Source organism: Salvelinus namaycush, chromosome 2 (genome assembly GCF_016432855.1).
Source record: "Salvelinus namaycush isolate Seneca chromosome 2, SaNama_1.0, whole genome shotgun sequence".
NCBI classification, from domain to species: domain Eukaryota; kingdom Metazoa; phylum Chordata; class Actinopteri; order Salmoniformes; family Salmonidae; genus Salvelinus; species Salvelinus namaycush.
Window position 1 is genome coordinate 60,947,544 of NC_052308.1, and position 58,511 is coordinate 61,006,054.

General features: G+C 41.5%; 1 protein-coding gene across 2 annotated transcripts; it reads left to right on the forward strand.

Moving 5' to 3' along the window:
* Nucleotides 1-1,644: 1,644 nt before the first annotated feature.
* On the forward strand, nt 1,645-57,158 carry LOC120065323 (complement C3-like). 2 transcript variants are annotated; one of them, XM_039016229.1, is made up of 41 exons: nt 1,646-1,774; nt 5,053-5,248; nt 7,231-7,399; nt 8,057-8,127; nt 10,223-10,311; nt 10,401-10,483; nt 13,620-13,707; nt 13,879-13,981; nt 14,147-14,267; nt 14,368-14,483; nt 14,677-14,829; nt 14,920-15,129; nt 16,372-16,566; nt 16,802-16,957; nt 21,528-21,657; nt 26,563-26,631; nt 27,016-27,210; nt 27,393-27,504; nt 27,617-27,699; nt 27,788-27,927; nt 28,157-28,369; nt 29,929-29,986; nt 30,237-30,323; nt 31,236-31,439; nt 35,220-35,295; nt 39,727-39,886; nt 41,384-41,485; nt 41,643-41,793; nt 41,994-42,157; nt 43,300-43,458; nt 43,763-43,822; nt 43,974-44,064; nt 44,281-44,329; nt 44,505-44,592; nt 47,885-47,974; nt 48,097-48,202; nt 48,527-48,616; nt 48,980-49,063; nt 50,740-50,823; nt 51,981-52,116; nt 56,840-57,158. In XM_039016229.1, the coding sequence occupies exons 1-41, from the start codon at nt 1,656-1,658 to the stop codon at nt 56,982-56,984; spliced, it is 4,995 nt and encodes a 1,664-aa protein (XP_038872157.1). In that variant the 5' UTR covers nt 1,646-1,655; the 3' UTR covers nt 56,985-57,158. The 2 variants fall into 2 exon arrangements, 1 of the variants encoding a protein (XP_038872157.1); XR_005478662.1 differs by lacking the exons at nt 44,281-44,329; nt 48,097-48,202; nt 48,527-48,616; ... (2 more) ...; nt 51,981-52,116; nt 56,840-57,158 and having other exon boundaries at nt 1,645-1,774.
* The last annotated feature ends 1,353 nt before the right edge of the window (nt 57,159-58,511 follow it).

Sequence of the window (58,511 nt, forward strand, 5' to 3'; positions counted from 1 at the left end):
AATGGCGGAAGGAGGAGAAGATATCGATTTGGTCGAGGATATAATTATAACGCCATTCTCAAGACGAACTTTTCAAGAAAAGTTAGACATTGTAAGGGGTTGTTCGCTCGCCACTTTCAAAGTTTCAACTACGAGCGCTGTCAATGGCTCACAGGCTCCCCGAGAAGCACTGCAAACTGTACTGCTGGGAATGCCTATTATTTGCAAGTGATCGATTTGGTGTTTGGAGCCACACTGGCTTTGCAAACTTGAGTTGTCTAACCAAGGCAGCAACGAGACACCAAAGTACGGCTGGGCACTTACAAGCAATGGTGCTTTTGAAAACTTTTGGGGACACCGGAGTGGATCTACAGCTCAAAGAACAAGCGCGCAGGGCAACGGAGCTGCACAATGAAAAGGTGAAGGGAAATATTGAAAAAACTCGTGACATTGATTGTGTCATGTTTTTGGGTAAACACTGTTTACCCAAAAATGTCAATTTGTCAATTTCAAGGTGACGCAACGCCTGGTTATACTGCGTTTCTGTCTAAATGTATAGTGTCTAAAGCCATGGCATCATAATGATGGTAGAGGTGGGTTAATTCGGGTGGGACTGTGTAGTACCTCACTGAAGGCCCAGGCCCCAGGCCCACAGCACGCCACTGCATTTGACAAAAGTACGTTCATACAGTTCTTATACATGTGTAATTGACATAAAAATCGAAAGAATTTCGAAAAACAGTCCAGAAAGCACTTTTTTAAGGGGTTGATAAGTTTTTGCAAAAATGTTAAAAATGTCAAAATTTTACTCTTGGGTCTTGACTTGTGTTACATTTGCAATATGAAAAGTTACGGTAAAGCCATCTATAGGATTTTTGGAGTGTTACAATTGACATTTGCCATATGACATTTGCAATCAACTTTGGATGAAACGCGGCCGAATTGAGTGGTATTGTCCATCGTGTATATGTTTTGGACGGTGCCAATGACTTCCCATTCTATTTTGTCCATTTCAGGGGGGGGTGTTCCCTTACATAAATGGGAGACATTAGGGATGTGAAAAAACATTTGTATTTTGTTGTACCTTGGGTAGGGTTATCTGAAAAAGATTGGGGGCATTGCCATTTGCCCATTACATAACAAACACTGTTTGCAGAGAGAGAGAAAAGCTGCCAGGAAATGTCATTGAAATGATCAATCAGTAACCCACACACACATAAGCTAAATCATAAAAAATGTACCAGTTATTGGTGGGCAAGAATGGCTCAAACATCTATTTGGTCAAAGTTAAGTAGAAACAGAAATTTTGCATCTATCAGAAACCTACTTAGCCTATTGTTTTTCATTAAAGAGTCTCTCAGTTGAACTCCTTCACACATTCATTTAATTTATCTAGCCAACCGGTTTCCCAAGTTCTCGTTTTTTTAAGATACCCACATGCCATCTTAAGCACTGACATGCATAGGTATAGACTTAACAGCAATAAATAAAGAATTACACACAGTTAAGAGGAGTCTCATTAATTAGGTGGCAGAAGTAGGATTTAAGGGGTGTCTTGTATGTCGCTGTCCTGGGAATTCCCAATTCTGCTAAGAACAAATACAGGGAGGGAGGGTGAGCATGTTGTCTGGCACCCGTCCCAATGTGGAGGGTCAAGAGCAGTTACGGTCAGGAAAATGCAACGGGTGCAGCAATTTAATTTGGATTTGAATCAGACTCACATGATGCGGGTGGAGCTGGTGTTGCTGGCCGCTGTGGCTCTGTCTCTCCCTATGCTCTCCAAGGGTGAAGTGCTGTGAGTACATCATAAATAAGATAGTTTTCAACGTGGTACAACATTTGGTCCCACAATTGTAAAGGCAATACATCAGCCATCATTCCAAGAATTGTCAGGGTAAACTTATCATAGAAACATTGATAAATAATAAGTAGTACTTCTAAAAATGGTAGTATTAATAGCTAGGTTTCCATCCAATTGGCAACATTACGGATTTGTTGCGGATAAAATTGACTAGTTATGGATAAATATCTGTGTGTAATGACGTAGTGCATTACAATGACGATAATAATAACAACAATAACAATAATGACGTAGTCCATTACACACAGAAGTTCAATGTGTTTCCATCGCATTTCCAACTTGCGTTAAATAGCAAATGTGCCTACTCTGGTCTTGGCAAATGCGCTCTAGCCAACCGCTCACAGATACAGTGCGGGTAGGCTAGTCTAGTAGATGAGATTATTATGGATAAGAGCGAGAGAGAATATTTGTATTTGTCAAACAGCAGTCAAGCATCGATCATCATATTACCAGAATAAGACCCTCAATATTTATTGGAAAGAAGTATCAAGATCACTGTGCACTTTTAACCACCCTGTGAAGTTCATCATAACTTCATGATTGAATCTGTAGCCTAATAAACTGAATGGTTTCCCAGATCGTAGTGGAAGGACCACACACCATATCATCGCGTGACTCACAAATGTAGCTCGATATGATGGTTATTATATCAATATTTGTGCATAAAGGAGTTTCCACAGATATTCTCGCATAATTAATTTTACAGACACAAAAAGATGACATGTCAAACAAACAAATTATCTGTCTGCATTTATAAAATTGTACCGAAATGTATAGTTTCCATCACAGCTGTCGTGATTATTTTTTAGTTGATGATTTTTACACTGTGGATGATACGTGGCTAGCGCCTGTCACGTTCCTGACCTTATTTCCTTTGTTTAGTCTTTGTTTAGTTGGTCAGGACGTGAGCTGGGTGGGCATTCTATGTTTTGTGTTTCTATGTTGGGTTTGTTGTTTGGCCTAATATGCTTCTCAATCAGAGGCAGGTGTTTGTCATTGTCTCTGATTGGGAACCATATTAAGGTAGCCTGTTTTCACTGTTGGTTTGTGGGTGATTGTTCCTGTTTGTGCGTTCATGTGTTTTATGTTCTCTAGTTCAGGACTGTAGCTTCGTTGGTTTTCGTTTGTTTATTGTTTTGTTTGTATTGAAGAAGTAATAAATATGGATACATACCACGCTGCGCTTTGGTCCTCCTCTCCTTCTACCGACGGAAGCCGTTACAGCGCCATACAATTTATTGTTTACCAGTTACTGTGCATGCTTTGTGGATTTATTCATGTTTTGTTTGCATGGTCACTGCGGGTACCGTAATGTTATGACACACCAGTTGAATTTTATCCCCTGCGATTACACCAAAAAGTACAATATATTATAAAAAAGGAGGGGGGGAATGCTTAAAGGGATTGTTCACCTTTTAAGTCAAATAGGAAGATCGGGATTTTACAACTTGATGTTAAGAAGTTCCTCACCCTGAAAGTAGTCTATTGGCCGGGAGAAACTGTAATCTGTGGTTTGGTTTTCTTTAAACAACCTCTACAAACATCAGCTTACTTTAGCCACCGTCTCGACCTCTGCTGTCTCTACCTCTGAATGCTCGGCTATGAAAAGCCAACTGACATTTAGGATACTAGGGGGTAACTAGCCCCTCCTAAGAACAATGTCTAATTGCTGACAACAACAAAAAGCAACCTTTGGAAAAAAATTGAAGGTCATGCTTAGGCGAATAAACTATAAAGGGAAATAAATGGGTTCAGTTTACATTTAAACTCCATTTAATACGTTTTATTTGGAAATGATTTAGTAAGTAAGAATTAAAAGCTAAGTCTAGTTTTAATTATTTAAATAAAATATGGGGGGGAAATGGTGTTGCACATGTCACTATTAATATCCGCAGTATGAGGAGATTTATTGTAAAGTGACTCTTTTTAACTCACCTGCACATGAATTTACTTTGTTCTTACTTTGTTGATCCATACATTCCATTATGTACAATTACACTGAATATTATTTGAATAATGCAAGATTTTAAATCCCAGCAGTCAATGAAATTACATTTAGGAGCAAAAGGTTTTCAATAGTTGTTTTTAATTCATTAATGTCACGTCCCTGACCTGTTTTCTCTTGTTTTTGTATGTGTTTAGTTGGTCAGGGCGTGAGTTGGGGTGGGCATTCTATGTTATGTGTTTCTATGTTTAGGTTCATTGTCATTTAGCCTGATATGGTTCTCAATCAGGGACAGGTGTTTTACGTTTCCTCTGATTGAGAACCATATTAAGGTAGGTTGTTCACACTGTTTGTTTGTGGGTGGTTGTCTTCCGTGTCTGTGTCTGTGCACCACACGGGACTGTTTCGTTTGTGTCGTCTGTACCTGTTCATTTGTTCTTCGTGTTTATGTAAGTTCGTTTGTTCAGGTCTGTTGACTTCGTTTATTATTTTGTAAATTCTCAAGTGTGTTTAGTTTTCGTCTTGTTTAATAAATATCATGTCGTATAACAACGCTGCGCTTTGGTCCAATCCCTACTCCTCCTCGTCGGACGAAGAGGAGGAGGACAACCGTTACAATTAAAAACATTTTTTTTATTGAAATATAATATTGGAATAGGAATATAACTAATAACATTGGAATATAACATTTAATAACAATAATTTAACTAATGAACAAATCCATTCAGTGTAACATAGATATCTTATGCTCTGTTATTGCACAATTCTAATTTGTACATAAGCCTACTAGAACCTTGTTCAGGGGTAATACATTTCTGACACACAATGATGGTCTCTGCAGATTACAGCATTTTGCTATACTTTATGAATGGCGTGAGAAATGGGAACTAAAAAGGATTATTATGCTGCTCCAAACACAGCATGTTTCTGCAGACAGATGCCCAATAAACACATATGCAAACAGATGCAAGTACACACACACGGATCAGATGTCAGTCATTCCATAACAAAAAGGTCTAGGCCGGGATTGAGTGCACTAGACCGCCAACAATATGCCTTTTAAAGGCATTTTCTCCAACATTCACGGAGATCACATTCGTGGTAAATGCTGCGCGTGTCAGCTCAACTGTAAATTACCTTTAAAGTCTGTTTATAGTGTGCTGTGCTATGACGTGCCTTGAATTAAATCCCGGCCTTAGTCAAGTACAAATCAATCTTCCACCCTCCATATTTTTAATCTTCCTTTCTCCTCTCTTAACCACTGCAGGTATGTCATGTCTGCTCCTAACCCTCTACGGGTGGGTAGCATGGAGAGGGTCTTTGTTGAAGCTCAAGATTACTCAGGGGGTGATTTCAATGTCAAACTCACGGTGAAGAACTTCCCTGCAAAAGATAAACTGCTCGCATCTACAAGTGTGTCCCTGAATTTAGTTAACAAATACCAGGCACTTATGGACGTTAACGTAAGTCTTTATATATGTCTCCTTACATAAATTAAATGTACAGTGGCTTCAGAAAGTATTCACACCCCTTGACCTTTTCCACATTTTGTTGTGTTACAGAGTGAATTAAAATGGATTATATTTAGATTTTTGTCACTGGCCCACACACAATACCCCATAATGTAATTTTTTTTTTACAAATTCAAAACTGAAAAGCTGAAATGTCCTGAGTCAATAAGTATTCAATCCCTTTGTTATGACAAGCCTATATAAGTTCAGGAGTAAACGTGCATGTATTACTCACATAATACATTGTATGCACTCACCATGTGTGCAATAAAACTGTTTAAAATGATTTTGAATGACTTCCTCATCTCTGTACCCCACACATACAATTATCTGTAAGGTCCCTCAGTCGAGCAGTGCATTTCAAATACAGATTCAACCACAAAGACCAATGAGGTTTTCCAATGGCTCGAAAAGAAGCAGACATTGAATGTCTCTTTGAGCATGGTGAAGTTACTACTTACACTTTGGATGGTCTATCAATACACCCAGTCACTAAAAAGATACAGGCGTCCTTCCTAACATAGTTGCCGAATAGGAAGGAAACCGCTCAGTGATTTCACCAGGAGGCCAATGGTGACTTTAAAAAAGAGTTTAATGGCTGTGATAGGAGAAAACTGAGGATGCATCAACAACATTGTAGTTCATCCACAATACTAACCTAATTGACAGAGTGAAAGAAGAAAGCCTGGACAAAATAAAAAAATATTCCAAAACATGCATCCTGTTTTCAACAAGGCACTGCAAAAAAATGTGGCATAGCAATCAAATCAAATGGAATTTTATTGGTCACATACACATATTTAGCAGATGTTATTGCAGGTGTAGCGAAATGCTTGTGTTTATAGCTCCAACAGTGCAGTAATATAAAAAAGTTCACAACAATACACACAATGCACACAAATCTAAAAGTAAAATAATGGAATTAAGAAATATAGATATTAGGACGTGTAATGTCGGAGGGGCATGGACTAAAATACAGTAGAATAGAATACAGTTTATACATATGAGATGAGTATAGCAAAAATATGTAAACATAATTAAAGTGACTAGTGTTCCATTATTGAAGTGGCCAGTGATTTCAAGTCTATGTATAGAGGGTAGCAGCCTCTAAGGTGTCCTGAATACAAAGTGTTGTGTTTGGGGCAAATCCAATACAACACATTACCGAGTACCACTCTCCATATTTTCAATTATAGTGGTGGCTGCATCATGTTATGGGTATGCTTGTAAGGACTGGGGAGTGTTTCAGGATTTAAAAAATTATGGAATGGAGCTAAGCACAGGCAAAATCCTAGAGGAAAACATGGTTCAGCCAGCTTTCCACCAGACTCTGGGAGACAAATTCACCTTTCAGCAGGAAAATAACCTAAAACACAAGGCCAACTATACACCGGAGTTGCGTACAGTACCAGGAAGACAGTGAATGTTCCTGAGTGGCCAAGTTACAGTTCTGACTTAAATCTACTTGAAAATACTTGTCTAGCAATGATCAACAACCAATTTGACAGAGCTTGAAGAATTTTGAAAATTATAATGGGCAAATGTTGCACAATCCAGGTGTGGAAAGCTCTTAGAGACTTACCCTGAAAGACTTACAGCTGTAATCGTTGCCAAATGTGCTCCTGGAAAGTATTGACTCAAGATTGTGAATACTTATGTCAATGAGATATTTCTGCATTTAATTTTCAATACATTTGCGAAAATGTCTAAAAACATTTTTTCACTTTGTCATAATGGGGTGTAGATGGGTGATATTTTTTTTTGTTAATCCATTTTGAATTCAGGCTGTATTACAAAATGTGGAATAAGTCAAAGGATATGAAGGCACTGTATCTGAGATCACTTCATGTAAGATATTAATTTCAGTATTTTACCTGTGGTCGTGTACTTCGCACAAAAAATCCTCATCACTTCTGTTTTCTCAAACTTGTCAGATCTTGGAGGGACCTGACTTCTTTGATGAGGACTACACAGTGAACCAGTATGTGTACCTGCAAGCTGAGTTCCCAGGCCACAGTCTTGAAAAAGTAGTCCTGGTCTCCTTTCAAACCGGCTACATATTTGTACAAACGGACAAAACCATTTACACGCCAGAAAGTAAAGGTATGGCTGAGCCCACTGACCTAAAGCCTTCGAATTAGCATTGCTCGGCAATCACCTCTGCTCAGGGGCGGACTGTAACCAGAAATCGACCCTATTATTTCTAACGAACCGGACCATTTTTTTTAACTTGAGGCTACCATGTTTCTTTCTTGGGGCCCCCAATATTCGCCAGATAAAAAAAACTAGTTAGACAGGCCCACTGGGGTAAAAATGGACCGCCCCATCTGTCATTTGCCCGAAATGCCAGAAGGCCAGTCTACCCCTGTGAATCAGTTTGATTAATTTGGGGTCAGGTCGAAAGTCACATGAAACATTAATGGACATTTATCTTTTTTAATTTATTTTTAATTTCACCTTTATTTAACCATGTAGGCTAGTTGAGAACAAGTTCTCATTTGCAACTGCGACCTGGCCAAGATAAAGCAAAGCAGTTTGACACATACAACAACACAGAGTTACACATGGAATAAACAAACATACAATCAATAATACAGTAGAAAAATCTATATACAGCATGTGCAAATGAGGTATCTAGCTAGCTGGGAGATGAACATTGGGGTGATTTTGACCCAGAGTCAAAATTGTGTTACTCTAATTAATCCACAGATAAAAGGGTGTTACACTATATGAACCTAACATCTTAAACTGCATTCTTAGTGTATTACAGAGTCTTTGCCTTAAACACCGGTCTAGAGCCTGTAACAGATATCATCAATGTGGAAATTATGGTAAGTTGTCCTTATAAAAAAATGAAACAGCATTGAGAATGCTTCCTTAGTCATGGTTGATGCATATGGCCAGTTGACAAAATAGGTATTTTCTGGCATTACTAATGTTTACTACTGTCAATCTTGAGTAGCAACAGATTAATTATCTGTGATCCGTCCATGTATTCTTTCACATATCATGTACAGTTAAAGTCGGAAGTTTACATACATCTTAGCCAAATACATTTAAACTCTGTTTTTCCCAATTCCTGACATTTAATCAGAGTAAAAATTCCCTGTCTTAAGTCAGTTAGGATCACCACTTTATTTTAAGAATGTGAAATGTCAGAATAATAGTAGAGAGAATGATTTATTTCAGCTTTTATTTCTTTCATCACATTCCCAGTGGGTCAGAGGTTTACATACACTCAATTAGTATTTGGTAGCATTGCCTTTAAATTGTTTAACTTGGGTCAAACGTTTCGGGTAGCCTTCCACAAGCTTCCCACAATAAGTTGGGTGAATTTTGGCCCATTCCTCCTGACAGAGCTGGTGTAACTGAGTCAGGTTTGTAGGCCTCCTTGCTCACACACGCTTTTTCAGTTCTACCCACAAATTTTCTATGGGATTGAAGTCAGGGCTTTGTGATGGCCACTCCAATACCTTGACTTTGTTGTCCTTAAGCCATTTTGCCCCAACTTTGGTAGTATGCTTGGGGTCATTGTCCATTTGGAAGACCCATTTGCAACCAAGCTTTAACTTCATGACTAAAGTCTTGAGACGTTGCTTCAATATAGCCACATAATTTTCCTGCCTCATGATGCCACCTATTTTGTGACGTTTTTTATTTTTTTATTTTTTTATTTTACCTTTATTTAACTAGGCAAGTCAGTTAAGAACAAATTCTTATTTTCAATGATGGCCTAGGAACAGTGGGTTAACTGCCTTGTTCAGGGGCAGAACGACAGATAGTTACCTTGTCGGCTCGGGGATTCGATCTTGCAACCTTTTGGTTACTAGTACAACACTCTAACCACTAGGCTAACCACTCTAACCACTAAGTGCACCAGTCTCTCCTGCAGCAAAGCAACCCCACAACATCATGCTGCCACCCCCTTGCTTCACGGTTGGGATGGTGTGCTTCACGGTTGGGATGGTGTTCTTCGACTTGGAAGCTTGCCCCTTTTTCCTCCTAACATAATGATGGTCATTATGGCCAAACAGATCTTCATCAGATCTTCATCTTCATCTTTCATCAGACCAGAGGACCAGAGGACATTTCTCCAAAAAGTACAATCTTTGTCCCCATGTGCAGTTGCAAACTGTAGTCTGGCTTTTTTTATGGTGGTTTTGGAGCAGTGGCTTCTTCCTTGCTGAGCGGCCTTTCAGGTTATGTAGATTATAGGACTTGTTTTACTGTGGATATAGATACTTTTGTACCTGTTTCCTCCAGCATCTTCACAAGGTCCTTTGCTGTTGTTCTGAGATTGATTTGCACTTTTCGTACCAAAGTACGTTCATCTCTAGGAGACAGAACGCGTCTCCTTCCTGAGCGGTATGACGGCTGCGTGGTCCTATGGTGTTTATACTTGCGTACTATTGTTTGAACGTGGTACCTTCAAGCATTTGGAAATTGCTCCCAAGGATGAACCAGACTTGTGGAGGTCTACAATTTTTTTAATGAGGTCTTGGCTGATTTCTTTTGATTTTCCCATGATGTCAAGCAAAGAGGCACTGAGTTTAAAGGTAGGCCTTGAAATACATCCACAGGACTACCTCCAATTGACTCAAATGATGTCAATTTGCCTATCAGAAGCTTCTAAAGCCATGACATAAATTTCTGGAATTTTCCAAGCTGTTTATAGGCACAGTCAACTTAGTGTATGCAAACTTCTGACCCACTGGAATTGTGATACATTGAATTATAAGTGAAATAATCTGTCTGTAAACAATTGCTGGAAAAATTACTTGTGTCATGCACAAAGTAGATGTCCTAACCGACTTGCCAAAACTATAGTTTGTTGAACAAGACATTTTTGGAGTGGTTGAAAAACGAGTTTTAATTACTCCAACCTAAGTGTATGTAAACTTCCGACTGTATATTGTTTACTTATAGAATCCTGATGGAATCACCTTAATGCAGAAAAATTACAAACCACAAAATGGAATGAAATCTGAAGCCTTCCCTGTCCCAGAGATCACCAGGTTTGTTTTTGTTATTCAATCATCCTAACACACTTATCAGGAAAACTTTTGCCTGTGAACTCTTCTGCTCTCATTCTCTCTTAATATAGCTATGGAAACTGGAAAGTGGTGGCCAACTTCAAGAATACCCCACATAAGAACTTCACTGCAGATTTCGAGGTGAAAGAATATGGTAAGAAGGGTATTCATTTGGGTAGTCTTTAATTAAAGGACAATTCCACCACTTTTCAACCTCATATTCATTATCTCCAGAACCATACTGTAAGTCTACATATGTAAAAATGGCACATTTATATAATCTGTGGTTAAAAAGACAAGATGTTTTAATCTCTAATGATGCCATTATGTAGAACATTTTAGTTTATATATTTTTTTCAATAAAACCTAGAAATGCACCGTTTTCAATAAAAAGAAAGTGGTGGTGGAATTGCCCTTTAAGAACAGTCCTGGCTAGTCTAGGATTTGGAGTGTTTGTATATAATAAATAGCGCCTATATAAACTAAATGAACTAAACAAAAATATAAACGCAACTAGCAAACAATGTAAAAGATTTTACAGAGTTACAATTCATATAAGGAAATCAGTCAATTTAATTTTAATTTTAATTTTTTATTTCACCTTTATGTAACCAGGTAGGCCAGTTGAGAACAAGTTCTCATTGACAACTGCGACCTGGCCAAGATAAAGCAAAGCAGTGCGACAAAAAACAACAACACAGAGTTACACGTGGGATAAACAAAAGTACAGTCAATAACACCATAGAAAAATCTATATACAGTGTGTGCAAATGGCGTAAGGAGGTAAGGCAATAAATAGGCCATAGTAGCGAAGTAATTACAATTTAGCAAATTAACACTGGAGTGATATATGTGCATATGATGATGTACAAGTAGAGATACTGGTGTGCAAAAAAGCAAAAAAAGTAAATAAAAACAATATGGGAATGAGGTAGGTAGTTGGCTGGGCTATTTACAGATGGGCTGTGTACAGCTGCAGCGATCGGTAAGCTGCTCAGATAGCTGATGCTTAAAGTTAGTGAGGGAGATATAAGTCTCCAACTTCAGCGATTTTTGCAATTCGTTCCAGTCATTGGCAGCAGAGAACTGGAAGGAAAGGCGGCCAAAGGAGGTGTTGGCTTTGGGGATGACCAGTGAGATATAACTGCTGGAGAGCGTGCTACGGGTGGGTGGTGTTATTGTGACCAGTGAGCTGAGATAAGGCAGAGCTTTACCTAGCAAAGACTTATAGATGACCTGGAGCCAGTGGGTCTGGCAACGAATATGTAGCGAGGGCCAGCCGACGACAGCATACAGGTCGCAGTGGTGGGTGGTATATGGGGCTTTGGTTACAAAACAAATGGCACTGTCATAGACTGTATCCAGTTAGCTGATTAGAGTGTTGGAGGCTATTTTGTAAATGACATCGCCGAAGTTGAGGATCGGTAGGATAGTCAGTTTTATGAGGGTATGTTTGGCAGCGTGAGTGAAGGAGGCTTTGTTGCGAAATAGGAAGCAGATTCTAGATTTCATTTTGGATTGGAGATGCTTAATGTGAGTCTGGAAGGATAGTTTACAGTCTAACCAGACACCTAGGTATTTGTAGTTGTCCACATATTCTAAGTCAGAACCATCCAGAGTAGTGATGCTAGTCAGACGGGCAGGTGCGGGTAGCAATCGGTTGAAGAGCATGCATTTAGTTTTACTAGCGTTTAGGAGCAGTTGGAGGCCACGGAAGTGGAGTGTTGTATGGCATTGAAGCTCGTTTGGAGGTTGTTAACACAGTGTCCAAAGAAGGGCCAGATGTATACAGAATGGTGTCGTCTGCGTAGAGCTGGATCAAGGAATCACCTGCAGCCACAGCGACATCGTTGATATATAGAGAGAAAAGAGTCGGCCCGAGAATTGAACCCTGTGGTACCCCCATAGAGACTGCCAGAGGTCCGGACAACAGTCCCTCCGATTTGACACACTGAACTCTATCTGAGAAGTAGTTGATGAACCAGGCGAGGCAGTCATTTGAGAAACCAAGGCTGTTGAGTCTGCCGTTAAGAATACGGTGATTGACAGAGTCGAAAAGCCTTGGCCAGGTCGATGAAGACGGCTGCACAGTACTGTCTTTTATCGATGGTGGTTATGATATCGTTTAGGACCTTGAGTGTGGCTGAGGTGCACCCGTGACCAGCTCGGAAACCGGATTGCATATAAATTATCAGTGATTTGTTTGTTAACTTGGCTTTCGAAGACTTTAGAAAGGCAGGGCAGGATGGATATTGGTCTGTAACAGTTTGGGTCTAGAGTGTCACCCCCTTTGAAGAGGGGGATGACTACGGAAGCTTTCCAATCTTTAGAAATCTCGGCCGATACAAAAGAGAGGTTGAACAGACTAAAAATATATTAATCAGTCCCTAATCTATGGATTTCACATGACTGGGAATGCAGATATGCATCTGTTGGTCACAGATACCTTAAAAAAAAGGTAGGGGTGTGGATTAGAAAACCGATGGTGAGTATGCAGGCCATGGAAGAACTGGCACATTTTCAGCTTCCAGGAATTGTGTAAAGACACTTGAGACATGGGGCCATGCATTATCATGCTGAAACATGAGTTGATGGTGGCGGATGAATGGCACAACAATGGGCCTCAGGATCTCGTCACGGTATCTCTGTGCGTTCAAAATGCAATCGCTAAGATGCAATTGCATTCGTTGTCCGTAGCTTATGTCTACCCATACCATAACGCCACTGCACTTTGGGTTGGGCAATTTGTTCACAACGTTGACATCAGCATACCGCTCGCCCACATGACGCCATACACGCTGTCTGCCATCTACCCAGTACAGTTGAATCGAGCATTTGCCCACTGAAGTCGGTTACGACGCCGAACTGCAATCAGGTTAGTACCCTGGTGAGGATTAGAACGCAGATGATTTTCCCTGAGACGGTTTCTGACAGTTTGTGCAGAAATTCTTCAGCAAACCCCCAGTTTCATCTCTCATTCCTACAGTGCAACGCTCCCTCAAAGCATTGTGTTCTGTGACAAAACTGCACATTTTAGAGTTACCTTTTATTGTCCCCAAAACAAGCTTCTTGATGTGCCACACCTGTCAGGTGGATGCATTGTCTTGGCAAAGGAGAAAAATGCTCACTAACAGGGATGTAAACACATTTTTGCACCACATTTTTGAGAAGTACACTTTGTGTGTTAACAAAATGTTGAGGATCTTTGATTTCAGCTCATGAAACATGAGACCAACACTTTACATGTTGCATTTATGTTTTAGTTCAGGATATTAATTCTTCCTATCTAGTTCTACCCAGCTTTGAAGTCAAATTGACAGTGAGCAAGTCCTTCTTCTACGTTGATGATGATGAGCTATCGGTCAACATTGATGCCAGGTTGGAGCCATTGTAGAATGTCAAAATATATTTATTGTTGTTATTTCCATGGTAACTAGTAACTAGAACTGCTACTTAACATATAATCTCATTTACAGTTCTCCTCTATCCCCCCCCCCCCCCCCCCCCTAATTCTCTGTGGTGGTATTGCTATATGGTTTGGTTTTGAAGGTACCTGTTTGGGAAGCCTGTGACAGGATCGGGTTTTGTGGTGTTCGGGGTGATCCAAGGAGATGGCAGGACGAGTTTTCCCAGCTCTCTCCAGAGAGTGGAGGTTTGTGCATGTAATATGGGCGGGAGTTTATTTGGATAATTCGGTACACATATAGGTATTCACAAACATTCACCATGGGTAGTCTATGTTTGATGAGCTCTCTAGCTAGAATATCACAAGAAGTCTGACAGACAGGCATCTTTGCTTTGTTTCTTACGAATGCAGCTTATTGAAGGAGTGGGCAAAGCGGTTCTGAAGATACAGCACATTAAAGAAACTTTCCCAGACATCAATAACCTTTTGCAGAAATCCCTCTACATATCAGTCAATGTGTTAACAGACACAGGTAAGTAGAGTGTCTGTGGTACGTGCATACCTTTGCATCTTATGAAGTGTGCGTTTGTGTTCAGTCTCAAAACAGGGAAGGTGTTGGTTTTATCCCTCAGGGAGTGAGATGGTGAAAGCAGAGAAAAAGGGAATCTTCATAGTCAAGTCACCGTATAGCATTCACTTCAAGAAGACCCCACTGTACTTCAAACCAGGAATGCCTTATGACATCTCGGTACATTTAAGAACATTCAATCACTGTGTTCTACATGAACTCAATTACTATGCTATTCCAAAGTGTTGCCTAGTTATTTTAACCATGGAAACCAACCAAGTAACGGTGGTCAAGGGGTAGGATGGTATATTGGGCTTGCACTGTCTTTCCCACCTATTGGTCTAATTGTACCACTTTCAATTTGTACCATTAGGTGTATGTGACCAATCCAGATGATTCTCCAGCCAAAGGTATCGATGTGGAGGCTTTACACAACAACAAAATAGAGCAGGGGAGGACACATGACAATGGTATTGCCAAAATGACAATTAACACGGATGTGGGCACTGCTGAGCTGCACATCATGGCAAGTTCAAAACCCAAACTTGTTTTTTAATTGTGTCAAGAAGTGTTGACACCTTGTAGTCATTCATTTTGTTGCTCTATTTCGACACAGGTGAAGACCAACGTCAATGTACTTGGAGATGACAGGCAGGGCACACAGACGATGACTGCCAAGCCCTATAAATCAAAAGACAACTCACAGAACTACATTCACATAAACATCCATTCTGCAGAGGTCAAAATCGAAGATCGACTCAAAATAGACATAAGCCTCGGCAGCAGTCCTGCGGCCCAACATGACAAACATGAGATAACCTACCTGGTGTGTACCAGTCAACTTTAATCACTTAGACTTGTGCATTTGACCAAGCTGTGATGCATTGGTTGGCAACATTACAGGGTAAAAATGCTGCATGGTGTGTATCGTGTGGTATGTAAAAAAAAAAAAAAAAAAAAGATATATACACTACCGTTCAAATGTTTGGGGTCACTTAGAAATGTCCTTGTTTTTGAAAGAAAATCACATTTTTGGTCCATTAAAATAACATCAAATTGATCAGAAATACAGTGTAGACATTGTTAATGTTGTAAATTACTTTTGTAGCTGGAAATGCCTGATTTTATTGGAATATCTACATAGGCATACAGAGGCCCATTATCAGCAACCATCACTCCTGTGTTCCATTGGCACATTGTATTAACTAATCCAAGTTAATCATTTCAAAAGGCTAATTGATCACTAGAAAACCCTTTTGCAATTATGTTAGCACAGCTGAAAACTGTTGTTCTGAATAAAGAAGCAAAAAATGTGGCCTTCTTTAGACTAGTTGAGCATCTGGAGCATCAGCATTTGTGGGTTCGATAACAGGCTTAAAATGGCCAGAAACAAAGACCTTTCTTCTGAAACTCGTCAGTCTATTCTTGTTCTGAGAAATGAAGGCTATTCCATGCGAGAAACTGCCAAGAAACTGAAGATCTCGTGCAACGCTGTGTACAATTCCCTTCACAGAACAGCGCAAACTGACTCTAACCAGAATAGAAAGAGGAGTGGGAGGCCCCGGTGCACAACTGAGCAAGAGGACAAGTACATTAGAGTGTCTAGTTTGAGAAACAGACGCCTCACAAGTCCTCAACTGGCAGCTTCAATAAATAGCACCTGCAAAACACCAGTCTCAACGTCAACAGTGAAGAGGCAACTCCGGGACGCTGGCCTTCTAGGCAGAGTTCCTCTATCCAGTGTCTGTGTTATTTTTATTGGCCAGTCTGAGATTTGGCTTTTTCTTTGCAACTCTGCCAAGAAGGCCAACACCCTAGAGTCGCCTCTTCACTGTTGACGTTGAGACTGCTGTTTTGCGGGTACTATTTATTGAAGCTGCCAGTTGAGGACTAGACACTCTAATGTACTTGCCCTCTTGCTCAGTTGTGCATCGAGGCCTCCCACTCTGTTCTTTACTTAAACCAGGAACTCTCTGACTCCACCCATCACTGGCTGGCACTCTTTTCTAGTTAGTGCCAGTTTGTCCTCCCCATAGAGATGAATACTGACAAGTCTTTGTGTTCACAGATCTTGAGCAAAGGACATCTCATTTCCTCCAAAAGGTTAGAGTGGAGGAAGGGACAAGGACTGGTGACACATTCTCTGACGGTGAACAAGGATATGATCCCCTCCTTCCGGATTGTGGCATATTACCACGTGGGCCAGAAAGAGGTTGTGTCTGACTCTGTGTGGGTCGACGTCAAGGATACGTGCATGGGATCGGTAAGACTGTTGCCTCACTGTACAGAACCCATCGTCTAGTGGTTACACTCGGCTCTAGTCACATCTACCACTCTCCACCGGAAATCGGGGTTCAATCCCTGTGTCCAACCTTTCTACTGTTATACCCATTTGCCCATCTCCCCCTCTTAAAACTGTTGCCTTGCTGTGTTAGTATTTCTATGTGAGGTATTGCATTCAAGACTTCTCAAACATTACCTCCGTCTGTGTCCCACAGCTAAAAGTGGATGCTGTCAGTCCCAGTGGCGGTCATGCACCTGGGGAAGAAGTCACCCTGTCTGTCATTGGTGATTCAGAGGCCAGGGTGGGACTTGTGGCCGTGGATAATGGGGTCTACATCTTGAATGACAAAAACCGACTTACTCAGACGAAGGTGAAGAACTGCAGACTGAACTTACCCTACTTCTGCCACCTAATTAATAAGACTCTGAGTCTTCTCATCTAAATTGTCCATAGTTGTTTATTTATTGATGTTAGTCCATACCTACAGTGGGGTCCGGAAATGATTGACATGCTTGAAAAAGATGCGCAATAACGACTGTATAAAAGAAATACTGAGTTCTATTGCATGTCCCAAAAAATTGGGAAATTATATTATTTTATACTAATACAATTGCTCAGAGAAAGAGATTTTGTTTAACAACTACTAAAAATAAGGTAGGGTTAAAAGATATTGACACCCCTAAAGATTCTTATAAATAAAGTCATTAAAAGTTTAGTATTTGGTCCCATATTCCTAGCACGCAATGACTACATCAAGCTTGTGACTCTACACACTTGTTGGATGCATTTGCAGTTCGTTTTGGTTGTGTTTCAGAATATTTTGTGCCCAATAGAAATGAATGGTAAATAGTGTATTGTGTCCTTTTAGAATAAAATTTGTTTTTAAACACGTCTACATTAATGTGGATGCCACCATGATTATGGACAGTCCTGAATGAATCGTGAATAATGATGATGAGATGGTCCAAGATGATACCCCCCAAGACATGCTAACCTCCCCTGTTATTGGAACTGCAAATGCAAGCTTGATGTAGTCATTGTGTACTAGCAATATGTGACCAAATGCAAAAAATGATGACAACTTTATTTATAAGAATCTTTAGGGGTGTCAGTAATTTTGACACCTACCCTTTTTTAGAATAAATAAATTACTTGTTAAACAATATCTCTTTCTCAGAAACATTTATTAGAATAAAATAATATAATTTCCCAATTTTGGAGCGTACAATAGTTGATTTATTATTTTATACAGTCATTGTTGCTAATCTTTATCAATGGTGTCAATCATTTCAGACCCCACGGAACGTATTTCATGTGGCTATAAAAAAAGTGACGTGGTTTTAAATGTGGGTACAGTGCATTCGGAATGTATTCAAGACCCCTTGACTTTTTCCACATTTTGCTATGTTACAGCCTTATTCTAAAATGGGTTAAATAGTTTTTTCCCCTCATCAATCTAAACACAATACCCCACAATGCAAAAACACATTTTTAGAATTTTTGGCATATTTATATATAAAAATATTAAATATCACATTTACATAAGTATTCAGACCCTTTACTCAGTACTTTGTTGAAGCACCTTTGGCAGCGATTACAGGCTTGAGTCTTGTTGGGTATGACACTATAAGCTTGGCACACCTGTATTTGGGGAGTTAATCCCATTCCTCTCTGCAGATCCTCTAAAGCTCTGTAAGGTTGGATGGGGAGAGTCGCTGCACAGCTATTTTCAGGTCTCTCCAGAGATTTTAGATCGGTTTCAAGTCCGGCCTCTGGCTGGGCCACTCAAGGACATTCAGAGACTTGTCCCGAAGCCACTCCTGCGTTGTCTTGCCTGTGTGCTTAGAGTCATTGTCCTGCTGGAAGGTGAACCTTCGCCCCAGTCTGAGGTCCTGAGCGCACTGGAGCAGGTTTTCATCAAGGGTCTCTTTGTAGTTTGCTCCGTTAATCTTTCCCTTGATCCTGACTAGTCTCCCAGTCCCTGCTGCTGAAAAACATCCCCACAGCATGATGCTGCCACCACCATGCTTCACCGTAGGGATGGTGCCAGCTTTCCTCCAGACGTGATGCTTGGCATTCAGGCCAAAGGGTTCAATATTGGTTTCATCAGACCAGAGACTCTTGTTTCTCATGGTATGAGAGTCCTTTAGGTGACTTTTAGTAAACTCCAAGTGGGCTGTCATGTGCCTTTTACTGAGGAGTGGCTTCCGTCTGTCCACTCTACCATAAAGGTCTGCTTGGTGGAATGCTGCAGAGATGGTTGTCCTTCTGGAAGGTTCTCCCATCTCCACAGAGAAATTCTGGAGCACTGTCAATGACCATTGGGTTCTTGGTCATCTCCCGGACAAAGGCCCTTCTCCCCCGATTGCTCTCCCCCGATTGCTCAGAAGAGTCTTGGTGGTTCTAAACTTCTTCCATTTAAGAATGATGGAAGCCACTGTGTTCTTGGGGAACTTCAATGCTGCAGACATTTTTGGTACCCTTCCCCAGATCTGGCCTCGACACAATCCTGTCTCGAAGCTCTACGGACAATTCCTTCAAACTCATGGCTTGGTATTTGCTCTGACATGCACTGTCAACTATGGAATATTATGTAGGTCCCGTGTGGCTCAGTTGGTAGAGCATGGTGCTTGCAACGCCAGGGTTGTGGGTTCATTCCCCACGGGGGGACCAGGATGAATATGTATGAACTTTCCAATTTGTAAGTCGCTCTGGATAAGAGCGTCTGCTAAATGACTTAAATGTAAATGTAGATAGGTGTGTGTCTTTCCAAATCATGTTCAATCAATTACATTTACCACAGGTGGACATCTCAACATCTCAAGGATGAGCAATGGTAACAGGATGCACCTGAGCTCAATTTCGAGTCTCATAGCAAAGGGTCTGAATAGTTACAGAAGTTTACATAGACTTAGGTTGGAGTCATTGAAACTCGTTTTTCAACCACTCCACAAATGTCTTGTTAACAAACTATAGTTTTGGCAAGTCGGTTAGGACATCTACTTTGTGCATGACACAAGTCATTTTTCCAACATTTGTTTACAGATAGATTACTTCACTTACAGTATAATTCACTGTATCACAATTCCATTGTGTCAGAAGTTTACATACACTAAGTTGACTGTGCCTTCAAACAGCTTGGAAAATTCCAGAAAATGATGTCATGGCTTTAGAAGCTTCTGATAGTCTAATTGACATCATTTGATGGTGTACCTGTGGTGTACCTGTGGATGTATTTCAAGGCCTGCCTTCAAACTCAGTGCAAATCAATCCAAGAACAACAGCAAAGGACCTTGTGAAGATGCTGGAGGAAACAGGTACAAAAGTATCTATATCCACAGTAAAACGAGTCCTATATCGACAACCTGAAAGAACGCTCAGCAAGGAAGAAGCCACTGCTCCAAAACTGCCATAAAAAAGCCAGACTATGGTTTTGGGGAAACGTCCTCTGGTCTGATGAAACAGAAATAGAACTGTTTGGCCGTAATGACCATCGTTATGTTTGGAGGAATAAGGGGGAGGCTTGCAAGCCAAAGAATACCATCCCAACCGTGAAGCACGGAGGTGGCAGCATCATGTTGTGGGGGTGCTTTGCTGCGGGAGGGACTGGTGCACTTCACAAAATAGATCTCACCATGAGGCAGGAAAATTGTGGCTATATTGAAGCAACATCTCAAGACATCAGTCAGGAAGTTAAAGCTTGGTCGCAAATGGGTCTTCCAAATGGACAATGACCCCAAGCATACTTCCAAAGTTGTGGCAAAATGGCTTAAGGACAACAAAGTCAAGGTATTGGAGTGGCCATCACAAAGCCCTGACCTCAATCCCATGGAAATTTGTGGGCAGAACTGAAAAAGTGTGTGCGAGCAAGGAGGCCTACAAACCTGACTCAGTTACAGCCGCTCTGTAAGGAGGAATGTGCCAAAATTCACCAAACTTATTGTGGGAAGCTTGTGGAAGTCTACCTGAAACATTTGACCCAAGTTAAACAATTTCAAGGCAATGCTACCAAATACGAATTGAGTGTATGTAATCTTCTGAACCACTGGGAATGTGATGAAAGAAATAAAAGCTGAAAGAAATCATTCTCTCTACTTTTATTCTGACATTTCACATTCTTAAAATAAAGTGGTGATCCTAATTTTTACTAGGATTAAATGTCAGGAATTGTGAAAAACTGAGTTTAAATGTATTTGGCTAAGGTGTATGTAAACTTCCGACTTCAACTGTATGTAAATAAGTTATTTTATTTTTATACATTTGCAAAAAAAATATAATTCACTTTTCCATCATGTTGTGAGTAGACTGATGAGGATTTAGAAAAATAATCCTATTTAGGATTAAAACGTAACAAAATGTAACGTAATAAAATGTGGGAAAAGGGAATGGGTCAGAATACTTTCCGACTGCACAAAATTCTGCTCAAATGAATTTACGAGGGAATTCAACTAGGAGAATCTTCAAATAAAAACAAATTGCTAAATGGGTTTTTGATAGATGCAACATTTCCATTTGTACTATGTCCTCTTAAACTGAAATACATTTGGACCAAACAGAAGATTGCGCCATACTTGCCCACCAACACTTGGGAATGTTTTCAGACTTAGCTGATTTGTGTGTATGTGTGTTTTTGGTTTTACTATCCTTGTGCGGACCATAAGCAGACCAGAAGTCCTCGCAACGATAGTAAAATAGGAACGTTTGGACAAGTGTGGACATTTCGCCGGTCCCCAAAAGGGAAATGGCTATTTTAGGATTAGGGGTAAGGGTTAGAATTAGGGTTAGAGGTTTAGGTTTAAGTGTACGGTTGGGTTCGGGAAATTAGGATTTTGAATGCAAATCAATTGTTTTGTCCCCACAAGAATAGGTAAATGTGTGTGTGTGTGTGTGTGTGTGTGTGTGCGTACATGGCATTGGTATGTGCATGAATCCATCCTTAGATCTGGGACATAATAGAGAAACATGACACAGGCTGCACTGCAGGGAGTGGAATGGACAGTATGGGCGTTTTCTACGACGCTGGGCTGGTGTTTGCATCCAACAGTGCAGGGGACACCCCTCAGAGGACAGGTATGTGAAGCCCAAGTATAAGGCCTCTATATAAAAGCTGAAATACACATTCAGGCCTGCCTAGTCTTGCGTGGCCAGCCTTCCAAAGTCCTGTCTCGTTCACTTGACTATCGGAAGTCAGGCGAACTTCACATTTGGATTTTTAGTTTGAATGGGAACGGTCGGAGTCAATGGCATTCAGCGCTCGGATTTGATTACCTTAGTATAGGCAATTTTTCGTATTTTTTCTTGTTTTGTCCGTGTCTCTGTTTTAGTAGCCTATGCGGCATTTGTTTTGTATCTTATGCACGCTAGCTTGCTGCGAGTCAGAGGTATTTTTTTTTTTTTACTCTATGTCTCTTTGGAACTGCACCCGTTCAAAATGCTTTATTGGTTTGATAGAGGCAATGTGTCACTACCCACTGGGCACAAACTGGTTGAATCAACGTTGTTTCAACATAATTTGTCAACATATTGTGACATTGAAACTATGTGGAAAATAAATTGGATTTGAAAAAAGTCATCAACTTTTGGAAAAAGGGAAGGGAACTGTTGTTTTGAGGGTGAAATTTCAACCACAGGATTATGTCATCATGGTAACCAAATTTAATCATAGACAAACCTTTGTACCTTTAAACAATGTCAGATCTTCAACGTTATATCCAGTATCAGAAAAAAACTATAGGCTGGGCAGGACCTCCAACTGGAGACTTGATCTATCAACAGCTGCCTTTTGGTCTCCCATCTAGGCTTTTAACCAAGCACTGCTTAGCTAGAAAAATCTCCACTTAAAAACTAAAGAGATTCACTGTTGCTATCCATATCAGGTATGAAGGTAAGACCCAGATGCAGACCACGTCAAATAAACAATAGTTTAATATTACAACAGGGGCAGGCAATAGACAGGTCAAGGCAGGCAGGGGGCAGTAAACCAGAGGTGAGTTAACGGTACCGGGCGGCAGGCAGGCTCAGGATAAGGCAGAGGTCGGTAATCCAGAGGGGGTCAAATGTACAGGTCGGCAGGCAGGCTCTGGGTCAGGCAGAGTGGTCAGGGCTCGGAATCAGGACAGGCAAGGGTCAAAACTAGGAGGGCGAGAAAAGCGAGACTGGAAAAAGCAGGAGCTGAGACACAAAACGCTGGTTGACTTGAACAAACAAGACGAACTGGCAACAGACAAACAGAGAACACAGGTATAAATACACCGGGGATATATTGGGGAAGATGGGCAACACCTGGAGGGGGATGGAGACAATAACCCTCCTAGTCAACCAGGCACTGGAATCCCCTGCCCCGAGGTCGAACCTTCAGGAGACGCCTCACCATGTAAGCCGGTTGGCCATCGATAAGACTGGGAGACAAAGGGCTGTAAGACATGGGTTTGTCTCTGGACACATAAAGGTGGAATGTATATATGAAGGTTACGGGGCAACAGAAGATGAACAGCAGAGGGGCTAATGATCTTGGAGATGGGGAACGGGACGATATTCCGGGGGGAGAGTTTGCGGAATTCCACCCGGAGGGGCAGATCCTGGGTGGATAGCCATACCTTCTACACGAGACGATACCGGGGAGCCGGGATCCGATGGCGATCCGCTTGTCATCGATACCTGGAGGTGGTCTTGAGGAAGGCCGACCGAGCTCTCCTCCAGGGACAATGACAGCAGCGGAAAAACATCTGGGCAGAAGGTATGTCGACCTCCTCTTCCTGCTCAGGGAAGAGCAGGGGCTGATACCGCAGGGAACAATAAAACTGTGATAGGCCCGTGGCAGAGCAGGGAAGGGTGTTGTGGGCGTATTCCACCCACACCAGCTGCTGGCTCCAGGTGGTGAGTTTGGCGGAGACCAGGCAGTGCAAGGTGGTCTCGAGGTCCTGGTTGGCTCGCTCCGACTGGCCGTTAGACTGGGGATGGAAGCCGGAGGACATTTCATCAAAAAGTATGATATTTGTCCCCATGTGCAGTTGCAAACCGTAGTCTGGTATTTTTATGGCGGTTTTGGAGCAGTGGCTTCTTCCTTGCTGAGCGGCCTTTCAGGTTATGTCGATATAGGACTTTACTGTGGATATAGAAACGTTGTACCTGTTTCCTCCAGCATCTTCACACGGTCCTTTGCTGTTGTTCTGGGATTGATTTGCACTTTTCGCACCAAAGTACGTTCATCTCTAGGAGACAGAACGCGTCTTCTTCCTGAGCGGTATGACGGCTGCGTGGTCCCATGGTGTTTACACTTGCGTACTATTGTTTGTACAGATGAACGTGGTACCTTCAGGCGTTTGGAAATTGCTCCCAAGGATGAACCAGACGTGTGGTTCACCTCCTTCTGAGGTCTTGACTGATTTCTTTTGATTTTCCCATGATGTCAAGCAAAGAGGCACTGAGTTTGAAGGTAGGCCTTGAAAGACATCCACAGGTACACTTCCAATTGACTCAAATTATGTCAATTAGCCTATCAGAAGCTTCTAAAGCCATTACATAATTTTCTGGAATTTTCCAAGCTGTTTGAAGGCACAGTCAACTTAGTGTATGTAAACTTCCGACCCACTGGAATTGTGATACAGTGAATTATAAGTGAAATAATCTGTCTGTAAACAATTGTTGGAAAATGTACTTGTGTCATGCACAAAGTAGATGTCCTAACCGACCTGCCAAAACTGTAGTTTGTTAACAAGACATTTGTGGAGTGGTTGAAAAACTAGTTTTAAGCGTATGTAAACTTTTGACTTCAACTGTATATACTGTCCCACATTTGACAGTGCATGTCAGAGCAAAAACCAAGCCATGAGATCGAAGGAGCTCTGAGACAGGATTGTGTCGAGGAACAGATCTGGGGAAGGGTGCCAAAACATTTCTTCAGCATTGAAAGTACCCAAGAATAAAGTGGCCTCCATCGTCCTTGGAAGAAGTTTGGAACCACAAAGACTCTTCCTAAAGCTGGTCAGGGAGGTGACCAAGAACCCTATGGTCACTCTGACAGAGCTCTAGAGTTCCTCTATGGAGATGGGAGAACCTTCCAGAAGGACAACCAACTCTGCAGCACTCCACCAATCAGGCCTTTATGGTAGAGTGGCCAGACAGAAGCCACTCCTCAGTAAAAGGCACTTGACAGCTTGCTTAGAGTTTGCTAAAAGGCACCTAAAGGACTCTCAGACTATGAGAAACAAGATTCTCTGGTCTGATGAAACCAAGATTGAACTCTTTGGCCTGAATTCCAAGCGTCACGTCTGGAGGAAACCTGGCACTACGGAGAAGCATGGTGGTGGCAGCATCATGCTGTGGGGATGTTTTCAGCAGGAGGGGCTGGGAGACTAGTCAGGCTCAAGGGAAAGATGAACTGAGTAAAGTACAGAGAGATCCTTGATTAAAACCTGCTCCAGAGTGCCCAGGACCTCAGACTGGGGTGAAGATTCACCTTCCAACAGGACAACGACCCTAAGTTCACAGCCAAGACAACACAGGAGTGGCTTCGGGACAAGTCTTTGAATGTCCTTGAGTGGCCCAGCCAGAGCTCGGACTTGAACCGGATCGAACATCTCTGGAGAGACCTGAAAATAGCTGTGCTCGACGTTCCCCATCCAACCTGGCAGAGCTTGAGAGGATCTGTAGAGAAGAATGAGAGAACCTCCCCAAATACACGATAGCATGTATAGGTCGGCAGGTAGCCTGGTGGTTAGAGCGTTGGGCTAGTAACCGAAAGGTTGCTAGATTGAATCCCCGAGCTAACAAGGTAAAAATCGATCGTTCTGCCCCTGAACAAAGCAGTTAGCCCACTGTTCCTAGGCCGTCATTGTAAATAAGAATTTGTTCTTAACTGACTTGCCAAGTTAAATAAAGGTTAAATAGGTCTTTGGAGGTCTTCACATTGCTGTAATAATCTGTGCAGAATCTCAAACGGCATTAATCACTTGGACCATGTTCTTTTAGTGTAATCTCAACTACAATACAAGTGATTTGGTTCTGCTATTAGATGAAGCACAGTGATGACGCATTAATCCTTTGTATAAATAAACAAAATATCTGACTTTGTATTCCCATTTGAACTTTGCTGTGCTTGTAAATGGTTGAAAGCGTGGTGATAGACATTTGGGTGACAACTAAACCAAAAATCTGTTTTTCCATTGGAATATGGTTATGCTTTTAGATGGTTGAAAGCATAGTGATAACACATTAGAAATTCAATAACTGTCGGCTGTTTTTTGAGTGGGTGAATATAGGTTGTAATTTCATTGATCAATGCTAGCAATTTACTTCGAACTGCACACAGAGACATACAAATGGTATCCTTGAGTTAATCTGAAAATTGACAATCTTGCAATCTCTTTAACCTGATCTGAATGTGTGCAAAATATGTGTTGGCCGAATATTGGATGTTGTGTGTCTCCCAAAACCATTGGCAGTCAGCTTACTTCTACTTCTGACCTCATAAGGGTTGATACCTTGGTTGGCCACGCAGATATCATTTCTAGACACTTTGTAAAAGTCTTACAACGTAGCAAAAAGATGCCAATGACTACTAAGCGTTTGTTTTCGGACACACAGAACACCTGCTCACTCATTCGTACATTGATACATCACACTCTTTCTCCTCATTGTGGCCTCCTTTCACTCTCATGTTTTTGTTTAGCCTGGCTTTGTTTTGACTACTGTTTTTTTTCTACAATTGTAAAGTGACTTTGGTTCTTTGCAAAGCGCTATATAATTATATAATATATAATATTAATACTTAAGTTATAAAATACACTATTGGCAATATCACATTTTAGCCAGTTATCAGCTGGTGTATCATATTTTACTTCACCATAGTATCTTCATTCTCACTGTGGAATTTGGTTGATGTAGGCCTAAAACATTTGTCCTTAATATTGCCTTGTCAAATCTCCCAGGCAGGTTTTGTGCATTGAAATCCGTCTTCTTCTTTGTGTGCTTTAGTCTCCAGCTGCCCTGTCAACTCAAGGAGACGACGAGCAGTGACTATAAATGATGTCGTAACCACACTGGGTAGGACAAGAGTTTCTCTGCTTGTGATGCCTGATCTTAAAACTGGATGTTTTTGTTTTAACCATGTACATATGTATTTATTTATTAGTAGAACTTAGTACTTCTTTCTTACCAAACAGACATCTGTTGCAAGGATGTCAAATAGTGTTTTATTGTTTATGTTTTCAACCTCTGGGAATGAGAACCAATTACGAAATAGGAAGACAGCTGTCCAGATTGGCCACTAAACAAACTTCAAATGATGTTCAGGGTTTTTTGTCTTTCATTGAATTATATTCCTTTTAAAATTCCTTTAACTCTCAGCACTTGATTTCCCTAAAGGTTTTGCAGATCACTCTGCGATAATGCAGAATCTCACTGATAATGCACTTCTCTCTGTCCTAGCGAGCCAGTACACAGGCCTGGAGAGACAGTGCTGCATGGACGGTATGAGGAAGAACATTCTAGATTACACGTGCGAGCGGCGTGCCCAATACATCAGCGATGGAACAGAGTGTGTGGAAGCCTTCCTGAAGTGTTGTAGAGAAATGGCCACCAAACGTGAAGAGGCCAAGACTGACCAGCTCATATTAGCCCGCAGTAAGTGAAACAACTGTAGTGGACTGGAATTGTCAATTCTAAAATTGCACACTATGTAAATCCAGTGTGATAAACAAAACCAGAGTGTGAATGTATAAAATATTCTGGTATTCCCTTCTGTGTAAAAGGGAAATACATTAACAGTGATGGGAACTGTCTGAATTTCTGTCACTCTTGGTAAGGTGAAGAAGAGGATTTTGAAAGTTTTAACAACATCATTTCCCGTTCCTTCTTCCCTGAGAGTTGGCTATGGAAGGAGGAGAGTCTGCCGCAGTGTCCTGACAATAAGCAGTGGTAAGAGCAGTATTTATTGAGATTGTTCAATGCACTACAGTAAAATGCATTATAATGCATATTCCTTTTCCCATGTAATGAAAATCCTACATATTTTCTTTTTACCATTTAGTCCTATGCATAACATAAAAATGACCTTACCGGATTCCATCACCAGCTGGCAGATCACTGCCATTGGCCTGTCCAAAACACATGGTACTCTCACTTATTTGTACCCTTCTTGCTATATTGGTGGCTACTCTTTCTACATCTTCTATCTTATGGCAACTCTCTTGCTCAATAGGAATCTGTGTGTCTGAACCGCTCAAAATAATTGTCTGGAAGAACTTCTTCCTTGATCTGAAGCTGCCCTACTCTGCCGTACGCAATGAGCAGCTGGAAATCAAAGCCATTCTTCACAACTACAGGGAGAACTCTATAACCGTAAGCTTATTGTCAGTTAAAGGCAGGCACGCAACCGTGTTGAGTTGAACCTGCAGATGCAGGTAGTATACAGAGTAAACCCAAATATTTCATTCTAAAATCAGTATGACCTCTTCTGTGCCTTATTATTATTATTATTATTATTATTATTATTATTATACCATTCAGTGTGGTATTTATCTGATTAGATGCACGGTGATGTGACTACCCCTCTCCACCTTAATGGCAGGTCCGTGTAGAACTGAGGGAGACATCAGACGTGTGCAGCTCTGCCAGCAAGAAGGGGAGGTATATTGTTACTGTTATGGTGGACCCCAAGTCCACACGAAGTGTCCCCTTTGTCATCATCCCCATGAACCTGGGCCTCCATACCATCGAGGTGAAGGCCTCCGTCCGAGATTGGGGTGGTCGGGACGGTGTTAAGAAGGAGCTACGTGTGGTGGTAAGGCAAACCATTGCTTCTGACCTTTCCCAAACTCTCCGAGGTGCAGATTGGCTTTATTTGGTGCCATCCATGTAACCAACTACACTGTAAGAAGAACACTAAATAATTAGTGTTGCTAGAAAAAAGGACTTTCACTTGTCACTGAAATCACTTGTCTTTATGATAAGATGGCAGAGTAGAAAGCTCCCAATATCTGACACAATGGGTCTGCCTGTCCAGGCCCTTGTGGATCTTCAGTTACGTGTAGAAGAGGGGGATGTGATTTACTGCTTCCACCAATGTCTCTTTTACCCCTTTTTTGTGATATCCAATTGGTAGTTACAATCTTGTCTCATCACTGAAACTCCCCAACGGGCTGGGGAGAGGCAAAGGTCGAGTCATGCGTCCTCCGAAACATGAATTGCCAAGCCGTGCTGCTTCTTAACACACTGCTCGCTTAACCCGGAAGCCAGCCGCACCATTCAACTCATAACTGAGGTCAGCTTGCAGGCGCCTGACCCGCCACAAGGAGATGCTAGAGCGCGATGAGCCAAGGAAAGCCCTCCGGCCAAACCCTCCCCTAACCTGGACGGCACTGGGCCAATTGTGTGCTGCCCTTTGGAGTTCCCAGCCGGCTGTGACACAGCCTGGGATCGAACCCAGACTGTAGAGGCGCCTCAGCACTGCAATGCAGTGGCTTTGACCTCTCCGCCACTCAGGAGGCACACCCCGATGTCTCCTTGTTCAGTTTGTTGTAGGTTGGGGTGGGGTCGGAGGACTGTATAAATTGAAGTCTGACAATTGTCTTTTGTATTCAATAATATAATTGCCAGTATCCATAATCACTGTCGCCCGCCCTGGTCCACTTGATGAAAATATTGAGTGTAGAATCTGCCTGTAGTTTGTTCAGGGACAGATTTTTGTTTATTGTTTTGTTTATTCTGCTCCCACCAGACTTTACCTCGTCTTCCACAAGGTATTCATGGGTTTGAATTTAATCTCTTCAAGACAGGTGGAGTGGGTGTCACTTGTGGAGGGTAAAAACACAATCTGGTAGAGCTGAACATTTTCTGGTCAATAGAAAAGTCACTAATAGGTGTTTTGGAACAAAATATGAATCTTGATTAAGAAGGAAGATTTCAGCTGGTGTGAGGTGCTTTTGGAAGAGGTTGACTTTTGGCTCGTCTGGTGTTGTACTGGTGCCTCAACCTGTCAGCAAATACAGTGAGCTCTCCTTTAAAAACATACCTAATGGGACTCCTTGTACTAAGATCCGATGGTCCATGAGACCATTGTCCTAATTTTTGATACGAAAGTAAGGTGGCGGTTCTTGAACCTTGCGGCGGATGTTGAATCTTGAATCTTTGGTAACTGGAAAGCCCAGCTATTTTACTATGATTCCAGACCATTCCCATAAGAAGTAGGCCTATGTGCTGTTAAAGTAAATACTTTATCGACCCTATTTGGAAAACCTAGGCCACCAGGTGAATTGTTGTAATTCAAGCAAAAAACATATATGCTGAGTTGATTAATAAGTAAATGAGCAAATTACCGTGTTTTCATTCTAACAATGACAGCCCGAAGGGGTGCTGACAAGGCTTCAGGTGAAGAAGGAACTGGATCCCGCCAAACACGGTGAGTGTATGGTAGCATACACAGATGTAGATCATCTATAGTTCCAGTGACAGTATTACCATTCGTTGCACTGATGAGTATCATGATGGTTGATAATATACATTTTCCTCTCTTAATATGCAAGTCAAATTGTATGGCTCTACCTGTAGGTGAGATTGAATGGAAAAACTCGTAACAACTGTTTACATTATTTGCTCGCTCTGTCTTTGTCGCTGTCTCTCTCTGTCTCTGTCTTTCTCCGGGTTAAAAGGGGGGACGGATACTGTGCGCGTTCGGAGTGGTGCACTGGTTAACCAGGTTCCAAATACACCTGCCAGAACACACATAAGTGTGACAGGTGAGACGGAATGATCTGACACACATGGACCATTTAGAAATGTACTACGAATACGTGTTAACAACATTAGTTGAATAAGATGGTTGCCCTCGGCTCACTAGCTTCGTATTGGTTCACAAAGCTAGAGGACCACTGAGTAGCAAATGTATCTGCCACGGCTATTAAGATCATCAGTAGGTCTATAGAATAAAACATTGTGTGGAGCTTCGGAAGCTTACACTCTTCGAAAAAGCCTCTGGGGAAAGGGTTCTAACCTGGAACCAAAAGGGTTCTAACCTCGAACCAAAAAGGGTTATTTTATGGTGACAGCCGAAGAACCCTTTTAGGTTCTAGATAGCGCCTTTTTTCAAGAGAGTGTAGTGTAGGGATAAGTCGAGATCAGTAATAATGCTGTTGTAGTGTAGGGATAAGTTGAGATCAGTAATAATGATGTTGTAGTGTAGGGATAAGTTGAGATCTGTAATAATGCTGTTGTAGTGTAGGGATAAGTTGAGATCAGTAATAATACTCTTGTAGTGTAGGGATAAGTTGAGATCAGAAATAATGCTGTTGTAGTGTAGGGATATGTTGAGATCAGTAATAATACTGTTGTAGTGTAGGGATAAATTGAGATCTGTAATGATGCTGTTGTAGTGTAGGGATAAGTCCAGATCAGTAATGATGCTGTTGTCGTGTAGGGATAAGTCCAGATCAGTAATAATGCTGTTGTAGTGTAGGTCTATTAGATCCATGGTATTCTTTATAGGTTAAGTTAAATAAAGGTAAAAAAAGAAACAAAAAGAAACTGTCTTTGTCATGTTGTCACTGACCATTGACTAAGTCATATTCCAGTTATTATTATGTTTAATTGTATGCATTTATAATGTTTTAACGTCTGCATTTATATATGTTTTACTCTCTGCATCTTTTCAGGTGAGCAGTTGGCCAGCACGATAGAGGCAGCTATCAGTGGTTCACCCCTGGGCGACCTCCTTCGACAACCAGGTGGCTGTGGGGAGCAAAACATGATAGGCATGACTTTACCTCTCATCGCCACTTATTACCTGGACACGACCAAACAGTGGGATAAGGTGGGATTAGAACGCAGAAATCAAGCAGTCAACTACATTCAAAGAGGTGAGAAAGTTGATGAATTCCACATTTTAGTTTTGGATTTACAGTTACACACCTCCCAGAGAGGATGGCATTGATTGGAAGTAAACACATTAAAGTTATGCTATAGGCCTAATATTACAGTGCAGTTTTAACAATTAATGTTTTTGTTTCTCACATTTGATTTGTGGTTAACAACCACACAAAAAGCAATTGTTCGATTTTTACATTTTTAAAATGTTTCTGCTTGAACAGATCAGGCGTGGGTTTCCTAGCCTTTGTAGCGAATTTGGTACTTTATCTTTTGACAGTCAGTGATGTAGGGGTAAATTAAAATAGGTGGGTGTCACGTTCCTGACCTATTTATGTTAGTTGTTATGTGTGTTAGTTGGTCAGGACGTGAGGTTGGGTGGGCATTCTATGTTTTCTGTTTCTGTGTTGGTTTTGGGTTGCCTGGTATGGCTCTTAATTAGAGGCAGGTGTTTGGCGTTCCTCTAATTAAGAGTCATATTTAGGTAGGCGTTGTCACAGTGTTCGTTGTGGGTGATTGTCTTCCGTGTCTGTGTTATGTTTGCACCATACGGGACTGTATACGGTTTGTTCGGTTTATGTAGTCTGTTTCCTATTCGTGCGTTCTTCTTGTTTCATGTAAGTTCGTCGTCTAGGTCTGTCTTCACCGTTTTGTTGTTTTGTTAGTTGAGTCATTTTCGTGTTTTGTTAAATAAATTATGTCGTTAAACTCCACTGCGCCTTGGTTCGATCACTACTCCTCCTTTTCGGTAGAAGAGGAGGAGGACCGCCGTTACAGAATCACCCACCATACCAGAGCCAAGCAGCGGAGTAAACGGAGTAAGGGACAGGAAAAGAAGGAGGAATGGACTTGGGACGATATATTGGACGGAAAAGGTTGCTACACATGGGAGGAGATCCTGGCTGGTAGGGATCGCCTCCCATGGGAACAGCTGGAGGCACTGAGGAGAGCAGAGGCTACCGGAGAGAGGAACCGGAGTTATGAGGGAACGCGTCTGGCACGGAAGCCCAAAAAGCCCGTGAGTAACACCCAAAAATTTCTTGGGGGGGGGCTAAGAGGTAGTGGGCCAAGGGCAGGTAGGAGACCTGCGCCCACTTCCCAGGCTTACCGTGGAGAGCGGGAGTACGGGCAGGCGCCGTGTTACGCAGTAGAGCGCACGGTGTCTCCTGTACGAGTGCATAGCCCAGTGCGGGTTATTCCACCTCCCCGCACTGGTAGGGCTAGATTGGGTATTGAGCCAGGTGTCATGAGGCCGGCTCAACGCGTCTGGTCTCCAGTGCGTCTCCTCGGGCCGGCATACATGGCACCTGCCTTACGCATGGTTTCCCCGGTTCGCCTACATAGGCCGGTGCGGGTTATTCCACCTCCCCGCACTGGTCGGGCAACCGGGAGTATTCAACCAGGTAAGGTTGGGCAAGCTCAATGCTCAAGAGTGCCAGTACGCCTCCACGGTCCGGTATTTCCGGCACCACCTCCCCGCCCCAGCCTAGTACCTACAGTGTCTACACTACGCACTAGGCTACCAGTGCGTATCCTGAGCCCTGTTCCTCCTCCACGCACTCTCCCTGTAGTGCGTGTATCTAGCCCGGTGCCTCCAGTTCCGGCCCCACGCACTAAGCTACCAGTGCGTCTCCAGAGCCCTGTACAAACTGTATCTTCTCCCCCTACTAATCCTGATGTGCTTGTCCTCAGCCCGGCGTCACCAGTGCCGGTACCACGCATCAGTTATAGAGTGGGCTTTGAGAATACAGTGTGCCCTGTCCCTGCTCCCCGCACTAGTAGGAAGGTGCTTATCCTTAGCCCGGTGCCTCCAGTTCCGGCACCACGCACCAGGTCTACAGTGCGCCGTATCCGGCCTGAGCCATCCGTCTCCCCAGTGCCATCTGAGCCATCCGTCTCCCCAGCGCCATCTGAGCCATCCGTCTCCCCAGCGCCATCTGAGCCATCCGTCTCCCCAGCGCCGTCTGAGCCATCCGTCTGCCAGGAGCCTGCAAAGCCGCCCGTCTGCCATGAGCCTGCAAAGCCGCCCGTCTGCCATGAGCCTACAGAGCCATCCGCCAGACAGGAGCCGCCAGAGCCGCCAGCCAGACAGGATCTGCCAGAGCCGCCAACCAGACAGGATCTGCCAGAGCCGCCAACCAGACAGGATCTGCCAGAGCCGCCAACCAGACAGGATCTGCCAGAGCCGCCAACCAGACAGGATCTGCCAGAGCCGCCAACCAGACAGGATCTGCCAGAGCCGCCAACCAGACAGGATCTGCCAGAGCCGCCAGCGAGCCATGAGCAGCCAGAGCCGCCAGCGAGCCATGAGCAGCCAGAGCCGTCAGAGAGCCATGAGCAGCCAGAGCCGTCAGAGCGCCATGAGCAGCCAGAGCCGTCAGAGCGCCATGAGCGTCGAGAGCCGTCAGCCTGCCATGAGCGTCGAGAGCCGTCAGCCTGCCATGAGCGTCGAGAGCCGTCAGCCAGCCATGAGCGTCGAGAGCCGTCAGCCAGCCATGAGCGTCGAGAGCCGTCAGCCAGCCATGAGCGTCGAGATTCGTCAGTCAGCCATGAGCTGCCCTTCAGCCTGAAACGGCTAGATACCCAGAACTGCCCATCAGTCCAGAGCTGTCTCTCTGTCCGGAGCTGCCTTTCAGTCCGGAGTTGCCCCTCTATCCTGATCTCCCTCTCTATCTTGATCTACCTCTATATTCTTATCTATCCCTCTGTCTTGATTTATCTCTCTGTCCCGGTGCTGTCCTTATTAGTGATGTTATTAAGAGGATTTTGTGGGGGTAAAAAGAGGGTGGACATTCTTAGAGGGAGGAAGCTAGGATGGATTATGGTGGGGTGGGGACCTCGCCCGGAGCCTGAGCCACCACCGTGGTTAGATGCCCACCCAGACCCTCCCCTAGACTTTGTGCTGGTGCGTCCGGAGTTCGCACCTTATGGGGGGGGTAATGTCACGTTCCTGACCTATTTATGTTAGTTGTTATGTGTGTTAGTTGGTCAGGACGTGAGGTTGGGTGGGCATTCTATGTTTTCTGTTTCTGTGTTGGTTTTGGGTTGCCTGGTATGGCTCTTAATTAGAGGCAGGTGTTTGGCGTTCCTCTAATTAAGAGTCATATTTAGGTAGGCGTTGTCACAGTGTTCGTTGTGGGTGATTGTCTTCCGTGTCTGTGTTATGTTTGCACCATACGGGACTGTATACGGTTTGTTCGGTTTATGTAGTCTGTTTCCTATTCGTGCGTTCTTCTTGTTTCATGTAAGTTCGTCGTCTAGGTCTGTCTTCACCGTTTTGTTGTTTTGTTAGTTGAGTCATTTTCGTGTTTTGTTAAATAAATTATGTCGTTAAACTCCACTGCGCCTTGGTTCGATCACTACTCCTCCTTTTCGGTAGAAGAGGAGGAGGACCGCCGTTACAGTGGGTAAATGCTGATCGTCGTTCGGGATGAGTAACGCTCCCTGTATTCAAAATAAGTGTGTTTACTTCCACTGCACAACCCAGACTGAACGCTACTCGTACAAATTTTTTTTTTTTCATTTGTTGACGTTTGTTTGTAAAACGCACAGAAGATTGCCCGTTAAACATAGATTTTTTTAATCATTGTTACTCTCTCGCTGCTTTGTGACTGAGTTGTGGAGTGAAATAACATAACATGTTAGCTACAAAGGCTTTGGGAAACTCGCCACACTGCCTGTGGTGTTATCAGTACAAGTTCTTTCTTATTGGCACAAAACCAATCGGCTTTGATTATCTTCATGGTTCATGGTTTTCTTTTGTTATTGTCAAGGTTATGATCAGCAACTGGCGTATCGGAAAAGCGATGGATCATATGCTGCCTTTGATCATGAGCGTAGTGGTACCTGGTGAGCTACACCTTCCCCCACTCCCTCTCAATACCAGGGACACAACATTAGATGTACAACATGTAGGCCTAGGTCTACTGTATGTTAAAGCAACAGTCTGCGATTGGTGCGTCCATTTTTTAAACAAAATTATTGCCATTGATTCTTCAAGAATTTAACAGCTGTTTTACCCCATTAGAACCCAAAATATAAGCACCATTTTACTAAAATGTTTGTAAAAATGTTTACAGTTTTTGATCTCATGAATGGTCAGTCCTTGCATGCACTGTATGTAACGTCATTTGGGTCTTTGCGTGTCAAAAAGATACACGTCAAATAACACTATTTGCATCTTTAACTGAATTGTACAGTACCCCCCTGAATTATTGGCACCCTAGGTAAATATGAACAAAAAAGGATGTGAAAAAATTTCATTTTTGTTCATCAGATTGATTTTATACTCTAAATATCATATGACTATAACCTCGAATTGTTAAACCTCTAAAATTGTTAAAAGAAAAAAGAATTGTCATCAAGAAATTATTATTTTATTCAAAAACATGCGTGTCACCATTATTGGCAGCCCTAGAAATTCTTATGAACATGAAGGTAACCTGAGTCTTTGGGAACTCTTAGGTGGTCCATGAATTTCTGTTTCACTGGGGTATGAATATGAGGTGACACACAGGCTAAACTCCCTTAGTCATCCATCAACATGGGAAAGGCCAGAGTACACATAAATGAAATGAGACAAAAGGTTGTTGACCTTAACAAATCAGGCAATGGCTATAAAATAGATAGCTAAATGCCTGAAAATACCCATCTCCACTATTAGAGCAATAATTAAGAAATTTAAAACAACTGGATCTGTGATGAACCTCCCTGGAAGAGGACACAAGTGTATTTTGCCCCCACGCACAGTGAGAAAGATAGTTCAAGTGGCACAACAATCTCCAAAGATCACAGTTGGAGAATTGGAGAAGTTGGTTTCATCAAGTCTCCAAAACTACAATTAGACGCCACCTTCATGCCAACAAATTATTTGTAAGGGTTGCCAGAAGAACACCACTGCTGTCACCAAACCACACATTTAAGCACCTGGAGTTTGCTAAATGTCATTGGAACCACATTTGATTGGAACCAGGTTCTATGTTCAGATGAGAGTAAAACAGAGCTTTTTGGCAACAAACACCAGAGGTGGGTTTGGTGTAAAAAGAGCAATGGTCATGCAGAAAATAACCTAATCCCCACTGTGAAGTATAGTGGTGGATCTGTGATGTTGTGAGACTGTTTGACTTCCAAAGGCCCTGGGAACCTTGTTAGGAGACATGGCATCATGGACTCCATCGAGTACCAGGAGATTTTAGTCCACAACCTGTCTGCCTCTGCCAGGAGTCGAAAACTTGGTCGTCGTTGGGTCTTCCAGCAGGACAACGATCCAAAGCATACCTCCAAATCCACACAAAAAGGGTTCACTGACCATAGAATTAAGCTTTTGCAATGGCCATCCCGGTCCCCTGACCTAAACCCCATTGAAAACCTGTGGGGTGAGCTGAACAGGAGAGTCCACAAGTGAGGACCAAGGACTCTGAAGGATCTGGAGAGTTTTTCTATGGAGGAATGGTCTCAAATCCCGTCCTGTGTGTTCTCCCACCTCATCAAACATTATAGGAGACGACTCAGAGCTGTTATCTTGGCAAAGGAAGGGTGCACAAAGGACTAAATGCAGGGGTGCCAATAATTGCATGTTTTTGAATAAAAGTATTATTTCTTGAAGATGATTTCTTGATTTCTTTTTTTTTTTACTCAATTAAAGGTTAGATTCATATGATATTTTGGTGTAAAATTAAGCTGATTAACAACAAAGACATTGTTCGCAGCCTTTTTGGTTCATATTTACCTAGGGTGCCAATAATTCAGGAGGGCACTGTATATGTTGACTTAAGACAATAAGACCTCGTAATGGTGAGAAAAGACCAGAAGCAGCTTACACTTTGAGGAATCCACTTTAAGGAATCACAAATTCAGGCAATTTACGGTGCCTTCAGAAAGTATTCATACCCCTTGACGTATTCCCCATTTATTTTTGTTACAGCCTGGATTTAAAATAGATTTTTTTTTAAATTCTCACCCATATACACATAATACCCCATAGTGAATTGTTTTATTTTTCTTATTTTAACACATGTATTGAAAATGAAATACAGACATATCAAATTTACATAAGTATTCACACCCCAGAGTCAAATCTTGCCATAGATTTTCAAGTAAATCTTGCCATAGATTTTCAACTCGGCCACTCAGGAACATTCACTGTTTTCTTGGTAAGTAACTTCCAGTGTAGATTTGGCCTAGTGTTTTAGGCTATTGTCCTGCTGAAAAGTGATTTCCCAGTGTCTGATGGAAAGCAGACTGAACCATGTGAACCAAACTCCCCGGTCTTTAACGACTACCAGCATACCTTTAACAAGATGCAGCCACCACTATGCTTGAAAATTTGGAGAGTGGTACTCAGTATGTGTTGCGTTGGATTTGTCCCAAAAACAACACTTTGTATTCAGGACACCTTAGAGGCTGCTGCCCTATGTACATAGACTTGAAATCACTGGCCACAATTGCTTTGCCAATTTTTCTGCATTATTACTTTAGTGCCTTTTTGCAAACATGATGCATGTTTTGAATATTTTGTATGTTGTCCAGGCTTCCTTCTTTTCACTTTGTCAATTAGATTAGTATTGTGGAGTAATTACAATGTTGTTGATCCATCCTCAGTTTTTTCCCATCACAGCCATTCATTTTTATATATTTTTACCTTTAACTAGGCATTAAACTCTGTAACTCTTTTAAAAGTCACCATTGGCCCCATGGTGAAATCCCTGAGCGGTACAAAGATGAGGTAGTCATTCAAAAATCCTGTTAAACACTATTATTGCCCGCAGAGTGCATGCAACTTATTATGTTAAGCACATTTTTACTCCTGATTTTATTTAGGCTTGCCATCACAAAGGGGTTGAATACTTACAATCAAATTAAATGTATTTATAAAGCCCTTTTTACATCAGCAGATGTCATAAAGTGCTTATACAGAAACCCAGTCTAAAACCCCAAACAGCAGGCAATGCAGATGTACTGTAGAAGCACGGTGGCTAGGAAGGTCAGATTGTTCTTCAAGATGTTCAAACATTCATAGATGACCAGCAGGGTCAAATAATAATCACAGCGGTTGTAGAGGGTGCAACAGGTCAGCACCATAGGGTGTAAACGTCAGCTGGCTTTTCATAGCTGAGCATTCAGAGGTAGAGAGAGAGAGACGAAAAAAGCAGGTCCTGGCACATAGACTATTGCAGCATAGATACTGGAGGCTGAGACAGGGGGAGTTGTGGACAGGGCCAACCAGGCAGGATATAACCCCACCCACATTGCCAAAGCACAGCCCCCACACCACTAGAGGGATATCAACAGACCACCAACTTACTACCCTGAGACAAGGCTGAGTATACTGTAGCCCACGAAGATCTCCTCCACCGCACAAGCCCATGGGGGTGCAAAACCAGACAGGAAGATCACGTCAGTGACTCAACCCCTTCCTAGGGACGGCATGGAAGAGCACTAGTAAGCCAGTGACTCAGCCCCTGTAATAGGGTCAGAGGCAGAGAATCCGAGTGGATAGAAGGGAGCCGGCCAGGCAGAGAAAGCAAGGGTGGTTCGTCACTCCAGTGCCTTGCCGTTCACCTTCGCACCCCTGGGCCAGACTACACTCAGTCATAAGACCTACTGAAGAGATGAGTCTTCAGTAAAGACTTAAAAGTCGAGACGAAGTCTGCGTCTCTCACATGGATAGGCAGACCATTCCATAAAAATGGAGCTCTATAGGAGAAAGCCCTGCCTCCAACTTTTCTTAGAAATTCTAGAGACAATAAGGAGGCCTGCGTCTTGTGACCATACATGTAGGTATGTACGGCAGGACCAAATCGGAAAGATAGGTAGTAGCAAGTGGCGCAGCGGTCTAAGGCACTGCATCTCAGTGCAAGAGGCGTCACTACAGTCCCTGGTTTGATGCCAGGCTGTATCACATCCGGCTGTGATTGGCAGTCCCATAGGGCGGCGCACAATTGGTCCAGTGTTGTCCGGGTTTGGTCGGGGTAGGCCGTCATTGTAAATAAGAATCCATGTAATGCTTTGTAGGTCAGCAGAAAAACATTGACCTCACTGACTAAAGATGTTTCAACTTTCAGTTTATTATTCAGTTGTAAAAAATAAAGAAGTAAAACATAATTCCACTTTGACATTATGGGGTATTGTGTGTAGACAAGTGACCCCCCCCCCCCCCCCCCCCCCATGGAAAAAGTCAAGGGGTGTGAATACTTTCTGAAGGCACTGCACAAGTTGACATTTCATTCATGGCAGGGTAAATGATACCTAACTGTACCTAAATCTCATCCTTCCATCTAGGTTAACAGCTTATGTTGCTAAGGTATTTGCCATGTCAAACTCTTTAATCGTTATTTCGGAAGATGTCCTGTGCAGTGCAGTCAAGTGGCTTGTCATGGAAAGACAGCGGCCCAATGGCATTTTCGAGGAAACTGGCAAACTCCTACATCCCACCATGATGGTACTGTTTGTGTTGCTGGCAGAAATATAATGAAATACATTTATTAAACTATTTAATATTTAATTTATTTAATTGTATTAATCATATTATTTTGCAAAACTGATTTATCTAAAACTAATACATCGCACTCCTACCCTTGACAATATTTACATTACCATTGCCTTACAGGAATTAACCTATCTCTTATGTTCAGAGTATCCATGTAAATGTAACAAGAATTATAAAATAAATACTGAACAAAATATAAACACAAATGCAAGAATTTAAACGATTTTACTGAGTTAGAGTTCATATAAGGAATCAGTCAATTGAAATAAATAAATTAGGCCCTAATCTATGGATTTGACATGACTAGAATTGCAGATATGCGTCTGCATCTGGTCACAGATACCTTCAAATAAAAGGTAAGGGCGTGGATCAGAAAACCAGTCAGTATCTGGTGTGACCACCCTTTTCCTCACAGCGTGACACATCTCCTTCACATAGAGTTGATCAGGCTGTTGATTGTGGCCTGTGGAATGTTGTCCCACTCCTCTTCAATGGCTGTGTGAAGTTGCTGGATATTGGCGGGAACTGGAACACGCTGCCATACATGTCGATCCAGAGCATCCCAAACATGCTCAATGGGTGACATTTCTGGTATGCAGGCCATGGAAGAACTGGGACATTTTCAGCTTTCAGGAATTGTGTACAGAATCTTGCACCATGGGGCCGTGCTTTATCATGCTGAAACATAAGGTGATGGCGGCGGATGAAGGGCACGGCAATGGGCCTCAGGATCTCGTCACGGTATCTCTGTGCATTTAAATTGCCATTGATAAAATGCAATTGTGTTCGTTGTCCGTGGCTTATGCCTGCCCATACCATAACCACCATGGGCACTCTGTTCACAATGTTGACATCAGCAAACCGCTCGCCCACATGACGCAATACACGTGGTCTGCGGTTGTGAGGCCGGTTGGACGTACTGACAAATTCTCTAAAACAAAGTTGGAGGCAGCTTATGGTAGAGAAATTAACATTCAATTCTCCGATGGACATTCCTGCAGTCAGCATGCCAATTGCATGCTCACTCAAAAAAGATCTGTGGCATTGTGTTGTGTGACAAAACTGCACATTTTAGTGGCCTTATATTGTCCCCATCACAAGGTGCACCTGTGTAAGGATCATGCTGTTTAATCAGCTTCTTGATATGCCACACCTGTCAGGTGGATTATCTTGGCGAAGGAGAAATGCTCACTAACAGGAATGTAAAATTTGGCACAATTTTTGAAAAATAAGCTTTTTGTGTGTATGGAACATTTCTGGGATCTTTTATTTCAGCTCATGAAACATGGTACCAACACTTTACATGTTGCCATTATATTTCTGTTCAGTGTATTTCTCAGTTGTAATCTTGAGTTTTTGAGTCTGTAAAATATTGAGAACATAAAATATTAAACCAAAAACCCAGATACCAACTTAGATATGGTCATTTCTGTCTGTGCCTATCTACAGGGAGATGTACTGGGGAAAGACGTGGATGACACCTTGACAGCATTTGTGCTCATAACCATGCAGGAAGCACACACAATTTGCAAAAATTATGATGGTATCAGTGTAAGTGGAATTTACACATTCTCATGTCTTCCTATTACTTCTCTCATACCCATGTTTTCTATGGCCATGCATAGTCAAATAACAAAGGCATTGAGTAGTTTTTGAATGCCTTTTAGGATACTTAAGTTAGCAATTGCCTCTCTTCCTCTCTCTACAGAACCTGCCAGAGAGCATTAAAAAGGCTAAGCAATACCTAGAATTTCGGAATCAACACCTGACCAACCCTTATTCAGTGGCTATGACCTCATACGCCCTGGCTAACGAGGGCAAGCTCAACCAGGCTATCCTATTCAAACACTCATCTACAGGTGACCGTATAAATCCTCCTTTATAGTAGGAAATATTGAGTAATTGAACCCTATGATGGACAGTATTATGTAGCCTAACCCATTTTTGACTTTTATAGCCAGGTACTCTCTGCATCAAAAAGCTACATTTTGCCAGTGTAGCAGATGCTTTTGTACATTTTGGTTTTGTTAATAATAAATCATGTTTGTTTCCCCCACAGACCGGACCCACTGGCCTGTTTCAGAGAATCACCTTCTCACACTGGAGGCCACAGCTTACGCCCTGTTGGCCCTGGTGAAGGCCGGTGCCATTGAGGAAGCTGGTCCCATCGTCAGGTGGCTCAAAAGCCAGGGTTTTCAAAGAGGAGGTGATTCATCCACTCAGGTACAGCCAGACCCATGTGACAAGTAACATCACGCATCCAACAAGGGCAAACAGGCTGGCTAACTAACCTTGGCTAAGACGGGCTAATGTCCATACATCATTTGAAACAGGCTGCTTCGGGGTCATGCAACATTATAATTCAATATAAGGAAATATGCCGTGTGGGGATGCACCATGTTATAGAAATCTGCATTTAGGATAAAACAAAACAGCACTCAAGAGCCACATACATTGAGGTCTGAAATGATTGACACTCTTGATAAAGCTGAGCAATGATGACTGTAAAATAAATCATTCAAATAGTGAGTTATATTGTATTCTCAAAATGTTTTGGAAATGACATTATTTTCTACTAATACAATTGCTCAGAGAAAGAGATTTTGTTTAACTATTCATTTTTTCTCTCAAAAAGATAGGGGTCAAAATGATTAGAAAGGTAGGGGTCATAACGGGAGGTTAGCATGTCTTGGCGGTATGATCTTAGACCCTTTGTAACTTTCTCACTCATTGTCATTCATGATTCATCCAGGATTATCCGTAATCATGGTAGCATCCCCATTAATGTAGAAGTGTTTAGAAACATATTCTATTATTATTTACAATAAAAGTGACTCCAAAATAACACAATACATTATTTACCATTCATTTCTATTAGGCACAAAATAATCTGAAACACAACCAAAACTAACTGAAAATGGTTCCAACAAGTTTGTAGTGTACTAGGAATATGGGACCAAATACTAAAATGTATTTATAAGAATCTTTAGGGGTGTCAATAATTTTGACCCCTACCTTTTTCAGAAAATAAAGTACTACTTGTAAAAAAAAGATATATCTTTCCCTGAGCAATTCTATTATACTGAACAAAAAATATAAATGCAACATACAACAATTGAAAGGATTTTACTGAGTTCCAGTTCACAGAAGGAAATCAGTCAATTGAAATAACTTCATTAGGCCTTAATCTATCGACTTTATCCTGGAAAAAAATCCCAGTCATGTACAATATAGCTCAGTATTTGAGTTATTTATTGTATACATCGTTATTGCTAATCTTTATCAAGGGTATCATTCATTTCGGACCCGACTGTATACAGGCTTGGTACACTTTCAACCCCCTCCTTCTGTTTCTTCCTAAACAGTCCACTATCATGGTGTTCCAGGCTGTGGCAGAGTACATGACGAAAGCAGGAAAAGTAAAAGACATTGATCTGAATGTGGACATTGATATCTCAGGGAGAACTAAAGTCATCAAGTGGTCATTTAGCAAGAGTAACGCCTTACTCACACGCACCGACAAGGTAAGGACGTACGCGCACATAAGCCTCTTTGTAACACGTGAGAAGTGCGAGCCTATTGTCCGTGAGCCTAGAACACAGTCAAGACAAACTTTTGGGTCACTCGAATCACATTTCTCAGTCAGAATGTTGTGGTGTGAACATGGTTCCCTGAGGAAAGGAACAAGGCAACCTGCATCACAGAGGGGGAAGGAGAAATGTTTGTTAGAGAAAGTGAATTAAGAGAATAGTTGATCATAGTGAGAGACGGAGGAAGGCTATTTTGTCTGTTAGGCAGGTCTTAAATGAACGTTTGTATTCTGTATAGGTCCAGCTGCATGAGAACTTCACAGTAACTGCCAAAGGAACTGGTCAGGGGGAATTATTGGTAAGAAGGAGGGAGGGGGGGGGTTAAATTGCACTGGATTTAAATTAGCCTAATTAGTGTGTGAAGACATTTGATTGATAACATAAAGATAAAATTTGTACCCGGGGATAACCAAGTAACACCAACCCTCTCCTTGCCTATCCATGTCAAGGTTACAACCGTATACTATGCCATGCCCAAGGAGGAGAACCAAGACTGCAAAAACTTTGTGCTTGATGTGAAACTAATAAAGCAGGCTACAGGTAGGCTACTTGTCATGGCTATTGTATTTTAACTTGTTTCCACTCAACTGACGTTTTGTTTGTTTTGTTTTATTCATTGAAATGTGGAAGAGAGCCACTAGTGGCAGATTTCAGTTTGGTGGTTGTTGATATCGGCATGACTGAAGTGGCCCCACTGTGTATGATGATGTCATATTGCTAAATCTACCTTCAAAGTGACATCTCTTGTCTTTAAAGTTGCACTCAACGGAGCTACAGAGACATATATGCTCCACATTGACGTGTTGTAAGTAAAAGAAAAACCTGATTACTCGGGCTATACTGTAATCACCATCATACTTTGCCGTAGGCTAATATTATTGTTAGATCTTATCCAGTGAGGAAAAGGAAACACAGTACATGCAAAAATGAAATCATATAAAATCAAGTCTTTCTTATGGACACTCCTATTCTCTCCCAAGGTTTAAATCTGACAGAAATGCCACCATGACCATTTTAGACATCAGCTTGCTGACTGGCTTTGTAGTTGACTTTGAGGATCTGAAACAGGTGAGTTATCAATGTTGATATAGCAGATGGCTTATGGTGCATCGCTACTGCCTTTCTGAGACCTAGAAGTACTGTTGCCCGGGCATGGATCCAGAAAACGTATTGCCATGTACTGGGTCATTAGTATTGACTGTGCTTCTTGCAGATAGCTTCGACTCCAGGTATTCTAGGAGGTTTCTCCAGGACGCCTGGATTCATTGGATGTCAGAGAGGGATCACAGTGCTCCTTTTGGCTGGACAATTTCTGTGATACATACATAGCAAAACAGCTTGCAGATATGCCATCTTAATTTGATCACTCCATTGTTGCAGAGAAATGCAAATTGTACTGTTTTTGAGGTTTAAAGGCTTCTAAAGTTTCCACAAATCATGCTGTGAGAAACATGGTCAAATTAAGATAGCAGATCTGTATGTACTCTTATCCTTAATAGTCTTTCATTGGCCTAATTGTAATATTTCCCTGTAAAATTAATTAGGTCTATACTTGCAAACATTTAAAAAAGGTTTTAGTTTAAGATTAAGCATCAGCCAATTAAAATCGTTAATTCTTAGGGATAGCCCCCTTTTTTTCAATTTTCGCCTAAAATGACATCCACAAATCTAACTGCCTGTAGCTCAGGCCCTGAAGCAAGGGTATGCATATTCTTCGTACCATTTGAAAGGAAACACTTTGAAGTTTGTGGAAATGTGAATTGAATGTAGGAGAAAATAACACAATAGATCTGGTGGAAGAAAATACAAAGAAAAAAACAACCGTTTTTTGTTGTATTTTTTATCTACCACCATCTTTGAAATGCAACAGAGGTCCCAAATCTAGCCATCACTCTGGTTGTAATTCCGATGGTGTCCACAAGAGGGCAGCAGTGTATGTGCAAAGTTTCAGACTGATAACTTGAAGTATGAGCAAGCTACATGACATTTAGTGTGAAGTCATCGTTAGCAGCAAAATTGTGCAATAGATACGGGGTTGCCCAGCTCATTGGCTATCTAGACAGCTTTGTTTGACCCCGATTTGGTGCTTTTGACAAAGTTACAGTCAATCAAGTGAAGACCGCCTGTGTCATCGGCGCGCCATGAAGGTGTCACTCTCTGACCAAATTTGGTGTCCTATAGGATATACTACACTCCTAATGATATAGTGAAGTCTGGTTACATTCTAGGATCTCTGACGAATAAATACGAACGTAATTGGACTGGCTGAAACAACGTTTAGGTTAGATTTTCACAGATTCCTTTCTTTGCAAATTGAACGAGTGGAAATACAAAATTGATTGCTATATGGACCTTTTTAGGATATGAAAAATGATTTTATCTAACGAAACGACACTTCATGTTATCTCTGGGACCCTTGGGATGATAAATCAGAGCAAGATTTCAGAATGTAAGTAGACATTTCACCGTCAGAGGTGATTTTATCAAACCTGTCGCGGTGAAAAAAGTGTTTGTTGTTTTGAGCACTCCTCAAACAATAGCATGGCATTTTTTCGCAGTAATAGCTACTGTAAATTGGACAGTGCAGTTATATTAACAATAATTTAAGCTTTCAGCCGATATAAGACACTTATATGTTCCGACATTTGTTGTTTCTCTAAAATCTGAGATCAGGACACACGGCGCTACATGATTTACAATTGTCCCGTTGATGGAACGCCTATCCCTAATTAACGTAGTTGCACTTGATCAAAGGCTTCATGTTAGCTGTTTCCATTACATAACCTGGCAAATTTAGCCCTATGCTAACCTCACTATGTGAACATGATTATATCCGGTTAAAATTCCATATTAGGCTATTAAAATTGGCGATGTAGTTGGACGTGATAGAACACTTTTGCTTAACAGCAGTCAAACGGCAAAATCGGCTAATCAGTTACTAAAACGCGCACCAACTTTTTGGACGATTAGCTCACCTGGTGAGGTTAGCATAGGGCTAACATATGCCAGGTTATCTGATGGGACCAGCTACAATAGCGTTCTATCATGTGACACTACGTCAACGATTTTAATTGGCTGGTGCTTAAACTTAACCTTGAATTGAAACTTTCTGAATGTTCTCAAGTATGGTCCTACATATTTCCATTTCACACAATATAAACATGTAGCTAGCTATACATACAGATGAGAGGAGGCTGGTGGGAGGAGCTATAGTAGGATGGGCTCATTGTAATGGCTGGAATGGTATCAAACACATCAAACATATGGAAACCACATGTTTGTCTCCGTTCCAATTATTCCATTCCAGCCATTACAATGAACCCGTCCTCCTATAGCTCCTCCCACCAGCATCCTCTGATACAGATAGAAACAACTGAGTGTGGCAGAATATGGACAAAATGCATAAAACTGTTAAACTTTACATTCAGTGTCACCAGATTATATAAACCATTAAATTGTGTCTATAGACTTCTGCAACCATACTGTCTGCACTAAAGTCCCTTTGTAGCAGTTAAGTACCTTACTCTTTTAGTTTTCCATTAAAATAGGCAAAAAGAAGAAAAAAGTGTTTGCATTTTAGCAACAACAAAAAATATTCCTGAGAAATAATTTTGCTAGGACTGTCTGAGAGTGGTCTGAGTGAGGGGCCGAATAGAAGGGATATGTATCCTGAAAACTAGCTGTTATTATTGGCTGAGAGGTCATGCAAATCCTGATTACAAGGTCCTGTTTCAACCAGCAACAATCAGGAATAACACAGATCAATTTGCTTCACATTCAATTTGCTTTACAATGTTAGTTTCATCAGCTGTTGCACAATAGAATACAAAAACACAGGCAAAACAGAATTGTGACTGCACTGGGCCTCACACATGTGATTACACCTTTGGCGGAATTGTTACTGAGGATATTATAAACATGTTATTTTTATATACCGGTAGTAGTCGATAACTGGACACAAAAGTTAGTGTTCGCAGTTCTGGTGGATTCTTTATTCTGAAGAATCTCAGCCAGAACTTCTTCCATCACTACTACCGCCACAGAGTAACAGCGCCATCTATTGGATTGATAGTAGAACTACAGCTTGTAGGAGATAAATGCGACATTAATTAGACAGCTTAACTTTTGGTTTAAAAAATATCAAAAGCGTGTCTTTTTCTAGTGTCTAATTTTTCAACCCATTACAACTGCTTAAATACAGGTCTGATGTAGTTATGGCAATACTCTTAAACCTTCAGGCTGCATGAACACACAGCATTGCCTAAGTACACAGTTTATTTTCATTTTCCGCTTTTTTTTTGTGTGGATAATACCATAAACATTAATGGTTCAAAGTTCACTCTTGTGTTTCTGCTTGCAGTTGTCAACCGGGACGGAAAGGTACATTCAGAAGTTTGAAATGGACAAAAAGTTGTCTGAGAGGGGCTCCCTCATCATCTATCTTGACCAGGTATCTGTTTGTGACATGCCACGCTGGTATTGAAATGGCTTTCTTCTTCTCAGTGACATGTATACAAGGACGTAACTTAATTTTATTATTAAACTTTCACTATATCTCCGGTATCCTTTAAGGTTTCTAATAAACTAGCAGACAAGGTGGCGTTCAGAATACACAAGGTACAAGATGTAGGTCTGCTTCAACCTGTTGGGGTCACCGTTTATGAATACTATGCTCAAGGTATGCTTTATTTTTTGAGGGGATATGAACCAGACCTGGTTTAAATAGAATTCACATTTCTTTAAAATACTTAACCTGTGCTTGATTCAGCTTGTCTGGTGGAATGGAACAAATGGAATAGTCCCAAAAGTATAAACCCTGCCCATCTGGCATTCCAGGCAGGCTCAATCAAACACTCAAAGTATTTGAAAGAAAACATATACTATTAGAACCCAGGTCTGATAAGCACAGACACTCACATGTGCCTCATAGACTACAATGCATTCACTAGAAATGCCAACGCACAGAAGAAATTGTCTTGAATAGGGACTTTTGTCATTTTAGAGAACCGCTGTGTGAAGTTCTACCACCCAAAGAAGAAGGATGGAACCCTGAACAGGCTTTGTCAGGATGATGTGTGCCATTGTGCTGAAGGTACCACGCCTCGGTGGCCAAATTGCTGCCAAAAAGTAGTTGCAGTTATAGGATCAGCTTACCCTACTCTGATTATTTTACCATCATCCATTCAATGTTCAGGAAAATCCAAAATATCATGTTCCATTTTCACATGGAATGATCATTTTGCCTGTACAATAATATGTTAATGTAGCCTGGGTAACAGTCTGTTTCTGCCATCATTCCACTCCAGAGTACAAGGAGTGGAATGTTTGCACAAAACAGGTTCTGAATTTCAGCCTAATGTTAATATACTGAATGCCAAAGTAATACTGTCCTCACTATATAGATTGGCTGGTTACTTTGACATTTTCATACTCACACATGACCTTTCTTTCATAGAGAGCTGTAGCTTCCAGAAGAAACATGGAGACGTGAGTGAAGTGAAATTGTTGGACAAAGCCTGCGAAGCTGGAATGGATTATGGTAAGTCTCTAGTCTTTTGAGACAGACAATTGTGTTCAGTAGTATGGCACAATGATGCAAAGTGCTTTGCAATGGAACATTTGTATTTTCTCCCTACTGGACACAACTCAGGTATTATTAAAGTGAACAAAATTATAAACTCAGCAAAAAAAGAAACAGCCCTTTTTCAGGACCCTGTCTTTCAAAGATAATTCGTAAAAATCCAAATAACTTCACAGATCTTCATAGTAAACGGTTTAACACTGTTTCCCATGCTTGTTCAATGAACCATAAACAATTAATGAACATGCACCTTTGGAACAGTCATTAAGACACTAACAGCTTACAGATGGTAGGCAATTAAGGTCACAGTTATGACAACTTAGGACACTAAAGAGGCCTTTCTACTGACTCTGAAAAACACCAAAAGAAAGATGCCCAGGGTCTCTGCTCATCTGTGTGAACGTGCCTTAGGCATGCTCCAAGGAGGAATGAGAACTGCAGATGTGGCCAGGGCAATAAATTGCAATGTCTGTACTGTGAGACGCCTAAGACAGCGCTACAGGGAGACAGGGGGGACAGCTGATCGCCCTCGCAGTGGCAGACCACCTGTAGCAACACCTGCACAGGATCGGTACATCCGAACATCACACCTGCAGGACAAGTACAGGATGGCGACAACAACTGCCCGAGTTACACCAGGAATGCACAATCCCTCCATCAGTGTTCAGACTGTCCACAATAGGCTGAGAATGGCTGGACTGAGGGCTTGTAGGGCTGTTGTAAGGCAGACATCACTGGCAACAACTTCGCCTGGCAACAACTTGGGCACAAATCCATTGTCGCTGGACCAGTCAGGACTGGCAAAAAGTGCTCTTCACTGATGAGTCGTGATTTTGTCTCACCAGGGGTGATGGTTGGATTCGCGTTTATTGTCGAAGGAATGAGCATTACACTGAGGCTTGTACTCTGGAGCGAGATCGATTTGGAGGTGGAGGGTCCGTCATGGTCTGAGGCGGTGTGTCACAGCATCATCGACTGAGCTTGTTGTCATTGCAGGCAATCTCAACGCTGTGCGTTACAGGGAAGACATCCTCCTCCCTAATGTGGTACCCTTCCTGCAGGCTCATCCTGACATGACCCTCCAGCATGACAATGCCACCAGCCACCCTGCTCGTTCTGTGCATGATTTCCTGCAAGATAAGAATGTCAGTGTTCTGCCATGGCCAGCGAAGAGCCCGGCTTTCAATCCCAATGAGCACATCTGGGACCTGTTGGATCGGAGGGTGAGGGCTAGGGCTATTCGCCCCAGAAATGTCCAGCAACTTGCAGGTGCCTTGGTGGAAGAGTGGGGTAACATCTCACAGCAAGAACTGGCAAATCTGGTGCAGTCCATGAGGAGGAGATGCAATGCAGTACTTAATGCAGCTGGTGGCCACACCAGATACTGACTGTTACTTTTGATTTTGATCCCCCCTTTGTTCAGGGACACATTATTCTACTTCTGTTAGTCACATGTCTGTGGAACTTGTTCAGTTCAGTTGTTGTCTCAGTTGTCTCAGTTGTTGAATCTTGTTATGTTCATACAAATATTTACACATGTTAAGTTTGCTGAAAATAAATGCAGTTTACAGTGAGGACGTTTTTTTTTGCTGAGTTTATGTTTACTTATTCATATGACTGTCTTTTTTTCACAGTTTTCAAAGCCTCCTTGGTTAACGCAACACTGGAGTCCTACACTGATACATACCTAATGGAAATAAAAATGATTATCAAACAAGGTAGGATAAGTCCTTAATGTTTATTCCGGAGTTCCCAAACGATAATCATTCACTGCTGGATTATATTGAGTAGGACTATGTGTATCAACAGTGACAGTTGATATTTTGTTAACATTTTCAAATGCTCCTCTCACTTTAACACAAATGTGTCATTCCACAAATAGAGTGCCTATTGGGTAGTGTAATTTGTCAAATATATATATTTTGAATTTTTCACCTAATTTTCACATTCTGTTCAACTTCATAAAAAAACATGTTTCCCCATCTCAAGAGGTTTAATTAAGAGGAATTACTATAAAAAAGTGACAGGGTTGATCGTAACAGTGTTGACAATTTTATCTTGAATCAACCATAACTTCCCTTCTGACAGGGGAAATGGAAGCTTGTAGTGTGCAACAGGGAGGGGCAATTGAATGCAAGCTTGTTAAAGTATTTCTAGCGTACCTATCGATTGGTAACGGGGTTGACTTGTTATGTTCAATGTGCTCATTTTTCCACCATTTTCCACCAGAAAATGGCCGGAAAATGGAAAATGCTTTTACACTTTGATTTGACTATTAAATGTTCAATGTTTCTTTGGAAAAAATCTTAATTTTACCAGATTAAAACAAGACTTCAGGTTGACCTTAAAACTGAGGGACATATGTTAATGAATCCCTAATCACATGAAATAAGTAAACATCTTCAGAAATGACTTTCCCAAAGCAACAAAGTAAATAGGGCTTCACAATGATGGTGAAAACTTGTGAAAATCTTGGGGTTATGTGGGATTAAATTTTCCCGAGAAGTTGACATGATGTGGGACATGCCAAAATGGGGATTTTCAGAGAAAACAAATCCCTTACTTGAATAAAAACACACTGCTATTGGAATTATTAACATGGTTTAGTTAAAGCATAGATATTTGTGATCCAAATGGTAAATCAAGTGTTTTATCAACATTTACACACAATGTCTGAAGTACATAAAAGGCAATGTATTCGTAGAGTGACCCAAATATTCCCTAGAAACACAATATAGTTATATTCCCTAGAAACACAATATAGTTTTGCACACAAATGCAAATGTTTTTGTTTTGCAAGCCGCTCTTTTTCCAGAAAGTTTAAAACCAAGTTCTTTAGAAATGAGATCAACGTTAATGTTCAATTTGTCTTTAGGCACTGACCTTCTGTTGGAGGGGGGAAAGCGCTTGTTCCTGGCCCACCCCTCCTGTAGAGAGACACTGGATCTGGAAAAAGGCAAGAGCTACCTGCTCATTGGAGACACTGCAGGTCTTATCCAGAGTGGTGACAGGTAAGAAATGTCTCATCATTTCATTACGCTAGTTTCAAACGAGTTTAAGAGAAATCTTGCCTACGACTCATATTTTTGCAAAGAGCAACTTTCATTTTTTTTTTTTTACGAAAACCAGATATTTTAGGCTCAGTTATAGTGAAACACGTCTATCCTGGTCTTCATTTTGACTGTTCGTTGCAAAAGTGATATATTTAGGTATTTTAGTAGTAAATCTAGCTCTTTTCGCCACTAGCAGTACCATTGGAATCGTAATGTAAAGTGACTCCACGTCATCTCAAGGGAGGGGTTCCGTATGAAATACCCCCCCTTCTAGATGTGCTGGGTGGTACCACCTCAAGTCTTACTATAAAAGCAGGTGAAAGCCCACCTTATTTGGTAATGGTCTTGGTAAGTGGAGTGTGCCAATATATTTTGCATGATGCATCCTTGACTAGACTACTGAAGTTACACAAAATTCAAAAGGCAGTAAGGCACATTTCCCCATATGGACAACAATTCAAAGTTTTTGCTTACCGTTGTCACGCCCTGACCGCAGAGAGCCTTTTTATTTCTCGATCTTGTTAGGTCAGGGTGTGATTTGGGTGGGCATTCTATGTTCTATATTTCTTTGTTTTTGGCCGAGTGTGGTTCCCAATCAGAGGCAGCTGTCTATCGTTGTCTCTGATTAGGAATCATACTTAGGCAGCCTGTTTTGCCACCTTAGTTGTGGGATGTTGTCTTCGTTTAATGCATGTATAGCCTTACGGAGCTTCACGTTCGTTTTTGTTTTGTTTATTGTTTTGTTAAAATGTACGCTAAAAGTAAAATGTACGCTCACCACGCTGCACCTTGGTCCGGTCATTTTCAAGACGACGCTCGTGACAACCGTTTCATACACATCTATGTATTTTACAAAAAAACATGTAAGCTATGAGGATTATACATTTATATTTGTAGCTACATCCTAAGAAGAAATAGATGCCAATGGTGGTCATGTCAACTTGTTGTATTTTTTCCCCAACCAATGACTGATTGGTGGCGCAGTCTGCTAAAACAGTTGGCTCATACTGTAGTTGAATGGTTGTGAGCTCTAATCAATATGTATAACTTTTTTAATTTAACCTTTATTTAACTAGGCAAGTCAGTTATGAACAAATTATTATTTACAATGACGGTCTAGGAATAGTGGGTTAACTGCCTTGTTCAGGGGCAGAACGAGAGATTTTTACCTTGTCAGCTTGGAGATTTGATCTAGCAACCTTTCAGTTATTGGCCCAACGCTCTAACCACGGCAGGTAGCCTATAACAGGGGGCACTGTACTACATTCCTTTTCGACACATTTATTATATTACAGACACCTTAATGCACACTTATGTGAGCTAAACTTAAAAATTTAAAAATGTATAACATTTTCCTTCAAGTATGTTTTGGAGTACTAAAGTTACAAGAAAAACGCTTAAATACATGTAATTTTGTCCTTGAAACATTTAATTGAAATACTATTAGTAGAAATACTACTAATTCCATTCATTCCTATGGTGGACTGCTCCTACTTGGGAGTGTCAATATGGCCGACCGGTGGCTTCAAAGCCTCTCAATGGCTAGTAGATAGCATCAGAAATCAAGGGTTTATATACGTTATTGGTTCTAATTCCACATGAGGCAGATATCTACATACAGCTCTGGAAAAAAATAAAAGAGACCACTGTAAAATTATCAGTTTCTCTGGTTTTACTATTTATAGGTATGTGTTTGGGTAAAATGAAGATTTTAGTTTTATTCTATAAACTACTGACAACATTTCTCCCAAATAAAAATATTGTCGTTTAGAGCATTTATTTGCAGAAAATGACAACTGGTCAAAATAACAAAAAAGATGCAGTATTGTCAGACCTCGAATAATGCAAAGAAAATAAGTTCATATTCCTTTTTAAACAACACAATAGTAATGTTTTAACTTAGGAAGAGTTCAGGAAACTATATTTGGTGGAATAACCCTGATTTTCAATCACAGCTTTCATGTGTCTTGGCATGCTCTCCACCAGTCTTTCGCGTTGATGTTGGGTGACTTTATGCCACTCCTGGCGCAAAAATTCAAGCAGCTCGGCTTTGAGGTTTTCTATGGGGTTCAGGTCTTGAGATTGGGCTGGCCATGACAGGGTCTTGATTTGGTGGTCCTCCATCCACACTTTGATTGACCTGGCTGTGTGGCACAGAGCATTGTCCTGCTGGAAAAAACAATCCTCAGAGTTGGGGAACATTGTCAGAACAGAAGGAAGCAAGTTTTCTTCCAGGACAACCTTGTACGTGGCTTGATTCATGCGTCTTTCACAAAGACATCTGGATTCGCACCAGGGTCTGTAGTGACACCTCTAGCACTGAGATGCAGTGCCTTAGACTGCTGCGCCACTCAGCAGCCCCCACACCGCATCGTTCACCTGGAATACTTCTCCAACAGTCTTGAAGGAGTTCCCACATATGCTAAGCACTTGTTGGCTGCTTTTCCTTCACTCTGCGGTTGAAGTCGGGGGATTGTGGAGGCCAGGTCATCCGATGCAGCAGTCCATCAATCCCCTTCTTGATAAAATAGCCCTTACACAGCCTGGAGGTGTGTTGGGTCATTGTCCTGTTGAAAACAAATGATAGTCCCACTAAGCCCAAACCAGTTGGGATGGCGTATCACTGCAGAATGCTGTGGTGGCCATGGTGACGGTGTCACCAGCAAAGCACTCCCACACCATAACACTTCCTCCTCCATGCTTTACGGTGGGAAATACAGATGCGGAGATCTTCCGTTCACCCACACTGCGTCTCACAAAGACATGAAGTTGGAACCAAAAGTCCCAAATTTGGACTCCAGACCAAAGGATACATTTCCACCAGTCTAATGTTCATTGCTTGTGTTTCTTGGCCCAAGCAAGTCTCTTCTTCTTATTGGTGTCCTTTAGTAGTGGTTTCTTTGCAGCAATTTGACCACGAAGGCCTGATTCACACAATCTCGTCTGAACAGTTGATGTTGAAATATGTCTGTTACTTAAACTCTGTGAAGCATTTATTTGGGCTGCAATTTCTGAGGCTGGTAAGTCTAATGAATGTATCCTCTGCAGCAGAAGTAACTCTGTCTTCCATTCCTGTGGAGGTCCTCATGAGAGCCAGTTTCATCATAGCACTTGATGGTTTTTGTGCGACTGCACTTGAAGAAACTTTAAAAGTTCTTGAAATGTTCAGGGTTGACTGACCTTCATGTCTTAAAGTAATGATGGACTGTCATTTCTCTTTGCTTATTTGAGCTGTTCTTGCCATAATATGGACTTGGTCTTTTACCAAATAGGGCTATGTTCTGTATACCCCCCTACCTTGTCACAACCCAACTGATTGGCTTTAGAAGGAAATAAATTCCATAAATGTACTTTTAAGAAGGCACACCTGTTAATTGAAATGCATTCCAGGTGACTACCTCATGAAGCTGGTTGAGAGAATGCCAAGAGTGTGCAAAGCTATCATCAAGCCAAAGGGTGGCTACAAGGAAGAATCTCAAATATAAAATATATTTTGATTTGTTTAACATTTTTTGGTTACTACATGATTCCATATGTGTTATTTCATAGTTGATGTCTGCACTATTATTCTACAATGTAGAAAAATAGTAAAAATAATGTATTTACAATATTCATCCTGTGCCCACACACTTCTAATTCTGAAAAGTGCAAATATACCTGTGAGAGGGGTCGCCCTGGTAGTAGTTGAAGGTTTTTATAAAGTACCCAAAACCAATCTGAGTTAATTTGACAATTGGAAAAAGAGCTACTGTGTAAATACTGCAATGCGGGTTGGATTGAATTGAACCCCTCGTCTTCATTTTCAAGGTGATGATTGCACTTTTCTTCCCAACATAATCCTGCAATAAATGTGAGTCCACATTTCACTGTGAGCTAACTGTCCAGAGCCGTATTTGCTCGTGATGCACATCATTTTATTATCAGAGTGTGCCAGTGGACTGGTAAGTGTATTTATGAGCAATTCCCCCCCATCCACAACTTCTCATTTGAATGCTTTTTTTTTTTTAAAGGGGTTGGGCAAGGCTGAAATTGAGCTTGAAAGTTACTCCCTGATGTTAAATCTGACTTTGGAATCAGATTCCTGATTATCCCTTCAAGTGTAGATCAGATGAAACAAACAATGGCATGCAGCATAAGCTTTAAAGGAGTAGTTCAGTATTTTACTACTTGGTGTTAGATGGTTCCTCACCCATAAATCAGTCTATGGGCCAGGAAAAACTGTAATCCATGGTTCTGTTTTCGTTAAACAGCCATTACAAACTTCAACTAACTTTAGCCACCACTAGCTAACAATCAATGGAAGTGATGGGGGGGGGGGATGTGAGCATGTTATTTTTTGAATGGCCAAATCACCTTTAAGTAACATCAAGGCGAATATGGAGTTGATTTTAATTGATTTCAGGTGATTTGGAGAAACAAAAATGTTTACATGCCCCCATCAATTTCAATGATTTTCATGCGAGCAGTGGCTAAAGTTTGTAATGGCTGTTTAAAGACAATTGAACCATGGATTACAGTTTCTCCTGACCCATAGACTACTTTCATCTAACATCAAGTTGTAAAATCCTAAACTACTCCTTTTAAGTAAAAGCTATAAATGAGCTATTTCATTAACTGTAACTATATTTCTGTCACGCTACTAGACCGCAAACCCTGCTAAGAGCTATGTCTTTGTTTCTAGATTCGAGTACGTATTGGGTGAGCGGACATGGATCGAATACTGGCCCACAACTGCTGAGTGCAATATCCGGGGTCCGATCAGGAAAAGATGTTTGGAAATCAATGACTTTGTTCACGTAATGGAAAACGAAGGATGTGTAAACTAGAGTGAACATGTGTTATTCTGTTGTTTTCATTTTGTCACGGTTAAATTTTTCCCTTGCAAAAGAATGTCTTTGCACCAACTGTAGCTTTAATTAGCGCTGTACTTGTCAATTTAAAATGCTTTGTTTGTTGTGTTTGGAAGATGATAAAAACATGAATAAAGATGTTATTCCAATTTTCTGGGTTGACACCAGTTTCAGTCCAGGGGTTAAACCAGGGTCATCCATGTCCCTACCTGTCCCATGCGGTCCTGTGTGGCTCAGTAGGTAAAGCAATTGACTTGCACCGTCTGGGCATACCCATACGAAAACGTATGCATGCACCAGTTAAGAGTAAAGACATATATCCATGAAGGTAAATCTACAAAGAAATGATGGCCTGGCTGGTTGGTGTTGTAATGCAATGCAGTACTTTTTCAAAACAACTTTTAAATAGATCCAAAAAACAAACTCTACCAGTAGGTGGCCCACTTCCACAGGCCGATGAAATCACTTGTTCTAACGAGTCTGCACACATTTGAATGGTGTCTCTGCACTGCTCAGTGGACGTTTACGTGCTGACCGAACCGGACGCATGCACGTTGCTTTTGTTCAACCACACCAGAAGCGATCAGAACACGCAGGTTGAAATATCAAAACAAACTCTTAATCAATTATATTAATTTGGGGACAGGTCGAAAAGCATTAAACATTTATGGCAATTTAGCTAGCTAGCTTGCTGTTGCTAGCTAATTTGTCCTGGGATATAAACATTTGGTTGTTATTTTACCTGAAATGCACAAAGTCCTCTACTCCGACAATTAATCCACAGATAAAACGGTAAACCGAATTCCTTTCTCGTCATCCCTCCTCCTTCCTCAGGCTTCTTCTTTACTTCTTCGGACTTTATATGGCGGTTGGCAACCAACTTTACAGTGCATTACTACAACCAACTGGAGTGTGGACGTCAGTTCATCTTTCAATCACCCACGTGGGTATATGCTGCTAAACACCAATGAGGAGATGGGAGAGGCCGGGAGAGTCTAAAATAGAAACTATTTTACTTCTATTTTAGCGCCTGGCAACGCAGACACTCGCGTGCAGTGTTGGAGCAATGATTGAATAACGTGTGTAAATTTATTTTACAATACTCGCTCACGTGACGCGACCGGTGTGGTCAGCATGTTAGGAAAAAAAATAACTTTAAAAAAAATCCCATTAATACTATGTACTTGAGCTTGCGTCCTCAAAAGTGAGTACACCTCAGCAGTTTATAAAATATTTTTTACCAGAAAGGTGAGTACCAGACATTTCTAACACTATGCAACATTAGCAGTTATTGTTTATGGCCATCTCATGATAAAATAATTACATTTGGGTATGCCTGTTTAGGCAGAAATCAAATTTTTTCCCCTATCATATAAGACGATAACTGGCCAACTATTGTTAGTGTTTGCTCTGAGATTGGAAGTTTAGAGGTTCAATCCCCTGTCGAGTCATACCAAAGACTTACAAAATGGGGCCGATGCCCCTGCTTGGCACTCAGAATTA

Coding starts and splice junctions, on each gene's coding strand:
- LOC120065323 (XM_039016229.1), top strand. CDS start 1,656: ATGCAACGGGTGCAGCAATTTAATTTGGATTTGAATCAGACTCACATG. Junction 1,775..5,052: donor CTCTCCAAGGGTGAAGTGCT/GTGAGTACATCA, acceptor TAACCACTGCAG/GTATGTCATGTCTGCTCCTA. Junction 52,117..56,839: donor CTTATCCAGAGTGGTGACAG/GTAAGAAATGTC, acceptor CTTTGTTTCTAG/ATTCGAGTACGTATTGGGTG.